Genomic DNA, 72,089 nt, shown 5'->3' with positions numbered 1-72,089 from the left:
AAAAATATCTCACTTTTTTATTAAATGGTCAATTTGTTAATAAGTGCTCAAGCCATCCATCTTTACACTTTTACTTATCATTATTACACCTTAAAATATATACTTGGCTATTTACCATTTTATCCCAACTAATCTTTTATAATTCCTAGGATGATTCATACTTTACTTTGGTTAAATTTCTTCTTAATCCTTCATTCCTTTCTACTACCACTATGTATCTTCTAACTTTCTAAATTCCTACTTCTATACTACCACTATGTATCTTCTAACTTTCTAAATTCCTACTTCTACCATAACAATTTTTATACTTTTTCAATTTAGTTAAAACTTCTTTTTAAATCTTTTCTATCTCAGAAATATTTTCTAATCTCCTATCAGGTCTAAATACTTCCTAATTTAATACTAAAAATCCTTATTCAGTCTGTTTAAAAAATTCTCCATTATTTTGACCCGATCCATCACTATACCTAACTCTAAGACAAAATGTGGTCATTACAATTCTCCTCCTCTTGATAAAAATTTTGTCCTTGAAATTTTACATGGTGTAAACAATTGTGGGTACTGCTGTCTCATTGTCTCTTCTGTTTCCCAAGTAGATTTTTATGTATTATGATGTCTCCATAAGAATTTTACCAATGAAACTATTTTATTTCTCAATTCTTTAACTTCTCGAGCAAGTATTTTTATCGAATCTTCTTCATAAGTCAAATCTAGTTGAATCCCTATCACTTCTGGTATAATCACGTGAGATGGATCAGACCGATATCAAATAAAGAGAATTTACCAGTGATCATATTTGGAGCATCTCATTCTTCTCGAGTCTGAATGGCATATGTTCGAGGCATCCGACTCTCAGATCTACCAACTGTCTCTCTTATTAACCTTTGCTCTTTACCAACACAACTAATCATTCTAGACCGTCTACTTCCTTATTGAGTTGGAATACTCTTTACTGATTTTTCTATAGTATTCTCAAACATCTTCGGACAATTTTTGATTAGATGATATTTTAATCCACATTTATAACAAGCTCTAGTAATCATTTGACATTCACCCTAATGGAATCTACTGCAGTGCTCCCACTGTGTCATTGATTTTCTTCCTGAGCCTCCTATACTAGCCACTGATGTGATTTGTTATGTTGGCCTAGTCTGACTTCTTATTTTTGGTCTTCCAACCGGTGCTAAGCATCTAGAACCTCTAAAATCTCTACTCTTTTTAAATGAAGACGGTGGCAAAGATCTCATTGTTGGTCTTTTTCCCATACTTTTCTCTTTTGAACGACTTAATCCTTCCTCAAGTCGTTGTACTCTATCAACCAAAATAGGAAATTCTTGTAGATGCAAGGGTAAAAGAGGAACATAAAATTCTTCATTCAATCCCCATTCAAATCTTGTGCACATATCTGCTCCATCTGTTATTAATTCTTTAGCATATTTACTCAGCCAGGTAAATTCACATTCATATTCAACAACAGACATGTTCGTTTGTTTCAGATCAAGGAATTCTATTTTCTTCTTTTTAAATTCTGACACAAAGAAATTCCAGTTAATTCTATTAATAGGATGAATATTTCTGATAGTAGTCCACCATTGATAAGCTTCACCCTTCAATAACGACACTGCACACTTTAACTTTTCATCCTCTGAACACTGTAACTCTTTAAATATTCACTGACTATTCTTTAGCCATTCCTCTGCATCAGCTGGGTCGTCTTCTTTCTTTCCCTTAAACTCTTTTACTCTATATTTACTAATATTCTCTAATGGATTTCGATGACTAGATATGGACGATTGTGGTTGTGGAGCAGAAGGAGGAGGAGGTGGAACCGAAGGAACATTAGTTGTTCTTACTAGTTGTAACAATTGGTTCATAGCTGCAAAAGAGCTGTTGTGACCTGAATTTCTTCTTCAGTGGTACTTGTTCAATTTCAGGTTGAGTTCTCTCTTCCAATTTAGGCTCCTTATCATCCCCTAAGTTTAGTGATTTACTTTGAGCTTGGGCTCTTCTTTGATTTCTTTCTCTATCAAGGCTTGGGGCCTCATTCTCTACTTCATCTTTCGACTCTTTACAAGGCCTGTTTGACATCTTTGAATTCTACAATATACATAAATTACACAATTGAATAACTAAATTTCATCTCATCACAATGATATATCCTATATGGCATGTACGTCTAAACTCGTTTCCAACTTAGATATCAGAAAACCTAAACTTTGATACCAATAAATGTAATACCCCTATACCTGATCCGACTGTATGGATCCAATATAAGACGATTACATTTGGTGCCAAAGCGGTTTTGGCTAGACCTTGCGTAATTCAATCATTCATACATAGTGTATTAACTTATTTAACCAAAAAATTATTAATATAAACATCCGGGGTTTTTAATAGATATTCGTTTGCGTTTGGAAATGATTTAAAAATTATTTTTATTCAAAACTAAGGGCAAAATAGCGATACTTAAACAAAGCTATCGATATTTTATAAAAGGTATCTATACCACTGCACAAAAACAATACCAAAATAGCATTCTAGAACTCCAAAAATTCAAGTTTTGATGAAGGTGTCGATACCCTAGCTTTAATATTAATACCCACCTCAAAAATGATACCAAAATTGCTCTTTGTTTCTCAAAATTTTGATTTTTGGGTCAATGTATAAATACCTTACCCTCAGGTATGGATACCTTAGGTTACGATAACATAAAAACAGTTGGAAAATTTGCTAAAAAGCCTTTTGCACTAATTCAAAGCATTCAAACACTTTTAAACCAATTCAATTACCATCAAACTCATTAAAATTCACCACATAATCCATATAACAACTTCATATATGCATGCATATGTTAAGCTATTATAAATTCCTTTCAAAATCTAACAAAATATGTCATTAGATCACCAAAATAACAAGGTTTCCAAAGTTTGCATTTTAGTCCATCTATCATTCACTTATATCGAGAACCTATTTACATGCCATACTAACCCCAAAATTCATACATACAACCTTGCCTCTTAGAATGGTGATGAGATGGGATGCACTCGACCTTGATATTAGCCTAATGGGATCTACTGCACCTACGCGTTAGAGAATTAACGCAGTAAGTTTGAGAAGACTTAGTAATTACTTCAAGATTTTTAAAATCTACTATTAATAATAATATAAAATAAAATTTTGTTCATTTTATAGACGTATAATTCTCATCGAATTAGTCCTTAAATTTTAAATTCATGAAAGCAGTTGGAGCATTGGTCAACCCAAATGGCATAACTAAAAACTTATAGCGACTATATCTTGTTCTAAAAGCAGTGTTTGGCACATTTATTTCTTTTACCTGTAATTGATGATAGCCCGATTTGAGGTCAATCTTTGAAAACACTCCAACACCCTTCAACTGATCAAAAAAATCGTCTATTCTCGATAACATATACTTTTTCTTCACTGTTACTAATCGTCTATTCTCAGTAATTGATCAAACAAATTGTCTATTGTTGGTAACAAATCATCTATTCACAGTCATAATCAATTACACAGTCTGAGTACACAGGCGTGTGGGGTAGCCACACGTTCGTGTGACCATTGTTTTCACTTTTTTCATATTTTTCTGTTTTATTCAGATTGGTCCCTATTTGTTTTTGAATTGTTTCTAAGGTCCCATAGACTCAATTTAAGGCTGTTTTCGTATGAATGTTATGATTATTAATTAGACATTGATTTATGATATTTAAATTGATATTTGAATTGTGTTTAAATATTATTGAATATGTTAATCGTCGTAATATCTCGTGACCTTATTCCGATGGTGGAGATAGGTTAGGGGTGTTATAATAGGGCTTCAATACCTTCGCTCCAAAACTTAGTTTTGAAACTTCTTGGACAACCTTCTTCATCATCTTGTTATAAGAGGAATTGAAGTACATATTTGTTTATCCATTACATGAGGGAAACAAGATTAATCCTCAACGTGCTGTAGATTTAGTATTTGTACATACTAATATTTGATTTCTTTCAAGAAATACTCTTTCATTATAAAGGAGAGAACATGATTCATTTGACTTATTTGAAGGAGTTGGAGTTCTTGAAGTTGCTAGCTTATCTCTTGATGAACCGAAGATGGAGATGGTAATTTTTGCCAATAAAGAAGAAGATATGGAAAATGCTAATGCTATGAACTGAACTAGAAAATTGCTCTCTTTTTACTTCTTTTTGTACAAGCCTTCTTAGGGATATAAGTTGAACTTCAAATTTAGATTTGATATGACATGTTTTGTATAATAAACTTGGAAATTGTATTACTATGTTTTGTGATAATACTCTAGAACGACATATTTTATGTGCTAATTGCATTATTATTTTGAGTATGATCCTACTAATTTGGATTATTTTGTGGTCTTTTATCTTTTAGGGACTAAATTGGAGGCAGAGGAAATTTAAGGGCAAAAAGTGCAAATTTGAAGATATAATAGGCCAACATGCAAAGAAAGAGAGAAGTGGTGCTGAAAATGCAAACATGGAAGACCCAAGGACTAAAATGAAAAAGAAGAGATTCTATAGTACAAGACTCTATTTTAATTTCAATTATATTAGGATAATTATTAAGGATTTTTATTTAGATTTAATTTTAGGATTTATTTTCATTTATCTCTATTTATCTTTAATTATCTTTATTTATTTGTATTTATCTTTTAGAATTTCATTAGGAATAGACTAGGTTTTCTAGTACTATAAATAGGGGATGGAGTGGCACATATTTGATATCTCTTTTTCCTGTAAACACCCCTCTCCCAAAAACTCTATCTTTTGGTTCTCTCCATATTTTCTTCAATAAAAATCTCATTTATATTTTATTTATTTCTTCCCCAAAAATCATGAGCCACTAAACCAATCTAGCCGAAGGTTGTCAAAATTCCCCCAAAAAGGTTCATGAGGCTTAGAATCCGCGCTTAGCCTTCTCAACAGGGTATTCATCGCTTCTCCGCATTACGGGACTGACGCTTCCGTCCATGTCCCTTAATAGATGATCTTTTCAACTTGTGCAAGGAACGACCGCTTTGTACGTTTTGGGAAGGTTACACAGTCGGTTCGTTGGCTTTCTGAGTCAGAGGTTGGTGAATCCAAGAGACAAACGACGTGGTATTCGCCGTTGGGAAGAGGTGATCTAGCAGAAGATAGTCCTACAAAAGTGATTATTGGCTAGAGTCAGGCTCCGCCAATTCTTAAGTCCAAATCCTTGGAGCTGGTGGTCGTAAGCATCCTCTTCCACTATAACTGGCTTATCCTACTCGAGAAGGGTTACTTAAAAGCCAAGGATTGAACCCAAGGCGGAATGAGACAATCGGAGGCTGGAATCTCGCTACATAAGATACTTTCTCTTTTCCCAAACTTTGTTTATTTTTATTCTTCATTTTAATTTTTGCAATTTATATAATTTCGTAATTTCGATTCACTTTAAATTCTGTTTTTATTTTTCCAAATTGGAATTTTTTGTAACACCCCCTACCAGTATTCATTGCCGGAATAGGGTACGAGGCATTACCGGAGTTTACTGAACATTTTCAGATGATTTTGAGTCATTTATTATTCATATTTTGAAATAATCATAACGTCTCTCTATTGGGCCCTCGAAGCCCAAAACATACATTAGAAACCAACTGGAATAAAATCGAGATCATAAAAAAAAATTCGCAAAATCTTAAATTATATTTTCATCTAAGTACTTACCATTTCAATGCTCCTTATAATTAAACATGTTACCATTCAATCAATAGCTTGGCACTTGTCTAAGCATCAAACAACAACATTGTTAGTATACTTGCACATATTTCATATAAATTCAACATTGATATACCTATTTTCTCAACATATCACACTTGAGTTTAATAATAGTCTCAACTTACATAATTTCCTTGTATCAACATATCAAAGATAATTATATATATATACATGTCACAAAATATATTATTCTCTTCTTGTTTCTTCATAAGCATATATCATTCATTTCGTTATATCAATATTTCATGCACCATCATTTCCTTATATCTTGTATATATTTATTTCGGTAATAGTTTGTATTAAACTTAACATAAATTAAATTCCATGTACCTATACTTATTTCATTTATCTATCTTCTTAATTATTTCATACAACTATTTTGTACATATATTTCCATATGACCAATTCCTATAAACATTTCACACAACCATTTCATATAACCATTCCATCTTACCTGAATATCGATTGTTCAATAGATATCTTGGCGTTTCTCTTCCTCGATCTTATTTATCTTCGACATGATGTCATAGTATCTTTCAACTATAGTTTTACTCGTTTTCTGTCATGTTGCCATGGTATCTTTCAACCATGGTCTTATTCATTTTCCCGTCATGTTGCCATGGTATCTTTCAACCATGGTCTTACTCATTTCATGTCAGGTTGCCATGGTATCTTTCAACCATGGTCTTACACATTTCATATCACGTTGCCATGGTATCTTTCAACCATGGTCTTACACATTTCATATCAGGTTGCCATGGTATCTTTCAACCATGGTCTTACACATTCCATATCAGAGAGCACACTCTCGCGAACCTCATCCTTACAGTGGGATTACCAGTCCTAGCTAAATCCCCTGTAATATAAACTCATAGAGTATTGTCGGGATTACCAGTCCAGACTAAATCCCCTGCAACGACAATTACTCTAATGAGCTTGGATCTGAATTACTAGTCCAGGCTAAATTCAGACCCTAATTTGGATTACCCGTCCGGGCTAAATCCATTTTCCAGATATTCTTCGGGAGGGCTACATCAGGATAGGATCACCCATCCAGGCTAGATCCTTTTTACCGTCAATTCCGTTTTAGAGATCCATCAAATTTTCCTTCCATTCAACCGGGATTTTTTTCCCCTTTTTTTTCAAATATATCAATGTTTCATAAATTTCCATATAATGAATATTCAAATAATATTCATATAAAAAAACATGCATTTCAAGCATTTAAGAATATAATTCAAGTTACACGAACTTGGCGAAATTACAGAAATATCAAGATTAAGGGGCATTTTGGTAATTTACCATTTTCCCAATTTTCACCCGATCTTAAATTGAAAATTTCATTCAATTTATTAATTTAGATAATAAAAAAATTCATTCCCTTCAATTTGGTCATTTTTGACATTTTTACAAAATTACCCTCTGAAGTTTTACTTTTATTCAATTTAGTCCTTAAACCTAAAACATGCAAATTAGCCATGCTAGCTGGATATTCATATATATTTTCCTCCTCCTCCTCTCCATTCCACATCCTTAATGTATATAACACACTTGTAAGTAACATTATCTATAATCTTTATTATTTACTTTTATGAATATTCAACCTGTCCATCTGTATTATAGTCACCAAATTATTTATATCTAGAGCTATATAACTCCAAATTAATATCCGCTATTTTTTCCTGAAACTAGACTCATATATATTCTTACCATAAAATTTTCAGAATTTTTGGTTTAGCCAATAAGTATAGTTTATTCTTTAAATTTACCCCTGTTCTGCTGTCTAACAGTTCCGACTCTTCTTCACTAAAAATTAATTATATCCTTATACAAGATTCAAATGATGTTTTCATTTGTTTATATGGAAAATAGGCTCATTAAGGATTCTAAACATATAAATTTAAGCCCCTAATTATTTTTCTCCAATTTTTTATGATTTTCCAAAGTCAAAATAGGGGAACCCGAAATCATTCTGAACTTGTCTCATAAAATTTATTATATCTCATGATTCACAATTCCATTGCTTACATCGTTTCTTTTATAAGAAACTAGACTCAATAAGCTTTAATTTCATATTTTATTAATCCTCTAATTCGATTTATACAATTTTTTGTGATTTTTCAAAGTTACACTACTGCTTCTGTCCAAAACAGTTTTAATGAAAAATGTTGATTTCCATTTTGCCCCAAATTTCACAGTTTATACAATTCAGTCCTTGCTCAATTAACCCCTCAATTGAGCTAATTATTCTCAATTAATACTTTAGTCTATCATTTTAAACTTCTTCATAACCCCTAAAAATCAGAACTTTAGCATTAGACATTAATTCCAAACTCTTTCTTAATTAGGTCCTAAAATGAATTTCCATCAATTTTACTTGATAAAATCATGATATACCAAAAGTAAAGCTTCAATTCCATGATTATTCATCATATTATTTCAGCACTCATCCATAAAAACTTTAAAAATTAGCCATGGAATCAAAAACTAATAAAATAGTAAGTTGGACCCAATTGTAAAATTTCAAAAACATAGAAATTTCAAGGAGAAAGCAAGAATTAAACTTACATGAAGCTAGAGCATGAAAACCAGCTTGAAGCCCCTTCTATGGCTGTTTTTCAGCTGATGAAAATGAACAGAAATAAAGAGAATTCTAGATATTCCAATTTAGTCCCATTTTTATTTAGCTAATTTTGGCAATTTTCCAATTTTGCCCTTATTTCTCCCATTTCCTGATTTTTCTCAGCTATTACCGCCCAAAATATCTCCTTTGGGCTTATTTTCACTTTAGGTCCTTCCTCATTTGACAATTGAGCTATTTAATCCTTTTAGCAACTTTTACACATTTTCCAATTTAATCCTTTTTATTTAATTGACCACCCAAACGTCAAAATTTTCTAACGAAATTTTAATACTACCTTATTGACATTCCGTAAATATTTATAAAAATATTTATGGCTCGGTTTATAACATGAGATCTCGATACCTCTTTTTCTCAATTTCTTGACCAAATAAATCTTTATAAAACACAATTTACTATTCCAAAAATCTTTTAAAAACTACATTTGGCTCGTAAATATTAAATAATATAATCTACGAGTTCATTTTTCAGATTTGATGGTCTCGAACCACTATTTTCGACATCGTTGAAATTCAGGCTATTACATTTTTAATTCTGTTTTTTTTTTCAGGAACGCAGATTTTCTTGGCCAAGAAATTGTCTAAGATTTCAAGAAACGAGTATTCGTACAATTCGGTCCCTGAGGATTCGACGCATCATTTTTGTCATATTTTATGTAATGACAAGTGAGCTTAATGGAAAAGAATTGATTATTTATTAATAAAAATATCAATATTTTCAATATTTTCATTTACATTAAGTATTTTAACATAAAAAATATATATAAAAATATTAAAAAAATTATTGTCGTATCCTGCCGTATCTGTGTCCTCATTTTTTAAAAATTATAGTGTCACCGTGACCGTATCGTGTCGTATCCATATTGTGTGTTTATGCCCATGTTTCATAGGTTGAAAGTGCCTGTAATACTATTTTTTAAAAAAAAAACCTCTTTCCCACCTTGTGATAACAGCCGAGCACCCCAACAATTAACTTTCACCCTCATCCGATCACAAATATGCTAAAAAACTTCTTTTTTCCTCCTTCCTACCATGGTTGGGAGACCTAATAATGTTACATAAAAAATGCTCTTTTGACACCCAACTAATTTGTAACCCGATTACAAGTGTCTTAAGAAACATTGGAACTGAAAAAAATGATTGACTTTTCGAAGTTATTCTATTAACTAGATGTGCTCTCATATCTCCTCAAAATGTCTTGAATAACCTGACGCATATCTTCAGTGGCTTCGCTAAAGACAATGTTATCATCTGCCAAAAAAAGTGTGCCATAGCAGGACTCACTCGATAGACCTTTGTGCCTTACAATTTGCCTTCGCTATTTGTTGAGTGTAATAATGTTGAAAACCCTTCTATGCATATTAAGAAAAGATAAGGGCTTAGAGGATCCCTTTGCCGAAGCCCTCTATGTGGATAAAAAAGAGAACTAGATTAGCCATTAAGAATAACAAAATAAGACATAGAAGAAATATAATGCATAATTAAAGTAATCCATCTATCATCAAATCCCATTCTCTTCATCATACCTTTAAGAAAACCCCATTCAACTTTATCATAGTCTTTGCTCATGTTAAGTTTAAGAGCAAAAGAGCCTTTTTTTCCTTTTTTGCCTTATCTTCAAAATGTGCAACACCTCATAAGCCACAAGAACATTGTTAAAGATAAGACACCCTAGCACAAAAGCTCCTTATGCTCATCAATACACTAATTAAGAATTATATTAAGTCTATTTGTTATAACTGTAGAAATAATCTTATATAAAACATAGTATAAACTAATAGGGCGAAATAAAGACATCATATCAGCTTTAGAAACTTTCAAAATAAGAGCAATTTTAGTAAAATTTACCACCCACATAGATGTTTCACAATTTAGGGTTTTAAGACAAAACTGAGTCACATCGGTTCTTTTGGTAAAATATTGCATGAAAACCATCATACCTAGGACCCTTTGTTGACCCCATTTATTTCACCCCAATCTTAATCTCTTCATCCTTAAAATCACCCAAAAGAAAACCATTCATAGACGACATTATACTCGTGGCCACTCTCTCATAGATACTGTTAGCATCCACACAACCTGAACTTGTAAAAAGATCCTCAAAGTAGCAAATTGTTATGCTCATCATTTCCGTTTCTTCTGTAACCAGTGTACCATTCTCATTTTTCAGCCCATTAATTTTGTTTGTCCGGCACCTATAGGAGGCCAAATTGTGAAAAATTGGTATTTTAATCGCCATATCTTAGTCAATCAGATCGGGCATGTTATTCCCAGTACATTTCCTCCTTGTCAATCTCCAAATTAAGATCCAATTTAGCTTTGATAATCTCCTCAAGGCTATCATCACTCGACATAGCATTATACCGTTTATTAAGGTGACGCTTCATCCCATTCATACGCCGTCCTTTCTCTTTACTATTTTTAGAGGCCCATGCATTTAAACTTGCCCCAACAGTTAGAAGCCGATTTGGGATTTGCAAATGTTTGTTAGAATTCCAAAGAGCTTTTATTTCATTTTCGCAAGAGTGATCTAACAACCAAGCCATCTCAAATTTAAAAGCAAAAATATTACCCAAATTCACCAGATCTTTAGTTTCAAGTAAAATAAGGCAACAATCCGAGCAAGAATGATCCAAGTGCGTTAATCTATAGCCTGAGAAAAGATTACACTAATTTGAATTTGCAACTCCTCTGTCCAGTCTCTCTCCAATATTATTGGAAACAAAATTCCTCATTTCCCTTGTATACCAACACCCTTGATAACCTAAATCAATCAAGTTACAACTGTCCAACGCAGCTCTGAATCCTCCATTTGTCTCTTGTCCCCAACTTGTCCCCCTTGTTTTTCTTGGATTGAAAGAATTTCGTTGAAATCTCCCATAACCACCCAAATATTGTTGTAATTTTAGCCGAGTTGTTTAAGCAAGGTCAAAAAACCCGCTCTTCTTGTAACACTCCTAACCCGTATCCGTCGTCGGAATAAGGTTTTGGAGCATTACTCGGATTTACATATCATTTAGCAAAAATTTCTGTTAAATACTTACCGATTCAATGCATCCTATAGATAAGTATATTATCATTCAATGAATATCTTGGCACTTGTTTTAGCATCAATCAACATTGTTAGTATACTTACGCATATTTTATATAAATTCAACATTGATATACTTATTTTCTCAACACGTCACACTTGAGTTTAATAATTGTCTCCACCTACATAATTTCCTTGTATCAATAAATTAAAGATAATCATATATGTGCATGTCATGAAATATATCATTCTCTTACCGTTTAAAATCATTTATTTCATTATATTAAAATTTCATGTACCATAATTTCCATATATTTCACGTAATTTATTCCGATAATGATTCATATCAAACTTAACATAAATCAAATTCTATATTCACATACTTTCCACACCATGTGTCTATATAACATGTACAAATCATTATATATATACTTCAAACATATATGGTAATAATTCATTTCAGATTCATATTGTTTCATATTATACGAATGTACTAATATTTCACATTCAATCCAATATAACATACAATTTAACATATTTTCACGCTCAATTATGATACACAAATTTACCTGACAAAATTGCAAAAATACCTAGATTTAGGGGCATTTTGGTAATTTTTCTTTTTCCCCGATTTTCATCCGATCTTGATCTAAATTGATAATTCCATTCAATTTATTAATTTAGACAATAAGTCAATTCATTTCCTTCAAATTGGTCATTTTTGATATCCTTACAAAATTGCCTCTAAAATTTTACTTTTATTCAATTTAGTCTGTGAGCCTAAAACATACAAATTAGCCATGCTAGCTGAATATTCATACATATTCTCCTCCTCCTCCTCTCCATTCCTCATCCTTAATTTATATAACATGTTACAAGTAACATTATCAATACTTTCACTATTCACTTATATGTATATTCAAAACTGTCCATTTGCGTTATAGTCACTAAATTATTTATATCTTGAGCTACAGACCTCAAAATTAAGATCAGATAATTTTCCCACTTACATATCTTCTTACCATAAATTTTTCAGAATTTTTGGTTTAGCCAATAAGTACAGTTTATTCTTTAAAGTCACTTCTATTCTGCTGTTTGATAGTTCTGACCCTTCTTTACTAAAAATTAATTATCTCCTCGTACAGGATTCAAATGATGTTCTAATTTGTTTCTATTGAAAATAGACTCATTTAGGATTCTAAACATATAAATTTAAGCCCATAATTATTTTTCTCCAATTTTTTATGATTTTCTAAAGTCAGAACAGGGGAACCCGAAATCATTCTGACATTGTCTCACAAAATTTATCATATTTCATGATTTACAATTCCATTGATTACACTGTTTATTCTATAAGAAATTAGACTCAATAATATTTAATTTAATGTTTTATTAAACCTCTAATTCAACTGCCACAATTTTTGTGATTTTTCAAATTTACCCTACTGCTGCTGTCCAAAACTATTTTAGTGCAATATATTATTTACCATGTTTATAACACCCTTATTCCCTTTCTCTACAATATTTCCCATCACTTTCTCCTATTTCCCTTCACTAACTCATCAAGATCATAGAACCTTATATAAGAAGACTCTACTATAACATTGTTTCCATGTTTTCTCAATAATAACAAACTTAAAAATATATTGAAATATTGATGTACTTACCTTGTTCTATTGATTCCAATCTTTAATTTGATTTTCTCTCTCCTCCAGCTTCTATTCCTTGAATCCAATTTGATATTCTAACTCCCATAGTCTCCTTAACATTTTTCTCCCTTGGTAGCTATGGAAATTCTTTTGATTTCTAAGTGAAAATGGTGAATTTTTGGTAGAATGACTAAATTATAAAGAATGAAAAGTTTCTTTCTTCTCTTCTCTTCTTCCTAACGTGAATGCATGGAAAATAGATGAGAATTTCCCCATCTTTCTTTCTTTATATATACTAATAAAATAATAATAATAAAATAATAAAATATCATATAAAAAATCAAATTAAAATATTAATAACTAATATTTAATTAATTAATTAATCTAAAATATATCCAACATCATCATTACTTTCTAGATTTCTCTCTCTTCCAATTGACCATTTTGCCCTTTGTGATCTTTTAAAATTCCATTATTGAGTCATCACTTAATTTTGGTAAAATTACAATTTAGTCCCTTATAATTCTTCACCTATTCAATTTGGTTCTAATTCATCAATTTTTCCTTGGTTTCTAGATCCTTCCACCCTTAAAATATTTGCACTATTAGCCCTTCAAAATTTTCGTATTTACACTTTAATCCCTCAAATTTTGAGTATTTACTCTTGGGGCACAAAACTTTTCTTACTTCTACAATTTAGTCTTTTCCTGAATCAATATGTCATAATATACTTCCTAGTGACATAACTCAATTTTCCTTTTCTTGTCACTTTATTTCCTTATTTTACTATATTAAGAGTAATATCTTACTGTATAAATTTTCGGGGTGTTACACTTCTACTACTATTTGGGGCTCCATAAAAGTAAGTTAACTGTTATTTAGTACTATTTTCATCACTAATAATTGAAACATCAATATAGCAATCATTAAAGCTACGAAGATTGATAGTATAGCCCGATTTCCATCCCAAAGAAAGGCCACCTCGATAACCGTTAGCTGAAACATTAATGCCATTATGAAAACCATAATTACATTTGACTTTTTCCATTCTACGAGCATCCAATTTAGATTCAATAAGGAAAATAATATAAGGATGATACTCTTTCAGTAAATGCTGAATTTTACGAAATGACCGTGGACTCCTTGGTCCATGGACGTTCCAACTCAAAATTTTCATAATGTTCGGCTGACTTGCTCAATAGGTTCAACCATTTGAACATTTTGTCAAGTGTCATTCCACTTCTCGTGAGTCTCATTCGAATTCGTGGCAAAAGAAACTGGCAAGACATTGTTCGATCTAGGCCTTTTTTTTTTCCAATCAGTAACCGACATGGACTTGTCTTCATTCAAACTTTCTTCATCCATTTTTCCAACCCATCACTCTTAACCGTATGAGGTAAGTTTACCTTACCAGCCAAATTGATTCCCAAATTTATGCTAGCATTGCACTTTAATTTAGGAAAAATTATATTCCTATTGATCATCCCCTTATCTCCTCCTGATTCTCCCACATTAACTCCTTAAATTGAGCCCAATTCCCTTAACCAAAATACTACCACCGACCACCGCCATCCATGGTGGTGCTTTTAGCGAAATATCCCATCTTTGAGGCAATTCCTTGCTCCCTTGCACCATTCGAATGGGGTAGAAACTTTCACCATGACCTAGCTTTCCACATAAGAAACAAAAATTCAACAATTTTTCATACTTGAAGACTGTATAAATTTCTTTTGTTTTAGGAATGATGAGTATTTTCTTCCTCTTCAAAGGTTGACGGATACTGGTTTTTACTTAGATTCTCATAAGATTCCTCAATCTTGCTGCTATGCCTTTCGCATCATAATTAAAAGAAAACTCCAATAAAATCTCCGAATTGTTTAGCCATTGCCTCTGAGTACATTCTTGACGGAAGACTATGGATTTGAACCCAAAAAACAATATATGATAGTGACACCTCTAATGGATCATCTCATTCCTTTAAAGTTTGAATAACTAAGAGTGATTATTAAACGTCCATGGCGACCCATTCACCACATTGTCCAGATCCACTTCATAATAAAAACGTAAAAGAAATCTTTTCTCCCCTATATCAATGATTGTAACCCCACCAAAGGGATGCAATAGATTTGCCATCACCGTTCGCATCGATTGGAAATTCACAGTAGCGGCCGTGAAAAAAATCCGTTTAAATACATATTAGAGATTTGATCCTCCTCTTGATTGACATCCCATGCCTTGACTTCACCACTTCCCTCTCCATCTTCTAGTCTTAACCCTGCCAAAGCATCTTCCATACTCCAAACAAACTTTCAAATCAACATAAACAAAAAATGAGAATACTTTTCTTAAATTAGTATAAGATTTTAAACAAATTTAAAAGAAGTTATTTAGCATATACTATTTTAAAATAATTTTTAAAAATAAATTACTTAATTAATGTTTTAATAAAATTCAATTTCCTCGGGGATTTTGAAATATTTGATCATTGCATTAAAAATTTCAGCTGCTGATAAATTCCTCTATCGTCGCTTTGACTTTAAGCTTTCTCTAAAGCTTAAGACGAAATGAGATATCTAAAAGAAAAGTAGTAATTAATTCTAATAAATGCTGGAGAAGAGTCATTAGGAGACGTATTTATGGACTTTAAAACGTCTTTTCAATATTCACTATTAAAGGAGTTATTTGTGATTTGGATGCCTGTGCTTTGTTCTCAACTTGGATATGACTTCGGCTTTGGCTACGCTGGACTTCTCTTTTACCCATTTACTCATTCTTTTGGGTGTAAAAAAAAAATGCTAATATGTTTTATTTTTTGAAACAAAACTTATAATAATTTATTATAGAAAATAAATTTGGTTTTATAATAATTTAAAAATATATAAATTTTATATGTATTAATAATAAATAAGTAGATATACAAATATAATTAATAAAATTATTATTTATTAATAAACTTATTATTTTAACATAAATAAAAATTTAATACATTTTATTATTTAATATGAAATATAATTATTTATTTTACATATATAATTTGATTTAATGTTCTTAATAGTCATTCTCTAACTTCACCTCCACACTACAATTATGTTCAAACCCAAACACGCATCTACTCGCTGATTTTAATCTCACCGTTACAATAATTAATATTACCACCACCGTTATTTTTAACTTCACCCGAAACAATCTTACCACCCATCCAAAAGAGGTCTAAAAACTACCCATGCAGAGCTCCATTTTCCTAATTCAAAAATGTATTTTTTCAATCCAATATTTATTAAAAATTATTATTTGAATAAAACCCAAAAATATAAAAACAACTGAAGTTACAAATTATATAAAATTTATGATTTTACTTGATAAAAGATGGAAGGTGCTGAGAAAGAAGAATTAAAATAGGAAATTGATGGGAAGGTGAAGGCTTGGTTAAGGCTCTAATCTTTCACATTAGAAATTATGTGGTATTTTTCTTATAAAAATTAAAAATGTAATTAATATCTTATATTTTTATAATTTTTTAAAAATAAATAAAATTGTTATTATTTTTAAAAGTTCAAATACAATTTTATCATATTTTAATTTAAAATTTTATAAATTTTAAAAAGTGAAAAGTTAAATTTTCAATTTTAAAGAGTTGAGAATCCTGGCAGCCCCACCTCGCTCCTAATGGCCATAATCTTCATTTCTTCTTGGTCCCTTAATAACTTTTAAAGTTTTCATTCATTTTTTTTTTTAAGTTCTTTTTGATTTAAGTACTTGATTTGAATTTAAAAAAGAATGAAAATTTTAACCAATAAATAAAAATTCAATTACAAATTTACTGGTATCTCAATTTTTATGTGTTTAACAGAAATATCTAAATATTTAAAAGAACCCAGCTTCTTAATCTTTGATTATAGGAAATTGAATTAGCTCACTCCAATTCTTTCTTCAATTTCTTGAAAAAAGCTGAGTTTAGAACATGAAAACTATTAGAGTTTGTGTAATCGAATCTCGTCATTTGTTAATGAAATAAATACAATGATAAAATAGGAGGATTTGTGCCCCCGCAGTACAGATCATACCGTATAAGTAAAATTCATATAGAACTACACTTCTTCTATTTGACATTAATTAGAATAGAGTTTTTTAACCTTTAAATAGATGCAGTCGAAACTCCTCTTGTATTATTCGTTTTTCAACATTAGTGAATTTCTTCTCTTCTGCTCGTGGTTTTTTCCTAAAAGGGTTTCCATATAAAATTTGCGTGTTCTTGTTTTCTTATTTTGTGATCATTCTATTGCTATTATCAACGTGTATTATAACAAAAATAATGGAAAAAATGTTACTAGTCCAAGTGATTTCTTTTAGATCTTAAACAACATTGAAACATATGTTTCTAGACCTTGATACTTGCAATAATGGAAAATTTGAATAATGAAAAAGAAAAAACGAAAACAAAATGAGTATTTGAATAATAGGTTATGTATTACATCACATTCTTTAATTATGTGGTCAGAATTTGATGTTCACTTCTAGAAATGAAATATATTTAATAACCAACTATTTACCTTTTTAAAAATATTTGGGTTAAAAAATTAGTCATTATTATTGGAGATGAATATCATAATTTATAAAAATATTTTTGAATTTAATAGGTTATGGGTTAAAACATAAACGAGTTATAGTGGGGATTTTTAATTAGGTGTGGAATTTAAATTACATGGAATAACATCAATTCCGTACCTAGATTTCTTATTGTTGATAGATTTATTTTTCCACAAAATATTAACACTATTATTAGTTATTTTAATTACTATTTTTACAGAAATTAAATAGAGAGTGATTGAAAAGATTTTTTTATCAATAATATGTTCATTAATGTGTATAAATTATAAAATAATAAATTGAATATAATTTTTTTTCTAAAATGTTGTACCAAATAATTGCATTTCAAGATTCCGTATCATATCAATTAATAGGTAGCCCACCTTGCAAATTGCAAGAGAAACAACAATTAGTTGAGTGTAAACTCTAGCGATAGCATATAACTATAACCATCTATTGTATGAACGGTAGTCAATAAATAACATCCCTTTCCTTCCTACATAAGACGTTGTTTACTTCTTCAACACAAAAAAATACTTTTTTCCTAAACAGAGAATTGGTCAAGCAACAAATGTAACTCTGATTCATTTCTTTTCATGTTCCCTTTTCATATTGTTGCCAAAGATGCCTCTTTTAGGGTCCTAAATTGGGCCACCACAACCTCGATTTTGTTAAGAGTAACAATTCACTAAAGCCAAGTTTCATGAATATACATATTCATGACATATGAAACTCCTTTGTCCTACCTTGCTATGAATAGATGTTGAATCCTTTTTGCATGACTCACACGTGGGACCTCACTTAGTTCATTTTTGTCCCATTATCACCCACCTAGAAGGCTATATGCCTCTTAAGTGGTCGATTATGATGAGGCATGCGCCATACACGTGTCGAGATCCTTGATTAAGAAAAAGCCACCCTCATCTATAAACACATATGTCAAGGTTCTTCTTCTTCTACCTCTCCAGTTTCACTAGAAACATCTTTGACCTCCTCCTTATGGCTCTTCGTAAGTCATTATCTAAATCGTCGCCCAACCTCTCTCCTTCTTTTTTTCTCTCAACATGTGTAGATCATAAATGTGTAGACAATATACTAAAATTATGTGGAAAAAACTTATAGTTATCTTAAAAAGTTGCATTTGAATATTGATTGAAAACTTTAAATTTTGTTTAAAAGGGTTTTCATGAAATCTACATGATTTTCATTTCAAACACTTAGGATAAGCTTCTTTGAATTGATAAGTGATGATGGTGACTGCAATAATTAAATAAATAACTATATAATTCTAAGACATGTTAAAATTAGAATGAAATTGCATACAATTAATTTACATTGATTTCAATATTTACGAAGATATTCAAATTTTTTACTAAGCCCCTTTAAGCTTTCGTCCATAAGCACCCACCAATGTTTTACCACTTGAAAGAAAATTGTGTATATTATATATAAACTTTGGTTAAATTTTGCTATTAGTTCTTATATTATATCTAAATTATGAATTTAGTTTTATTGCTTTTGCTCTATTTTAGTTCTTATACTTTTCAAAATTTAAAATTTCAGGTCATAACGTAAATGATAGCAGTTAAATTCATTGGGTTAAGTTATGCTATTAGCCTTGTACTATGCGTAAAGTTGTAAATTTAATTTATATTCTCTAATTTGATTATTCTTAATTTTTATACTTTTTCAAATTTGAAATTCCAGTCTTGATGTAAACAATAGCGATTAAACTCTTTAATTAGCTTTTTCGTGAGTAATAAGTGGAAATAATAAGTTAATATAAAATTATATTACACATTTTATGATGTTTGCTCCTTAAGATTTTGAAAATAACAAAATTTAATGAATTTAATAGCTATTGATTAAAATCTCGAATTCAAAAATATAAAAATTAAAAATTACTAAATTAAAATATAAATACTAACAGCCTGTTTGGTTGAATGGAATGAGTCATTCATTCAAGCCCGATTCAATGGGCCTACTACAATACAATGTTTGGTTCATTGTAACTCTTATTACAGCTGGGCCTGTTTAGCTTTCTATTCCTCAAAAATATCGAATGTCATTCCTTGCTCCCACCATTGAATTGCAATTACATGTACGGAGGAATAAAGAAAAAAACCATAACCTGCCATTACTGCCCTTTACCATTCTCCCTCACCAAGCACCTTAAGCCACCACTCCCCAAATCTTGTTTCCTCATTCTCATTCAATTTCAGGTATTTTATTTTCTTTTTTTTCTCCCTTTTTATATCTTCCATTTTTTTATTTACTTTTTCCTATTAGATCTTTGATCTTTGCCATTTTCTTTCAAAATGAAAATTTGGGTATCTTTCATTTTTTGATTTAGCGTTTGATTTTTACTTTCTTTTACTTCTGGGTATTGTATCTTGCAATAATGACTCGTCTGTCTTTAATAGTACAAAGTGAGAAGTGTAAAAGAATTGGTTTTGCATTGACAGTATGGTTGCACATGTGTACAATTGCGAGTTGGTTCCTAGTTACATTAGGTGTTGTCCATAGCCTACATACTTATAGACCAAGGATTAGATCATATATTTTAGATTTTTATGCAAAACAAGATTATGTGAAAAGACTTGTATATGCTAGTGATGAGACTTGTATTGAAAAAGTTAGGATGAATAGAATTACTTTTCTTAAACTATGTGAGATGTTACAAACTTTAGGAGGACTGAAGTTGTCAAGGAACATGCTTGTTGATGAGCAAGTGACAATATTTTTACATATCATTTCTTATCACCTTAAAAATCGAGTTATCGTCACTTTAAAAGGTTAGGGGAAACCGTTAGTAGATCATTTCACAATGTTTTAAATGTTGTCGTACTCTTACAATATGTGTTATTTAAAAAGGCAGGGCCAATTACAACTAATTCTACAGACCCAAGGTGGAAATGGTTCAAGGTATTAGAGTGAGTTCCATATAAATATCATACATAATTTAGTTGATTTAGATTTAAATATAGTAACCTAACCCATACATGTGATGTAGAATTGCTTAGGTGCTTTAGATAGAACCCACATCAAGATTAGGGCTCCAATAATTGATGAACCTAGATATCGAACGCGAAAAGGTGATATAGCAACAAATATGTTAGGTGTTTGTACACTTGATATACATTTTGTTTATGTTCTTCTTGGTTGGGAAGGTTCTATTGCTAATGAACAGGTTCTTCGAGATGCCATTTGTAGGAAACATGGATTAAAAGTTCCTCATGATAAGGTGCAGAATTGAAGGAATTTAAATTAATTTTTAAAATCAAACTTTTTTGGAAAAGTTAACCATAATAAATAGTTTTTTTCTTTTTTATAGGTTGCTATTATCTAGTTGATGCTGGTTACACAAATTGTGAGGGATTTCTCACGCCTTTTAGAGGACAAAGATATCATTTGAGTGAGTGGTGTCAAGGTTCCCAACAAAGTACTCCACAAGAATTTTTCAATATGAAGCATGCTTCAGAGCACAATGTTATTGAAAGATGCTTTGGGTTATAAAAACTTAAATGAGGAATATTTAGGAATCTATCATTCTATCCTGTAAGGCTGCATAATAGAATCATTATTGCATGTTGTTTGATCCATAATTTTATTTAAACCTATATGAATCTTAATCCTATTGAAGCAGAGTTGGGAAAAGGATTACATGGTAATGTCATAAATGACGATGAACCAAATATCATAAATATTCATCCATTGGATACATGAGCTACTTGGAGAATGAAACTAGCCAATCAAATGTTTTATGAATGGCAAGCATCTAGCAATTAGTTAGGTTTATTAAAACATAGTATAATGTTAATTTGTTTATGTTATTTCATATATCTAGTTTGAATTGTCTTTATGTATTGTGCTAAATTTGTTGAATTACAACTTTAATTTATTTTCTTTTGATTCATTATGTATTATAACTCTATAAAGTGTCAACCTTATGATTCATAATATCGAACCTAATTTTAATTTGCGTTTTTTCTTAAGATATTTATGTCATCATTTCCACAATCAAGTGTTTCTTCCTAAAATTCTCGAGGAACAAAAAAGAAATGGGTTTTAGAAGAAGATGTTATGTTGGTTGCTTGTATGGTTGACTTGTACAATGTTGGAACCTATAACGCAGATACAGGATTCAAGGCCGATTATTTAAATGAACTGGAAAGAATGTTAGAAAAACTTTTACCTCATGCTATGTTGAAGGGTAAACCTAATCTTGAATCGAGGATTAGGACATTGAAAAGGGATTGGGCAATTGTTTACGACATGCTCAATAGAAAAGGCAATAGCGACTTTAGTTGGGATGAACATAGGCATATGGTTGTTGCTGAAGATGTTGTGTGGAACTCGCATATAAGTGTAAGAATTATTTCCTGTCTTTATTATCTTATTTTGACCAAACTTATATCTAATGTTGATTCCTTCTTCTTTTTTTATAGAGTCATAAAGCAGCCGGTCAATTTAGACATCATAATTTCCTTTATTATGATCAACTTACTTTCGTATATACAAAAGATTGAGCCACTAGGAAAGATGCTCAAACAACTGCAGATATTGTTGAAGAAATAGATATTGTTGAAGAAGGAAATAATTATCGTGGATGCGAAGATAATGTCTCCTTAGATGAGATGGATATCTTGGCTATACAACCACAACTGTCGAAGCCAAGCCAAGGCGATTCCATATCTTCAAAGAAGAAAAAAAAGATTTCTAATGGAAGTGAACAAATTTCTACTTCAGTTACTGATGTTGTCATGTTATTGGGGGAAAACATATGAACAATTGGCCTTGAATTAAATAGGAGCATTGCCTCTGAGAAAGTGATTCAAGAAAGTGCTAAAAAATTATATCCGATCTTATGTGAAGTAGAATGATTAATTGAGGATAAGTGTTATTGTGTGTTGAGCAAAATTCCTAATCATCCAACGCAAATGATCATTTTCTTTAGTCTACCTTCTTCAGTGTGATTGGAATGGGTGAGAAGATTTCTTTTTGACCATTAAAAATCATGGTTATGTTGGTAATATTTTGGTAACTTTTTGTATATGTAATATTTGAATGGTAAGATGTCATTAGTAGAATGCCATAGATAGGGGTGAGCAAAATTCGATTCGACTCGAAAAAATCGAAAAAAACCTCAAATTTCGAGTTAAACGAATTGAGTTATTCAAGTTAACTTGAATTTTTTTTTTCAAATTTCGAGTTCGAATTGAGTTGAGTTTTTGAATTCGAATAACTCGAATAATTCGAATAATTCGAATATCAAACTATAATATTTTATATTTTTACCCCAAACTCTCAAACCTTTTGACTTTTCTCTCAAAACTTATACTCTTTCCCACTTTCCCCCCAAAACTTTTACTCCCCTCCCATCCTAATCCCCCAATCTACCCAAAATCTATTTCTCACCAAAATTTTACTCTCCTATTTACTTTTTCTCAAAATTTTACTCCCAAAAACCCTCAAAACTTTTTATTTTCCCCCAAAATTTTTACTCCCTCCCACTTTCCCCCTAAAACTTTTACTCCCTTCCCATCCCACCTCCCATCTACCCCAAACCCATCCCCTCGCCCTAATTTTTTTTTAATATTTTCCCTTTAAAATTTTACCCTCCATTTACTTTCCCTCAAACTTTTATTCCCCAAAACTTTTTATTTTCCTCCTAAACTTTTATTTCTCACCCTTTACTCTCAAATAAAAATCAAAATTATCCAAAAATATCACTAAACATAAATAGTAATAATTTTATTTATATATACTATTTATATTATTAAATTAAATTAAATTTTACATTTTATATTTTTTATATTATTGAATTGTTTAGTCATATTGAATATTTATATTAAAATCAGATTATTAATTATGCCATAAAATATTCGTGCTAAAATTTCATATTGGTATCAATTTCACATTTTATATTTAAAATAACTTCTATTAAAAAATTACATTTTTATATTTAATATATTTTTAATTCTAAGATACATAGTGACAAGAATCTAAAGATAATTGAAACAGCTAAGTAAGCAAATAAGCTAACCTGTATATAAAATATTAATAAATAAATTGTGAGGTGATGAAAGTTAATAAAAAATTTGATTAAGGTGGACAAATTTTATTATGATAGGTGACAGTGGTTATAAGGACCCAAAATTATTTTTTAAAATTTAACTCGAACAAATATATTCGATTCGATTCAATTCGAATTCCATTTCACTCGCCTAGATTCGAGAAAATTTCAAATCAAATTAGGATGATAAAATATGATTCACCAACTTGATTAACTCGAAATTTTTTCATTCGATTCGATTCGATTGAACGCTCACCCCTAGCCACAGATGGTTGTAACTTTTTGGTGTTTTAAAATTTAACATATAGATTATGGCATATAAGCTAATGACATCTTGTAACTTTTTGTTAATGTGTAAACATTATGTTTGGATGTAAAATATAATTATCAAGCTATTTATTAGTTATAATATTTTACTTTTTAGTTTAGAAGATAATTAAATTATTTGTTTCGCTAATGATATTTTAGTACATTAAATATGCATTACAGTTTAAAAATAAAAAGTAGGTTATATATTATTTTATAATATTATATATTTTTATTTTTATTAATTCATATTTTAATAATATTTCTATTAAGAATGTTATTAAATAATATATTATTTTATTAAATTATATTTAATACAAATTATGTTAAAATATGATTAAATTATTTATTTTAAATTATATTTAATAATAATCTTATTAAAATTTAATAACAATAACAATAATCATTTACCTAAAAAATTCTATTAAGGGTAATTTGGTCATTTAAACATTTTTCCTTATGCTATTATAACACCTATTTCATTCAACCAAACACAAGAATACTATTATTACTGTATTCCATTCCATTCAACCAAATAATCAAATTACTGATAACAGTTCTATTCTATTACAGTTCTATTCCATTACAACCCTATCCTATTCCTCCAACCAAATTGTTGTAAATCTATAACTTATATAGAGACTGATAATAATTTTTTTTTTTGAAAGTAAAATTTGCAATTTTATTAGCTTATATAGTAGGCAAATATCAATACACTATCATCAAGTTGTCCCAAAATAACCGACTTTTTCAAAAAAAAAAATACAAAAGCATAATTATTTATTTAGCCCTTTAATTTTATAAAAATTATTTTAATCCTCCATTTAATTTATTTTACCTCTTTTAGCTTTTAAGTTTTCACTGTTTGTCAAATTACCACAAAATAGATAAAAAAAATTAAGTCCGTTAGCTTTGTTGACGTGGCGTGCATGTGGATTGCCATGTGGATACCACAAAAGCATTACGTAAATTTTGATAATTAAAAAAATCATTTCTAAAATTTAAATTTATTAAAAATGTTTTTTAAATTTTTAAAATTAATTAATTACTAACACTATCTATTTTAAAGATGATTTGACAAATAATATAAATTAAATAATTAAAAAATAAAAATAAACTTTTACAAAATTAAAAACCATATAAATCATTTAACAACCACAAGCAAAATTAAATCGTAAACATTTTGTTGGTGGTCAATTTTATACAGGAAAAGGTGGTTTTCATCAAAATCCGTATACTGTAAACATTGGTGGCCATCAGCTTCTAAGATAAGAATTAAGAATTGATTTAATTGTATATATAAAATTTTCGTTTTCAATTTGATAGGATTTGTTTGGAAAGATGTTTAATAATTAGAATTAAGTGTAATTACAAAAAGTATACATATGTAGAATGTTTAGATAATCACTATAATTAATAGATATTATTGAATATTTAAGCGTAATTATAACTTTATATTCTTCCATTTTAGGAAAAGGTAAAATTTTAAGTAATTACATTGCTAATTACGCTTAAATCTAATTACCTATGATTTTCTAAACATACTTATACATTATTTAAGTTTAAAGCGTTACTTTTATACAACAATAATAAAAGAATTTTAAGTTTAGGATATGTATATTATTTTTAAAGATTATGTTAATTTTAATGTTCGAGAGAGAATAATCACTCAACAAATATGAAATACTTGAGTGATTAGATAAAATTATATGAGATGTTTGTTTTCTTGTTAATATACTAATCGAATTGTTGCATATTTTCTTGGACAAGTGATATATCATTATTTGGTTTATAGTTTTTCTTTACTTGTTTAAATATATTTTTCAAATAATTTTTATAATTTTTATAATAATTGGTCTTTTAGAATTTGAAATTATATAATTATAATTTATACTTTCAAGCACAAAATATAAAATTATGATATAATTATATTCTATTAATCAAATATATTTAAATTTTTTTATCATTATAAGATATTATTACCTATTAATTATACTTTCATCTAGTTACTTAACCACAAACTATTCATAATAAAAAATAAAATTTTCTTTTATCAATTGGATTTATTATTTTCTAAAAAAATTTCAAAGATGAAACCAAAATTAAAATTTATATATAAATTTGAAAGAAATTACACTACCTCAATCTCATCATATTAATTGATTAAAATATGAAAGGAAGAAGTCAAATATGTGTGACTCCATCTTGCCATTGTTGACTAGTCCACTCCTCTCTTGATTTCGTTAAATGATCAACTTACTATTATGTTATCGCTATTGATACATTCTTATCCAACATCACTTTACTCCTTACTATAATTTAATTATCTCATTTACGATTTTAAAAATGAATTTATATTTAATTCAAACTCGTTTCATATTAATTTTTATTTAACCTTTATTAATATTTGCTTACTTGACATCGATGCTTTTACTTTTTTATTCAACATTTGCAACTTGGACTTTCTCTATAGTCACCGTGTTTTATTTCTGCATGTCACTGAGGGCAAAATGCTAAAATCGTGTTCAACTCTTTCTCTCTCTCTCCCTCTCTATATATAAAGTATCTCCCTATGCCTTAATTTCATTCAACCAAAAACACTATGGCTAAGTTTTTCATGAACTATTTTTCCTTCTTCTTCTTCCTCTATAGACTTGTCTTTAAACCATCCAAAAACCCCAAAACTTTCCATAGAACTGCGAGCAACATTCATGCAAACGAAGGCAAATTATACCACAAGTACCCATCTTTTGCTCACAAAGCAAACCTGTCAAAGGACCAAACCCTGCTAATCTTCAACGTAGAAGATGCATTGTTGAAGTCGCCATCTTTGTTCCCTTACTTCATGCTGGTGGCCTTTGAAGCCGGAGGGTTGTTGAGGGCTTTTATCCTCATTCTTTCATACCCATTACTATGCCTTGTTGGCGAAGACATGAGGTTGAAGATAATGGTGTTCGTTTGCTTCTTTGGGGTAAAGACGAAGAGTTTCAGGGTTGGGAGTGTTGTTTTGCCCAAGTTTTTTTTAGAGGATGTGGCGGTGGAAACGCTTGAGGTGTTGAAGAAAGGTGGTAAAAAAGTGGGGTTCAGCAATGTCCCTCGAGTGATGATCGAGAGTTTCTTGAGAGATTATTTGGACATTGATTTTGTTGTTGGTAGGGAGGTGAAGGTGTTTCGTGGGTACTTTTTGGGTGTCATGGAAGACAAGAAACAGAGCAATGCTGCTTTGGAGACAATAATTGGGAGCCAAGGGTTGGGAAATTGTGATGTTATTGGCATAAGTGGCTTCAAGGGATCACTTCAATATCAGTTGTCTTCTCATTGCAAGGTATGTTTTGAGGTTCTTCTACATATTCCCTTTCTTTCAAAATTGCTTTGGGCCGCTTTTAAAATTATATATAATATAGGGTTAATCACATCAAACCATGTTTAATCTATGGTATAAATTTTTCATTGAATTTAAACTTGTGATTCCTTAAAATATTTTCTATTAACATAATTATCAATTTAAATATCGAAACACTTGAAGAATTTAATGTGTTTTTAATTTGATTCATGTATTTGAGCTATAATTTAGTGTCCAAAGCAACGATTAAGCTGGTGATAAAGAGATACTTTGAGGAATCAATTACAATGGTTTGAAGATTAGGGGTTAATTTAGTATTTGACCATAGTTTGAGGACTTATGCATGCAATTATCCCTGTACCTATCGCTCCATTTATAACGATTACCTGTTAGCTAATTTATTGCATCTGTGGTGCAACAGGAAATTTACCTTGTGAGAAATGCCGACAAAAGAAGCTGGCAACGCATAAGGAGAGATGAATACCTAAAACCACTAATTTTCCACGATGGGAGACTGGCTTTCATGCCGACCCCATTAGCCACCCTAGCCATGTTCATGTGGCTCCCCTTCGGTATCACCCTTTCCATGATCCGAGCCATTTCCGGCATATTGCTTCCCTACAGGCTTTCAATCCCCATATTAGCCTACTCAGGGTTCCAACTCTCCCTCTCTCCCAACCCATCGCTCCGAAGCTCAAACACACGTAAAACCAGAGGCCGCCTCTACGTTTGCAACCATAAAACCCTGCTGGACCCACTCTACCTGTCTTTTTCATTACAAAAGGAACTCACCGCCGTCACTTACAGCTTGAGCAGGGTGTCGGAGCTGTTAGCACCGATCAAGACCGTGAGGTTAGCTAGGGACCGCGATCAAGACAGCAAAATGATGGAAAAGATGTTGAATGAAGGGGACCTAGTTGTTTGCCCAGAAGGAACCACGTGTAGGGAGCCTTATCTGTTGAGGTTCAGCCCTTTGTTCACTGAGATGAGCGATGATATAGTTCCCGTTGCAATGGACAGCCATGTTAGCATGTTCTACGGTACCACAGCGGGTGGGCTGAAATGCTTGGACCCACTTTTCTTCATCATGAACCCACGTCCAAGCTACAACGTACGAGTCCTTGATGGTGTATATGGGTTGAGCTCTTTTCTTGGTGGTGGTGAGAGATCAAGGTTCGATGTAGCTAACCATGTGCAGAGTGAGATTGGGAAAGCACTGGGTTTTGGTTGCACCAGGCTTACCAGAAGAGACAAGTACTTGATCTTGGCAGGGAACGAAGGAATAGTTAATAAATCCTAACCAAATTAATTTGCTCCAATCCGGATAACATAGTTTTAACCTTTATTATTTGCTTTGGATTTCAACTATAGATTAATTACTTCCAAATCCTTAAATAACTTTAACGAATAAGTTGATTAAGATTTAATTTTCTTTTAATGAAATATAGGATTGAAAGTTTTCTTATAAGACAAGAAAAAGAAAAAAGGGTTGTAAGTTGCAGCATAAACATAGTTTTTTGGTTGTATAAGGTTGTATATTTAACTTAATTAATAGTAGAAATATTTTGCACCCTAGATAGTGCTGTATTATTTATTTGCTGCTGTTTTTTTTTTTATTTTAAATTGTATGCATCTGCTTTATTTTAGATTTTTGTTAAGGGATGTTTGAGCGTGTTGTTTTAGCTTTAAATTTATGAGAGAGAAAATGAAAAAAAAAATTCTAAAATCGTAAAGTAGGGTGGTAATTATCAAGTAGGAGTTATCAGTGGAGATGAATTCGATTATGTAATACATGATTTAGTTCGCCTAATTACATACTAACGTAAAGGAAACGGTACATTAAATTAACTTCTTAGTCATGATTAATATATATTCGGAATAAGTTAAGATATCACAATAACATATAATTTTAAAATATATTATATTTAATATATTGTTACAGAATTTTAAATTTTATTAAGAATTTTTAAAATTAAAATTTTAACAATACATTCATATATTATATATAATCTCATTTCATTTGCATATTATATTTGCCTCTTTGGAACACATTGCAAAAGATTACATTATCTTTTGTATCGTGGTTTGCTATTTAATTAGATATCTTCCAACTAGAGTAGTTCATAACCATGGACCGGATTTTGAATAAAAATTTCTAGGTTTAGGGTTGCTGTGATTTAACTAATAAAAAATATTTTAAATTTAAATTTAATATAAAACTATAAAATATTTTTAAACGAAGAAACCAATTTTTTTAGTCGAATTAGACCTACCAAAAAATTGGGTTTAAGAATGAAACTTGGTTTTGGAAGAGGAGCGCTGCCTGACCCACGCACAGCTCAACTTCCAACCACCCATTGGCCAAAGTTGAGAACGTTACAGATCAGACGTTGACATTAACAAAACACAGATTTTATAAGATATGTGTGGCCTTATGACATTGTTTTGTCGGGACCTCGACATCAAAATACTTGCTGCTGCTATAAAGTTATAGTTCGCATATTTATATCAATTTATATATATATATATGGTACGACAATTTTATATATTTTGATGTTATATTTAAATGAAAATATATATTCATAAAATTTAATATGATACAAATTATATTACATAAGTTTTGATGTATATTCATTTCATATACTTATTATTATTTTTGTATACTTTTTGCTGAGCTATTTTTCTCTCTTATCTTCTCAAAGGATGGTGCCGACCTACTTATATGACACGGATACTGTTCACTGGCATGACATATTGGATAGGCTCCATGCATGTGGACACGTACCTTATCTTAGACTTAACACGTGTTTACGTGGCCCCATGTGTGATTCCACGTGCGTGACCTCGCAGGGGATTATTGTTCACACCCTGCGATCACACCTCGCCACGTGAACCCAACCTACGAACACATCATGCAAACTCAATGGAATCAGACCCGAATCCATTCGGATTCGAACCATTTAGACCCAAGATAATGGACATTGTAACAATTTGTCTCCCTTCTGGTTCTAAGAAAGAGTTATATAGTGACTCTTTTTAAAACCTAATTAGAAGTGGACTAAAATTGGAATGATAATCTTTCTGAGTACACCTTATTCTTTACTGTACAACATTCATTAAACCACGTGTATAGAAAAAATATTGCTATCCACATGTGATTGGTTTTTCACCATTGGGCATTCGAATCATCTGAAGTGAAGGAAACCCTCTTTAAAAAGGGGGTAACAATGCCCTAGCAATCACATTGCTTGAATTTAAAATTTTGAAAGAAGAATTTCAAATGATAATCAAAGGTAATCTTTTTGAGAATCTCAATTTTCTTTTTATTTTCTTCGGTAGAGTATGACTAGAACTAAGGGTAGCGGTCATGTTAATTTGGATAACTACTCGTGACAACAGGAGCTATAGAATGCGGTGGAGGGCAACAGCTATGTCTGTACCACAAAATAGGAATAAATGTATCATGCCCTCACCGTTCATGGAATTAGAATTCTGAATTTTTTGTATAATTTCTCCATTGGAATTAGAATTCTGAATTTTGCGTATGATTTCTCCATTCCCGATGGTTAACATTGCCTGAACGACATCGATGATGACAATTTTTTACTCTTCCTGTACGTTTTAGAAGCATGCTTTCATTTGCCCCTTCATTATTTCTTCCGCAACCTTCTCGGTGAGTGCCAACTAGCTCCTGACCAACTATCTAGTTTCTCTTAGTGGTTGGTCGTAGCATATTTCATAGAATGTTTTTGGCGCAAAGAGTTTTCATTTATCACCGTATTTCAAAATTCATACCAACTGAAGCCCTATAATCGAAGGGTTCGCATGGGTTTTTTTTATTTTTCTCATCGTAAGGATGCAAAAACCATCATTCCTAATAGATGTAGCAACCTTCGTCTTAATTGTGACAAATACATTCGAGTTCAGTATAATTTGAGAAATGGATTCGGTTTTCCTATAAGATGGTCTTTTCCTAATAAAAATATATGCTCTAGAAGGCGAGATATTATAATCGAGATGGGCTGGGCACAGTACTACAGACTTCACCAAAGTTACGTTCTGGATTTAGAAGAAATATTAATCGTAAGGAATGTCTTTAAGCATTGTCTTTTGGATTTGAGCCTTAATAGATGGAGGCAAATCGATGCAGATGATGGAGCTGACACCAACACAGTTGGACTTGTTCTTGCACAGTTTGCGTGGCCCCACGAGGCAGACGATGAGTTAACTCTTATACTTTTGGGGATAAAGGTTGAACCAAAGAATTATTTTTATAACTTTTGTAAATTAAAGCCCTGCCTTTGGTCTTTACAGCCTCCAACGCACGAATAGACTGGTGCGAACACACTTATGTTAACTGCTAATGCTAATGTTAGAATTGTTGGTAGTATAGGAACAACTTAAGGCACTGAAGACAATACAAGGCGGACGATGAGTTAGCTTTTATACTTTTGGAGCTAAGGGTCGAGCCTATGAACTACTTTTATAGCTTTTGTAAACTAAAGCCCCGCCTTTGGCCTTCACAGCCTCCAATGTACGAACAGGCTGGTGCGAACACACTTATGTTAATTGTTGGTGGTGTAGGAATAGCTCAAGGCACTGAAGATAGTTCCGAGGAGTCTATAAGCTTATCAAGAGAGATTGATGAGTACATAGACCTTCATTCGTATATGTAGAGTATTCGTGGTGGTCTTTCTAGAACGACTGCTGATGAAGGTAATGCGAACACTAGAAAAAGGCAGAGAATTGTTGTGGGGACTGGGAACAATGTTTTAAGTAGTGAGGTTGAGGGTAGTTCAGGGGGAGATTTGTCAAAAAAAAAAGAGGTGATCGGCCTGGGAATTCTAATATTGTTGTTCTCATTACAACGGAGCCCATTGTAAACTCACCTCCAACAGTTTCTCCTATTCACTTTTCACAAATGTTGATGCCAACAAACACTAACACCTTTGGGGTCATAGTTAATCATGGTCCTCTTAGGGGTTCTAAGAAATATAACACCATTGGCAGTAAAATAGGGACTCTATTTCCATGGCATGATCACTTTAATGTGAATAAATTTCTATTCAAACATAATGAAGTGAGAAAATAATAGGATAATCATGCCTTGGAGGAAACAAAAATATTATTTTGCCCTGATGTATCGTCTAGTGACGCTAGAAGGCCTTTGTTCCGAGAGCTAGCAGTTTCTCTACAAGTATTGTTAAATGGGGCCTGTATGGCTAGCATGTGGTTGGTTGAAGGTGTTCATAAAGGTGATACCCAAAGGATGGAAACTGAAAATGACTATCATTCTACAAATGTGGCACTAGCATAGGCATGTGAGCTCTATGCGAAACTGGATGAAGAAAACAAGATATTACGATGGCACAATGATATACTACAAAAGCATCTTACTTCTACTGAAAAGGATGTTGAGAAACTTCACGGTGTGTTTGCAAGTGAACGAGCAAATAAACTGGTTCTCAAAGCTAGCTTAAAGAAAATAGATGAAGATCACAAGTCTGTGGTTGCTAACTTAACAAAGATCCATGAAGAGCTATGGAGCAGTATAAGAAAGGGCCGATGGAAAACTTAGATGCTTATCTACCTGATTTGAAGGCTAATTTTTTACTTCATGCTCAAGTTTCTATGGGACCTTTTGAGGAACAAAAAGTACACTTTGATACCCTTACCGAGCTAACAAGTACTTAACTAGATTTTGATGTCTATTTTCATTCTGGGATAGTTTAGGAGGAGTTCGCAGCAAAGTGAAAAAATTCGTCAAATTTTTTTATTGTTGATGTTGTTGAAACAAGCTCTGCTCTTGAGAAGCCTATTGATACTAGTGCTATTCCTATAGATGGAAATGAGGACATTGAACGCGAAGAGATGATGAAGGAGGAGATGATGGACCAGCTAACTCTTTAGGCGCAGATAATAACTGACTATTTCATTGCTTGTAATGTATTCAGTATGCTGGCTTTGAAGATTTATGTAACACCCCTTACCCGTGTCCTATGCTGGGACGAAGTACGAGGCATTACTGGTCTTTAACATATACTTTAAAGTAAACCGGGCCTTATAAATTTCATCCGATCTTAAAAACGTTCAAACATAAACACAATGTTCCCTCTACGACCCACGTGGCCTTTAACATGCTTCAAGGGTGGTTTGGGACTAAACTGAAAGCTTCTAAAAATTTTAGGACACTTGGAAAAAATTTTCCAAGTTGGGAGAGTCACACGCTCGTGTGGGTAGGTGGCGTGGATTTCACACGTCCGTGTCCTCAACCCGTGTAACTCTCTGTTTATAATGTCAGCATTAATTAAAGGTTACACGGCCAAGTCTGTGTGCTAGGCCATGTAGCAAATTAAAATTTCACATTTAAGGTGCAGACTTCACACGGCTTGGGCACACGCTCGTGTCCTGAGGTTGTGTCTTCCACACGGTTGAAACACACGACTGTGTCTCTGCCCGTGTGTTTACTACCATGCATACTGACTTGCAAAATTAGGGTACAGGGGACACACGACCGGACAACACGCCCATGGGGCTAACCGTGTGTCACACACGGCCTAGACACATGCCCCTGTGTCTACCCTTGTGAACAACTTTGAGGCTATTTTCCAAGCCCTTTTGCCACCATCACTAACACATGCACACTCACATATGTCAATGGAAATTATCATGGCATAAATGGGTTACTTAAACATCCATAGCTTTAACTCATGCATGACAATTACATGCCAAAGTATACATATTTGGGACTTCATAACTTATTAGGTTCATTTAAAACATTACCTCACTTTAAACCATGCTATAACTCAACCGAGTGGCATCAATCATCCATCAAGTATAGATTCCATATTTTATCATTTGGTGTCAACAACTAACTCATCACACACCTTTAGGGTAATAACACATCTTATGCATGCATCAATATTTAGGGTTACAACCCAATAATCAATATGAGCCATACTTCATGTGAAACACCCTTTACCCGTGTTCGACGTCAGAACAGGGTACGAGGTATTACCGGACTTAATCGTTCACAAGCATGCAAAAACTAGGTTACAAAATTTTGTTCAAATCAAAACTTTTCATACACATGCATAATGTCCCATACACAGGCCTACAAAGCCTTAAACATGCATTGAAAGTAGTTAGGGACTAAACCGAGAACCTTTGAAAGTTTTGGGAAAACTTAAAAAATTTTCCCATGATACAGAGTCACACGCCCGTGTGGACATAGGGACACGCCCATGTCCTCAGGCCATGTCCTCAGGCCATGTAACTCTCTATTTATGACGTCAACATGCAAATCGAACCACACGGACAGGCTACATACCCGTGTCTCCAGGACATGTCATTCACACGGTTGAGACACATGACCGTGCCTTAACCCGAGTGGCCAACATTTAGGCTATTTTCCAAGCCTTCATGTTACCCATAATCCCTTACAGCCTTATGCACATCAAAATCACAAATCATGGCATCATTTTAATGATTAAACACCCTTTATTAATACACATTCATAACACTGATATGTCCTCTTACATGTAGTGCACCTACTCATAAAATACCAAGTCTAGATTCATTAATTCATGTTCATAAGACCCGTCATTTTGATGACCACTTTTACCATTATGCTAAGTTACCAACTTATCCCTCGAGTACTAATATTCAACCATTGTCATATTGTTCTTGTAACATACAATTACTATATGGCTATGATCACCTTAAATGGTCATAGAGCATATATCCAACACGCATTTCATATTACCAACCATGCATGGAAAACAAGCATAATCACATCATAAACATTAGACATGACATGAATAGCTAGGTTTACAAGCCATAATCAATATGAGCCACATCTCATGGCCATATACATATAACTTAATATAAACCAATGCATTTGTCCAAAGCATCATAACACATGTCATAAAACTAGATCCCTATACATGACACTCACTTGTAATTTCTAATATATGCCTCATTATTCCAAAGGTAGTGACTTGATAGTGTGATGCTGCCTCCGACGAACTCCAACCCTGAGCTAACCTAACAAGCTAAAAGAAATGGAAAGGAGGGAGTAAGCTTTACGCTTAATAAGTCCATATGAAAATAATAAGCAATTTATCAATATGCTTTTTACAACATGATCTCAAGGTAATACTATCATAATTACCTTTTTACCTATGTTCAGGTCAAGTTTTTTTCTCGAGTTATAGTTACTAAATTATTTATATCTGGAGTTACGGAACTCCAAATTAAGATATGCTAATTTTACCAGAAACTAGACACATATATTCTTACCATAAAATTTTCAGAATTTCTGGTATAACCAATTAGTACAGTTTATTCTTCAAATTCTCCCATATCCTGCTGTTTGACAGCTTCAACCTTTCTTTACTAAAAATTAATTATCTCCTCACCTGGGATTCGAATGATGTTCTTTTTTTTTTTTGAAAATATACTCATTAAGGATTATAATCATATAAATTTTAACCCATAATTATTTTTGTACAATTTTTAATGATTTTCCAAAATCAGGACAAGGGATTTCGAAATCATTCTGGCTCTATCTCGTAACAATTTAAATATCTCATAATATGAACTTCTTTTGCTTACACCGTTTCTTCTATATGAAACTAGACTAAATAAGCTTTAATTTCATATTTTATTCAATCTCTAATTCGATTTCCAATTTTTTTATGGATTTTAAAATTCGGACTACTGCTGCTGCCTAAAATTGTTTTAGTGTAAATTAATGATACTAAGTTTATCACACCTTATTAATTCATTTTCACTACATTGGTAAATATACATATTTATACATCATAAGTATAGACCTATAATCACAAGGTCATCACAAAATCATTCTCACAGGCATGAATTACCTATTTACATCTCCACCAAATGTGCATCATAAACCGAAATCATTTCTCATGAGCTTGGCATACATACCTGTGTTACTCAACATGCTCATATTCATTCCTTACTGATCATACAACATGAATTGAGTTCACATCTCATCAATTTCATGTAAGTACCTATACCACTCACAACATAGCCATAAGCTCTATCATTGCGGCTTAAACCTTAAATTTCCCATTGAACCATTTGGAATACTATAGGATAATCACTAAGCCTCAAACATAGGGTACGATGCCGATGCCATGTTCCAAACATGGTCTTACACTGGCTCACACATCTAAGTCGATGCCATGTCCCAGGCAGGTCTTACACTAACTTTCGTATATCGAGGCCGATGCCATGTCCCAGATAGGTCTTACACTGGCTCTCATCTATCTGTGTCGATGCCATGTCCCAGACAGGTCTTACACTGGCTCTCATCTATCTGTGTCGATGCCATGTCCCAAACAGGTCTTACACTGACTTTCATATATCGAGGTTGATGCCATGTCTTATACTAGCTCTCATCTATCGGGGTCGATGCCATGTCCTAGATAGGTCTTACACTGACACATGTCAAGCCGATGCCATGTCCCAGACAGGTTTTATACTAGCTTGCATATCTCGAGGCCGATGCATGTCCTAGACATGTCTTATACTGGCTCTTGTCTCAATGCCGATGCATGTCCCAGACATGTCTTACACTGGCTCTCATAATGCGGCCGATGCATGTCACAGACATGTCTTACACTAGCGCACATATCACCCAAATGTTATGGCATGATTATCCAATCTATTCCTAAGGTTCAACCGGGAGTTTATCATGATAAGTCTCATCATATCATTACTCATAGATGCATTCAAGCCTTATATGCGAAATCAAACATTCAATGCATCGATACGACTAAGTTGCATTATTTACGTACAACTTACTCGTTTCTATGGGATATCATATTCCATCAAATTTCTAATGTATTTTACCATCACATGAATGTTTTTAATTTTTGGCATCACTTTCATCATACTCAATATCATCAACATATAATTCAATATAACCAAAGCAAGATAGATTTCAAGTATATTAACAACAACATGGATAACATGCTTATTTAGTCACATGGACTTACCGCGAATGCAAATTCAGCTAATTACGCCATTTTAGTCCATAACCTTGTACTTACCGATTTAAGCCCAAATCTCGATTTTCTTGATCTAACATGAGGAAATTTATTTATTTAATCATTACATTAATTAAAAGATTCTATAATTCACAATTTGGCAAAATGACCTCTTTTCCCTTAGACTTTACAAAAATTATGATTTTGCTCTTAGGCTCGTAAATTGATTTTTATCAAATTTCCTCCTTTACCAAGCCCAGCCGAATTCTTTTTATAACTATGGAAACTCAAAATTTCAATTATTTCACACATTTACAACTTATTTTACAACTTTACAAAATAGCCATTTTTAAGTGTTTTCATGCAAACTTCTCTCACAAAAGTTGTTTATTACACACCCATAACTCATTTTCTTTCATAAAAATTCATCAAACAACATAAATATTCAAATGGAAAAACCCTAGACATTCAACCATTTTGCAGAATAGTCCCCTCATTAGTTAGCTCATGCTACAAGGGTCCTAAAAATGCAAAAATCATCAAGAAACGCTATCTAAATCATTTACTTGCAAGGAATATAAGTGGCTGATATTTTTGAGCTTTCAAAGCCCCCTCTTTGCTGCCATTTTCGGTGGATGAAGAATAAAGATGAAAAGATTGACAACTTTTTTTTTTTTGTTTTATTTTAATACCAAATAAGTCACCTAATACCCACCAATTTTGACTTTTCAATATCTTTGTCCCCTATAGCCAACCATCCCATTTTTAAGGGTCTAGTTGCTCTTTAAAGACCCCTAGTTATGGTTCTCTAGCTATTTAACATATTTGGGTAATAAAATAAAACTTTTTCCCTTTATGCGATTTAGTCTTTTTTCGTAATTAAGCTCACAATAGCTAAAATTAATTCACCAAAATTTTCATGCACTCATATAATCATGCTATACCCAAAATAGTATCAAAATAATTTCTCGACCTCAGATTAGTGGTTCTGAAACCACTGTTCTGACTAAGCCCTATTTCGGGATTTTACATCATGGCCATATACAAAATGAATTAGTATACCAATATGAGCCATCACTTTGGCTAACCAATATGACACATATAACAAAATACTAAGTCCCCTATACATGCCGTACTTAAATGTATTAAACCAAATATACCCCAAAAGATTTGTTGATAGTGTGACTTGAGCTCCGACGTCCACGATCCCCGAACTAGCTTGGCGATGCGAAGAAAAAGGGAAAAGAGAGAGGGGGTAAGCATAAAGCTTAGTAAGTTGTATGTAACTAATAAACAACATAGATCATAAAATTTCATGAATTAAACATACTACTAATTACCACAACATTAGCAATTTACACACAATGGACATAGTGAGCATTTATTGTCATTAAACTTCATAACTTATCTTACTTTTTCTTACTCATGCTAATTTTTTCCATCATGAATCGAATTTCATACTCATGAGGTTTACGTACATACCTGTACTACTCATAGCTTATTCATATTTCTCTATCTCTTAACCTTGATCTTGAATGGCCTGTTGAACCACTTGAATACGGAAGGACATTTGGGATTATCATACACCAAATAGGGTGCCAAAGCCATGTCCTAGACATGGTGTCACACGGAACTACACATTGATGCCATATCCCAGATATGGTCTTATACAAAGTCTCGATTTAGTGTCGATGCCATGTCCTAGACATGGTCTTATACGGGACCTCATATCGATGCCATGTCCCAAACATGGTCTTATACGAAATCACTACGGAAGGACATTTGGGATTATCATACACCAAATAGGGTGCCAAAGCCATGTCCTAGACATGGTGTCACATGGAACTACACATTGATGCCATATCCCAGATATGGTCTTATACAAAGTCTCGATTCAGTGTCGACGCTATGTCCCAGACATGGTCTTATACGGGACCTCATATCGATGCCATGTCCCAAACATGGTCTTATACGAAATCACTTAACGACACCGAAGCCATATCCCTGATATGGTCTTACATGGGATCTCGTATCGATGCTGATGCCATATCCCAGACATAGTCTTACATGGGATCTCATAAAACATGGTGTCATGATATCCAAATCCTAAGTATTCCTTAGGGTCACCTGGGATTTCCGAGATACAAAGCTATCATCAAATTGTTGTTGAATCATCTCAAGTCAAATTCCATAAAGCCATATACACACATTTGATACAACACCAAGCATTAAATACGTGATAATGAAATTGTTGAATTACTTACACACAACTTACCTCGGTCCCAAAATATTGCTAACTTTACATTTTAGTCTAAAACTTTGCTTTTCTCTCGATTTAGGTCTGGACTCCGTTTTTCTTAATCTATAACACCAAATTTAACTTGTTTAATAATCACATTGTTCAAATCGACCCCTAATTTACACTTTAGTAAAATTACCTTTTTATCCCTAACTTTTCACTTATTTATAATTTAGTCCCTAGGCTCTTAAAATGAAATGCATGTATTTTATTTGTTACTCAAGCCTAGCCGAATTTTCCTTGTACTCATAATAGCCCACATTACTCATTAAAAATAGATTTTTATCACTCAATTTACACCTTTTTCAATTTAGTCCTTTTTAGGTGTTTTCATGCAAAATTACTTAGTAAAAGATGTTAAACACATATCAAGCTCACATATTCCTTCATTAAACATCAAAAAACATGCATGTCACACATGAGTAAAATTTTTAAACATAAACCCTACTTCAAAATAAGGGTGGAAATAGGTAAATCAAGCTACGAGATCTTCAAAAATGTAAAGAACATTAAAATGGGCTAGGGAACACTTATATTGAGCTTGAAAATGTCAAAAACCCTAGCTATGGAGACCTTAGAAATTTCGGCAGTCACATGAAGAAGATGAGCTTTAATTTTCCCTTTTTACTATTTTATTACTAATTGACCAAAATGCCCTAAAGGCATTTCTTTCAAATTTTTTTATGCAAGTTCATTTTTGTCCAAAATTTTAAAAATTGGTAAAATTGCTAATTAGGACCTTCTAATTTATAATCTAAAGCAATTTCATGCTTGAAGCTTCTAGAACACAAGTTTTGCATCTTATTCAATTTGGTCCTTAAGGTTCAATTGGACATTTTATGCATAGAATTTCTCCATGAAATTTTTACACAAGCATGCATACCTATCATGGACCTCATAAAAATCATAAAATAATTATTTCTATCTCAGATTTGTGGTCTCGAAACCACTGTTCCGACTAGGCCTTAATTTAAGATGTTATAATTTAAGAGATAAAAATCTTTGTTTTTTGTTTATATGATAATGTATTTGATTGTTAGTTACTTGAACTTATTACCTAACCACACAATAATCATAAGCATACTAAGTAATGAAAACAATTAAGATAACTCACTTAGAGTAATTATTCGTAGCTTTGAAATTATCGCAATTAGGTCATAAATTGGAGTCATTGTATGTTAGCAGTGCGAATGTATATTGGCACACAAGTAAACAATCACAAGTTATGGCATTAAGCCTATACATTCGAAAAAAACCTAAGTTTTAACTTTGGATTTAACTAGATTTTTATAATATTAGCTGCAAATGCAAATTGTCAAGTTGTTTAAAAGTTGCGATATTAAATCAACTAACTCATAAATGGATAGGTTGCAATCTTAAATCAGCTAACCTTTGTAAAATCAACTGTGAATGTAGGTCATTGAATTGTTTAGGAGTTATGATCTTAAATCAGCTAACTTAAAGATGAATAGGTTGCAATCTTAAATCGGCTAACTCAAAGATGAATAGGTTGTGATCTTAAATCAGCTAACCTTTGTAAAATCAGTATCTATAAACAATACTTATTTATTAAAGTAAAACTTTGCTTATACATAGTATTTCTTCAAATGGCAGGCATTCCATGTTCACGGAAGAATAGGGTCGTCCATTTTAGCTAACTTATATGCTCTATAGCCTACCTTCTATATCATTTTGTAAGGCCTCTCCCGATTTGGAGCCATCTTTCCCTGTTGTACTGCTGGAAGGCTAGCCTCAATATTTATGAGAATAAGGTCACCCACCTGAAACTATTTATTCCTCACCATGGAATTGTAATAGCAAGCCACCTGTTGAGCTCGCACAACAAACCTGACTTTTTTCGTTTCTTTAATTTTATTAAGAAGATCAAGGTAAAGTCTTAAGGCTTCTTAGTTAGCAGTTTCATCAAAACATAGCATTCTATATGAGCGTATACCTATTTCAACAGGGATTACTGCCTCTGCTCTATGAACAAGCAAGAATGTGGTTTCTCTAGTAGCTGTATGAGGTAAGGTTTGTAAGGCCCAGAGAATTGATGATAGTTCCTTCAACCAAGCTCTTTTGGCGTTATCTACTTTCTTTTTCAAAGCTGTCAGTATTTTTTTATTTGTGGCCTCCACTTGACCATTTGTCTGGGGAGTCTTGACGGAGCTTTGAGGTAAAGCAATATGTAAATCCTTGTAAAAAATTTTAAATTTTCCTTGGAACTACGTCCCATTATTTGTTATTATTAAGTAGGAAACCAAATCTACAAATAATAGACTTCCACAGGAAAGATTCTATCTGTTTTTCAGTAATTGTAGCTAAGGCTTCAACTTCTATCCATTTGCTGAAGTAATCCATAACTACCACTATGAATTTTTTCTGAGCTGTAACTACAAGGAATGGGCCTAGAATGTTAACTCTCCAAGTTACAAATGGCTAGGGGTTCGACATGACTTGCAATAACACCATTGGTGATCTTTGGACCTGAGCATATTTTTTACAAGAATTGTAGGTGCGAACCATATGATGCGCATCCATCTACATAGTTGGCCAGTAGTACCCTTGTCTAAAAAAATTTTGTGCAAGTAACCTAGCACCCAAATAATCTCCACAGATTTCTTCATGTATCTCTCTCAATACACAATTAGTTTCTAAATGCATCAAACATCACAAAAACGGCTGAGGATACCCCTTTCTATAGAGTATACCCTCTAAAAGGGTATACCTAACAATTATACAATAAAATAAATTATTTTAATCAACTAAAAATGGCACAATTCATTCATTAATTAGATGGTAATTAATTTAACATCTTTATCAGTTGTTAATTCATATATATTTAGTTAGAAACAATAATATCATACCTCGCAACTTTGCGCTGTAATTTAATGAGCTCCCTTTTATCAATATAAGTTTCTTCCCTTCGCAATATTCAGATGACAGGAGTCATCCACGTGTCCTTCTGATCCAGAGTACAGACCTGCTGCATGTCATAGCTTGGAACGTCATTGTACTCAAGCAAAATTTTCCCTCTTTTCTCAATATAACAGACGACGCCGACTTGGAGAGTACGTCTATTCGAGTATTATCTTTCTTTGACAACTGTTTCACTTTCACTTTTTCAAATCTGGTATATAGTTGTGCTTTTATAGAATGATATTTTCTCAAAATCAATTCATTTACTTCGTACTCTCCACTTATCTTTTTAGCAACCAATTGGGAATTTGTATGCAACACTAATTCCTTAGCCCCTAACTAGTGAGCTAATTGCAATCCCGATATCAAGGCTTTATATTTTTCTATGCTATTGGATGCCTGAAAGCCAAAAGAAAGACCATATTGCCATTAATTGTTATCGTGATCAATTAAAAGCACGCCCACTCCTGATCCTAACTTTTTCGTAGAGCCATCAACATAAACCTTTCAAGTTTTTAAGCTATCAGGCATACTCACACCCTTCTGTGGTGAATTAACTACTATATCATGCATAATCAATGGAAAAGAAATTTGTCCTTGTTCTATGCCATCATAAGAGGTAATAAATTGGTTGTATAATTTTCATTAGTTAGTTCTCACAGAGGATAAAAAATATTAATGAGTATAATTCTATTAATATTTTGCAAACCAGCATTTCATATTATAAATCATGTTACCTGCAAGATTAGTAGATTTCTGAAAAGAGCATTGACCATAAAATCATCCAAAATCTGCACTTTTACCGCAGTTCTTGAAGCATAGTCCACACCAAACTCTGCTAACTCAATCCCCCATTTGGCATTCTCCCTGAGGTATCAGCTCTGAACAGTATGTCTTTAATGGGTTGATTCGTCATAACGACAACAGGATGAGCCCGGAAGTATGAACGTATCTTACGGATGCCTTAATTTGTTATTCTGTAATACTACTAATGTAATACATCGAGAATTGGCAAATAATTTCTGCTCTAACTAAAATAGCTACAATTGTCTCTTCTGAGGTCGTCAAATAAACATAGAGGGTTTCTCCCACGCATGGCGACATCAACAGTGGTGGGGATGTAAGATACATTTTGAGCTTTTCAATGGCTGTCTAACACTTTTCGATCCATGAGAATATAGTTCGCAGGGCTTCAAAGAAAGGCAAACATTTATCAACCATCCGTGAAACAAATTTATTAAGCGCAATCGTTAAACGTTGTATATCTTTTATTGTCTTTAGAGAAGGTATATCCAAGATGCCATGAATCTCTTCTGTGTTAACCTCAATTCTTCTTTCCGAGACCATGAAGCTCAAAAATTTACCAGTTTTTACACCGAAGGCACATTTACCAGGATTCAACCTCATGTTGTGAGTTCGCAACACAACGAACGTCTCTAGTAGGTTTTGCATGTACTCATTGATCGGTTGCATAAGTGCGCATTAAAACAACTAATTTATGAAACAATTTTTAAGGTTCGATTTTACTACAAGTGTACAGGTCAGTTGTAATATTTATAGTGTTATAATGAAACACCAAAGTATTCCAAGGATCAAACCCAAAGGAAGATGCGATTGAGAAATAACTATCATACACAATAGAGGCTAAGTGGCTACTAATATGATTTCATATTATGGTGATTCATAAAATAAGTTTTCTAGAAAATTAAATATTTTACTCTAGGCAATAAATTGCAATAAATGTAAACTAAGGGGACTATCTAGCAAATGACTAATGGGGTTTGGCTGACTTCGATGTGGTTCGCCAAATCTCGGACTAGGGACATAAATCACGTAAATAACCAAGTGGCTACATTTTATCTTCCGATCTCAATTTTATTCACTTAGACGAATTAGGTTTGATTTATCTTCTAATCTCTTCGATTAATCCGGGACTAACGAATAGGTACGTGACAAGATACCTTCCGGTCTCACTTTATCTTAATATTCCCTTAGAGGCATTACTACCTAAGTTCTTAATTCTATTCAAATTAGTCATATTTGTTACGACTTAGCCTTTTGTCCAAAAGATTTTAGTTTATCCACATCTCCATCAACTAACCTTCTTAAGGATTTAGCTACACATGGTTAAAGTTAAAAAAAAAAAAAACATAATAATGGAAAACAAAGTAGCCATAAGAGTAAAACTTGAGAAAAATATGATAGTTGAGATTTTTATGTAAGAAAACTTAAATAGTATGAAACCAAAAGCATTTAACAAAGAAATCTAAAGCAAGAAACACAAAAGAAACAAGCTTTAACATATTTGAAATGAAATAAACTGAAATGCATTAAACTAAAACTTAAAGAGTCTTGGAAGCAAGGTACAGGGACTGTAAATGTAAATAAATCTTAGCTACAATGTTAACTAACATAAAAAACATCAAGCACAATAAGTAAATTCAAAAAAAAAATTATAATCTAAGGTAGAAGAAGAGAAAAATAAAACCCTAGAAAAGTGTAGAGAAAAACTAAAGAAAACTAAACCTAAAACTAAGCTAAAAATGTGTCTCTCTCCTTTTCAGCATTTTTTAGCTTTTTTGAAGGATGTTCTAATGACTTTTCAATGCCAAAATTGCCTCTACACAGGCCTTGTGTGATTGGTGGGTTGAGTAGACAAAGGTTGCCCTTTTTGTCTAAATTTGTTTCTCTGATGAAGGTGATATCGCAATACCCAAAAAAGGATATCACAATATCACGGGCAGTGTTGAACTTGAGGGTCTTCCTTAAGAGGTGGATATCGTGATACCCAAAAAAGAGGTAGCAATACCATTGAATGGCCTCATTAATCTTCTATACTGCTGGAGGTATCACGATTCACTACAGCAAAATAGGTTTTTAGCGGCGTTTTTTTGGGCCTATTAAAACAATTGGTTGCATTTTGATAAGCGCCATAAAAAACGCCACTATAGATAACGCCGGTAAATTTTGCCAGCGTTTATGTGAAAAATGTCGTTATAGAACATAATTTTTAGAGGCGCTTTTCCCACAAATACCGCTAAAAAACATGACCTTTAGCGACGCTTTCTCTACAAATGCCGCTAAAAAACCTGACCTTTAGCGATGCTCTCCCCACAAACGCCGCTAAAAAACCTGACTTTTAGCGGCACTTTTCCAAAAACACCACTAAAAGTCGTGTTCTTTAGTGGCGCTTTTCCCAAAAATGTCACTAAAAGTCATAAAATAAAAAAAAATTAAAATATTATAAAAATGCCACAAATCCATTCCCATCCCTTTGCCTGCTTAAGAAAATACTTTAGAAATGTTGTTATCAGTACATACATCACACTATTCTTTGGTTAAAGAATGTAGCAAAAGTGGGATTCGACCGGTTTAGAAATGTATAATTTAATTTGAGGACGTATTGAAATGGAAATTCATGAATAAGGAGATCAATGTTTTTCACTATATCTCATGGATCAAGTCAAATTGCCTTTGATTACATAAGATTCCTTTGAAATTTAAAAAAAAAAATTCAAACTAGTTTATATCAACTTGCTGAAGTTGTATGTATGAATTACAAGACCAACACCTTATTTGAACTTACAATTCTAGGAAAGCATAAAATGCAGTTCCATGAGCATGCATTTAAAGTGGCAAAAAAAATTTACTGATTACAGTGACAGTCTAAGCTCCAAATATAGCTCTTGTGTGTCGCTTGATTCTGAATTCTGACTACTCGATCCCAATGAGTTGCTGTGATGTTTCTTGTTCTTTGAATGTGAATCCTGTGAGAATGTAAGGAACTAAAACAAGTAAAATTTTAAAACACAATCATCACATGGCAGATAAACTAAATTTCAGCAACTAAACAATTCAATTTGCAGTACTTGAAAACTTCAATTTACAACATTTAAACACTTCAATTTGCAGCACTTCAACACTTCAATTTGCAGCACTTTAACATCTCAATTAACAACATTTATACTCCTCAATTACAGTGATAAAACATCTCAATTTCCAGCAACTAAACACTTCAATTTGCAGTACTTAAACACTTCAATTTACAACATTTAAACACTTCAATTTACAACATTCAAACACTCCAATTTGCAGCACTTTAACACTTCAATTTATAGCATTTAAACACTTCAATTTGCTGCACTTTAACATCTCAATTAACAACATTTATACACCTCAATTACAGCGATAAAACATCTCAAATTCCAGCAACTAACCACTTCAATTTGCAATACTTAAAACACTTCAAGTTACAACATTTAAACAGTTCAATTTACAGCATTTAAACAGCAGCAACCATCAATTAAATAAGAGGAATTTTAAACATTTTATAGTCATTTCCATCATAATCGACAGCAAATTATCCACCATTTAATTAGCTTAGTTTCAGCATTAATTCGGTAATGAGAAACAATATATAGTAGCATTCAATCCACCATACAAAGATATTTCAAACATCAATTTACTCACTTCCAGACATCATTAACAGCAGCAATTTAACTGATTTCTTTCATACAGTTCTTCCAACCTAAAACAGCAAGATTAAACCACCAAGGATTGAGCATTTTATATGACAAAGACCAAGAAAAGCTCACCAAAGATCTGTTCAAAATGCCGAGATCCTCACACTAGCATTTTATGTGACAAAGACCAAGAAACGTTTGAAACACTAGTACCGGATTACTAACAAAAAAGTACTTTGTAGTGCAAATAATAGCAAACAATTGTGTAACCATGATAGATTTGCATTCACCAATATAAAGTTGGTAAAATTTCATCAGTTCAAAACCATGGTCATTGGGAGAAAAATGCGAATCTACTTGGACGTGTTAGTTGGGGCCATAACAATTGCAATTGCTTTCGATATCATAATCTTAACTCTAAATTAAAGAATGTATTAAAAGAGGGTACTGTTTTTCAAAATTACCTGAATTTGCTCAAAGTTATAAGCTTTCGAGCTTTTGCTATCACAACTGGAAGTTCTCGCTGAATAGCTGAATGTACCTGTTTAAGAAACGTAAACAGTCAATCCCGTGAATCTAAACATTGAAATTATTAACAAATTTGTTGCTGAATACTGCAATTTTAATTCAGACAATTATACATCTTGATGCATACTCTAAACATATATATTGATGAATGAAAATTGTCTATGACAATATCAGCCTTGCAAGTCAACAAGAAAGGTAACAAATAAGTAGTTCCTAAGAAAAAAAAAAGGATTATCGTAGAAAACTTCATGAATGTAAAACTCATCCATGCTACATATCAAATGAAAGGGGCCGAGACAATGGTATTTTTAAGGATAAATAGGCATTAATGCTATTTTAGGGAAGATATATACTTAATGCCGGTTTATACTTAAAATGTTAATCATGCTCTCATTTTGTCTTGAAGCTGTCCACAATAGGAGTTGGTTTCATGCTTATTATAATCAGTATTTCATTCAATTGGGAGTTAAATCTATCATGGATTTATTTTTTTATATGCATAGATATTTGTATACATATGTCTAGATACAGACAAGCACTACATGCATAAATAAAGTTTGAATGTATCCATACATGTATGCTCCAATGGCATACTGTAATGACCAAGTACACTGGCAAAACATGAATTAAAAATGTATCCCAATAGCCTACTGCAGCACCCAAACGTGTAGAAAAACTACTCAAGTCAATTACAGCACCCAAATGTTCTAGGAAACTAAAATTAACTATTATTAGGACAAGTATCTAGTGAGTGAATAGGGAAAACGAGAGATCTTGCAGGTGAGTACAATAGAGTCTCTGTTTTGATCTTACCTAAACCTGATAAACTAGAAAAAATTTGGGTAAAACCATGTTATTAGGATGTTGAAATTTGAAAACCAATATCATTTCATCAGTATCTTGATAACATATAAAACAAGTAATTAATCAAAGTTGAGATACCTTCATTAGTGATGCACTAGCAGGTTAATTAGAGCCTAAAATTGCTTCATTAAAAATTATAAAATATACTTCAAACATTTTACTTTAGAAATTGAAGGTAGTAAGCAGTTTATTAAAAAATTTTAAAAAGTTATATAAGATTTTTATTATAAAATATTTAATAAAAAGGTAAAATTACAAAAATTATAATTAAAATCAAATGAATATAATGAAAACTTAACCAAACCAAGAGATATTGATTCATTGAAGTTATCAAAACCTAAATAGTTTTTGTTTTTAATTTGCGACAACATTAAACTAATTATTTTACAACAAGTAAGATACTGGTAATTGATTATGTTGACTAAATGCCATTTGAAACATGAGTATGATGACATAGTAGCAAAGATATGAATATAAACATGCAAACAGATGCATGTAAGCCTGCAAACAAACACATCACGAACATGCACATGTCCATTAAAAGGTCATATTTCTTTTTCTTTCTTATAACAAGGAAAAATGTCAAATTTAAAAGGAACAAAATTAACAAGACTACAGTCAGAGATAAAGAAAACAAACAATTTAAACAAGAGCAAACTCAATTATCAATCTAAATACAAAAGTAGAAGTTATCAGTGCTTGCTTGGATCAAAGTCATCTGTGAACTATGATTACCATTTATCCTACAGCTACACAGACAACACACACCAAAAAAGACAAACAACAATATATTTAAAAAACAAAGTTAAGAATAGATGTTGTAGATCCATGGGTGACACCATATTCATTTGCAGAATATGGAATAGCTTTGTTCTTTTTCCCTTTTTTTTTATTACTATTAGTATCTACTAGAGGACCAGTGATAGCACAACAATTTCCCATGAATCAAAACACAATGTTCAACAGCCAACAACTTGCTCTGGTCCAAGTTTCCTGGAACTTCATCCCCATAAGCAAAACATATAAATATATAAAACTGATGAGGTAACCATACATCAATAAGCCAAAATTAAACTCGCAAATCCATAACATTAAACAACTTTAAATATTTGTCTCTGTTTTGGGCAAAAATACAAATTAAAGACACCAAAAATAGAAAGAAAAGAAAAAGGAGAGGCACTTCCAAGAAAGTTGGAAGATTTGAAGTTGAAAGTATTTCACAAAGAGAACCAAAAAGAAAATCTCTACAAACAACCCTCTCAACAAGAGAGGCGGAGAAAAAGATAATCTGCCTAAAAAATGAACCATATTAAACAAAGAGAAGAAATTTGTTTTAAAATAAAAAGAGGAAATTTAACTAATTCACCTTCAAAAAAAAAAAACCAGAATCTCGTGGTAATGAAAAATGTTAAAGAATGTTGAGACAAATGAAAAGGGTTTTGTAAGTTTTCAGCTGAAATGTGATTCAATGTGTAAGAAATGAAATGATATAAAAAGAAACAATGAGAAAGAGGGAGAGAGAAGAAGGAGAGTCAAAGCTCTCTCCTTGCGAAGACTTCCTCTCTATCTCTCTACAACCTCTCTCCTTACAAACTCACAAGCACGTACAATCTGCAAAGAGATGTTGTAAATAATATCAACCGCCGAGGGCTTGCGACAAATCCCTTCCGTCGGGTCAAGCAACTCTACCGATTGGCTGCGACAGTTGGGTTGCGATTTTGATTTGGAAAAAAAATTAGCGATTTGGGGAAATTTTAGGTTTTTGGGGAAATTTTTTAGGGGAAAAAAATGAGCTATTTCGGGTATATGGCTGGGATAAAATTGAGTAGAGCAAAACGACATAGTTTTGCTTAAAACAAAATGACCGTTTGCGGCGTTTTCTTCCTAGCACCACTAAAACTAGATCTTTTGCGGCGTTATTAACAAAAAGTCGCTAATGCCCCTAAAAACCCACTTAAAACATCTTTAGCGGCGTTTTTCTTATAAACGCCGTTAATGCTTAACTTTTTTACAATTTTTATATTAAATTTTTATATCTTACATATCAATTTTAAATAAATAATTTTTAAAATTTAAGTAATATTTAAAAGAATTAGATAAAATTTGTAATTTTATATAATATTTTTATGTAAGAAAACAAAAATTTCAAAATATGAAAAAATAACAAAAACAAAAATGAAAAAAATTGTTATAATTTGGTTCTATCCAAAATAGATAGGTACCTATCCATAACAATCATTTTTTTTTATTTATTTTCAATATTTTTTAAATCTAATATTTTAATATATCAAATAGTTTAGATTAAATATTTTAAATATAAAAGTATTAATTGATTGTATAAAATTTCATCATTTAACAAATCTCAAGTAAACCTTAAATCCTAAACCATTTAATACATATAAAGTTTATCTATTATCTCTTAAATAATTTAAACTATAATCATAATTTTAATATAGTAAAATTAATATTATCTTTTTACAATTATATAAAAATTATTTAATATATAAACTAAAAACACTAAATAATCTAAACCCTTAACCCTTATCCCTAAATCCTAAATCATAAAACATAACCCATAAACCCTAAACCACTAACCTTTAACCCTTAACACCTAAACCTCAAACACCAACCATTAAACCATAAACCATAAACCATAATCCCTAAACCTATAATCCATAAACCTTAAAATAGTAACTTTTAAATCTTAAACCTTAAACCATAAACCCTAAACTATAATGATAATTAATTCAATATTTTAAAATTAGTACTATCTCTTTTACGATTATATAAGAAATGATTTAATATATAAATTAAAAAATCAGTCATATACCCAAAAAACTTTAAAATTATTTTAAATTATAGTATTTTAATTTTTTTCATTTTTAACAAATATTTTTCTATGTTTTTACTTTCAAATTTTTTCTACATGTCATTATTTTTTCTCAAGAATTTAAATATTCAATTAAAAATAAATTGTATTTTAATTAATATAAATAAACTAGTTAAATAATAAAATGACAGATAAAATGTTTTTTGCGACACTTTTCAAAAAGAGTCGCTAATGCCACTAAGGCTCAACATGAAGATGTCTTATTGAATTTTTTGCGTTTTTAAAAAGCGTCGCTAATACTCGATCTATAGTGGCGTTTTCAACGGTATTTTTCAAAAAGCGCCGCTAATGGTCGACTAGAGGTGATCATGAGTAAGGCGGCCGGGCCCATACAAATTTTAGGTCGTCTACTAGGCGGACGGCCTACCAAATATGGGCCTAAAATTTTGCCCAAGCCCTACTAAATAAAATTACTGAAGCTTGAGCTCGGCGGCTACAGCCCATATTAATTTTTTTATTTCATTAAATAAAAAATTTAAAAATATAATAAATCAAATATATTTAAAACATAAAACAAATATTAAAACAAATAAAAATAATACTAAAACAATTCTTAAAACAATACACAAATTAATAATATAATAAAAATAGTTATATTAAAATTTTAAAATAATTAAAAATAAAATAAAAATATATATTAATATATAATTCGGGCGGTAAAATGCTCTAGCCAAAAACTCTTACTGAGGCTGCCCGTTTTCTAAACAGCCTCGTTTTTTCCCAAGCCCATTTTTGGGCCTATATTTTTACCCAAACCCTCCCATTTGGCACTTGACCCATGATCAGCTCTATGGTCGACCTATAGTGGTGTTTTTTAAAAAGTGCCGCTAATCTCGATCTATAGCGGCGTTTTCAAAAAGCGTTGCTAATGCTCTATCTATAGCATCATTTTTCAAAAAGCACCGCTAATGCTCAATTTATAGCGGCGTTTTTTATCCAAACGCCGCTAAAAACCTGTTTTGCTGTAGTGATTCTAGGGGTTGGATATTGCGATACCCTTGCCCTAGATGTCATTCTCACTCGTTTTCAACCTACAACACATCCCTACATCACTCAAACACACGTTAGACCTCCCAATGGTATTATCGGCCAATTTGGGTAAAAAAAAAAACAAAAATGAGAGATTTTCACTTATTACCCAAAAAATATAAAAATACGAAAATAGTGAAAAACTAAGCTAAAAACTTTATTTTGCTCGAGAAAAAGCTCATTAAGTGTGTTGAAAAAGCCTAATTTGTCACATTGATTAGTGGCAGATCACTTATCAAGAGTAGAACCCTTTACAAACATGTCGTCAACATAAACCTCATTGTTATGTGCAATTTGATCTCTAAAAATTTTGGTCACAGCTTTTGATAAGTTGCACTGGTATTCTTCAAACCAAAAGGTATGGCACAGTAACAAAATAACATTTCTTTTGTAACAAAAGCCATCTTATCTTGATCCCCAGGGCCATAGATATCTGATTATACCTAGAGAAAGCATCCATAAAACTCATGAAGCTATGCCAAGAGGATGCATCAACCAACCTATCAATTGAAGACAAGGGAAAATTGTCCTTTGGGCAAGCTTTATTAAGGTTGGTGAAGTCGATACACATTCTTCACTTACCATTAGCCTTCTTCACCATCACCACATTTGAAACCCAGCCAGGGTATGCAACCTCTCTAATAAATCCAACTGACAACAATTTTCCCACTTCCTACCTTACGACCTCTACAACTTGCGATGCAAACTTTCTTTCCTTAAGTTTCATTGGCTTAGCCTTGGGAAGAACATTCAATCTATGAACAATTATTCGAGGATCCACCCCTGGCATATCTGTAACCGACGAGGAAAAAGTATTAGCATTTTCCCTTAAGCATTTTACCAAGCTTTCCCTTTCCTCTACTGCTAATGTTAATGAAATCTTAACCACCTTGTCTGCATCATCATAAAATAATTGCAAAGTTTCCAAAACTTCTGCAGCTTCTAGTTTCTTCACTCTCTCCTCATTAATCCCCTATGAGGTCAAGTGCGTGAAATTGCACAAACGGCCACATAAACACGTGTTAAGTCTAAGATAAGGTACATGTCCATGTGCATAGAGTCTACCCAATATGCCATATCAGTGAATAATATCCGTATCATATATATCTTTCATAATTAATGAAATTATAGACAAGTGAAAAATAATAAAGGTTAATTCCATGTCCTTAAATTATCATTTAAATTCTCTAAATTTTAAATTGTCATCTTGATTTTAAATTATTCATAAAATATCAAGTTTTTCATCAAACTAATTATCACATCAAGAATCGAATGTAAATTTAAATTTTACTTTTAGCGCATATGTAAAATCCACCATACATTTAAATATGGTTTTTAAGGAGTTTTTACAATTTCAGAAACAAGAAAAATAATGTGGAAAAAAGGCATTAATTTGAACAATTGAGCTTACTATTTCAAGTTATAATATATATATATATAATTAAAAGTGTAAAGCAAACTGTGCATGGTGTGAGCTTCCTGGTCATGATTTTTCCAAATGGGGCACCACAAAGAGTTATGGCATCGGAGATATATATAACAATTTCATTTGCATGTTATAGGTGTCTCAATGGTACACATCACTAAAGTTTATATGATGTTTTGGACTGTAGTTTGTTATTCAATTTTGGCCCTTTCCAACTACCCCCCATTGGCAACGGGTTTTTCTATTATATTTGTGTGGCCTTAATATGATAAGACATAGCTTACTGTTGCTTTGGACCATAACTCTAAAATAATTGCTGTTACTATTTTTTCGGGTAAATATATATTTTGATACTTAAATCTGGTTTTAAAGTTTAAATTGGTACTTGAGGAGTTTTTTAATTAGTTATTTGAATTTGGCTTTAATGTTAAATTTGATATCTAAAGTTTATTTTGGTACAATTAAGTACTTAAACTTGGCTTCTTAGTTCAAATTGGTACTTGAATTTCACTTTTTGGTCCAAAATAGTTCTTAGTTATTTGAACCAATTTGAATAATGAAGTCAAGTTCAAATACCAATTTCAACCCAAAAGCCAAGTTCAAGTACTTAATCGGACCCAAAAAAGTTTAGGTATCAAATTGAACCTTAAGGCCAAGTTTAGGTGCCTAATTGGACAAAAAAAAAGGCCTTTAAGGACCAAATTGAACCTTGATGCCAAGTTCAAGTACCAAAATATATATTTACCTTGATGATCACGAAACTAACTAAACACCTATGTCAAGTTCATAGGCATTAAACAAAAATTTACCTTATCTTTCAATTAAACACAATAAGTTATTAAGCTTGGTATAGTTGACTAGACATGGTAAACCACACATCAATAATGTGAGTTTTAACTTATAAATAATACATATAATACCACAATTCACATCTCATGCCAATTCGTGTCATTTTGATTAACTAGCTCGAACTTATTCAATCATGGAATGAAATTATTGCATACATGCTCATAACATTTCTTCAATACCTTATTCAATTTCAAAGTCAATATTTCACAAGTGAATATCAAGATCATTATGTCTTATTTCAGTTTCTCAATTCATGTAATATGTTTCACCAGATGAACCTTAGTAAACAAGCTCGGATACACAAGTATCTCCGTTACACCAGTTGCTCGTCCAAGCTAAGTATATTCGTGCCAAGTTACCAGTCTAGGCTAAAGCTTCATAACAACACATTTGATTGCTTTCCCAAGCTGAATATATATATATATATATATATATATATATGTCAGTTTACCCGTCCGAGCTAAACCTTTAAAACGCTATCAGGTTACCAGTCCAAGCTAAACTTGTGTCACATGTATCTTTGAGTCCGCAACAAATGCAGGACCTCAGTAACATCTGTAACTAATCCCGTACAAGCGTGCACAAAACCCTATTGGCATGTCAAGCGTATCCTAATATTTATCTTATTTTTAACTTATATAGTTAGATTGAAATTTAATTAACTAAGTTTAATTAATTGAATCATACTTAATTAACCTAATCCTTCATTAATTAACATATAAGTGGATTCTTCCATCATTTCCCACTAACATATATTATAATTTGGTTTAATTGTCGTTTGGGACCTTTGGCTATTTGCAATTTAAATCCCTAAATCTTTGGCCAATTAGAAACCTATAGTGATAAAACTTTTACAATTTAATCCTTGTACCCTAATTAAGCAATTAATTGAAAAAATTGAAGGACCAAACTTTAATATACTTTTATACCAACTCTATAAATATTTATATTTAATATTTACGGAACCCAATTCATGAAAATAGAGTTCCAAAATCATCTTTTTTAACACCACTAAAAATCAAACAGTTACAATCATAAGGTGAAAGACATCACTCTTCTTCCGTAGTTTCCCTAGCTTTACGTCAAGAATTTGTCCAAAAGCGTTAAAATGATAGTCTTAACCTGGGTTGTTTTTGCTGTATCTGCATGCATGAAGTTCCCTCCATTTGCTTTCCAACGTTATCTTCCCTCCAAATTACAATTAATAGGTTTCCCTCCCAAACATGTTATTAACAGTCGACTAACCCAATCCAAATGCTGGCAATTGTCATTTATTTCTTTTTATACTTTCAAAGTTGAACTATTACCAATGCAAAAAAAAGGTGGCTGGAATGAAGTGTTTCCCAAGAAATGATTCTTACTTGTTATTTTTTTATCAACTTGAAATCTTCATTTTTGATACTCAAAGTCTTTGTTATTTAGTTTTAAGGAAAAACTGTTCAAAAAAAAAATGGAAAATCAAAATGATACTATATATCGGCGAAGAAGGATCGCAGAGCGGAAGTTCAAACGATGCCACGCAGACCTTGAACGATTTGTTTGGAATATCTAATAATGATAGTTTGTTTGAAGGAGGAGGAAGTGACCATTCATCTATTGGTGCTAACAACGATTCAAACGCGAAAGGTGAAGGGATCGGGGATGACGTTGATGATCAGTTTGTAAATGAAGAAGTCCATCGTGAAGATCCTGGTATGGCCTTAGAATCAGGGTAGGTGTCAGGGATGTGATTCAATAGCATTAAAGCATTTTTTGAGTTTTATCAAGAGCACGCGAAGCTGAAGGATTTTAGTGTGGTGAGGCGATCAGTGTGCAGAAACAAGTATGCTTTATTGACATGTGATAAAGGTGGAAAAGTGGGTTGTAGTAGTAGCAGCAACAAGAGAAGTGGATGTACTGCTAGGGTAATGAGTATTAGATAATGATGGAATATGGCATGTAACTAAACTGGATACAAAACATACACATGAATTGCTTTCAAACCTGTCTAGGCTTATGGTTGCATGTATAGTTTAGAGCGCAATAAGAAAAAAAAAATTACAATATGTAGTCATATATAACGAAATTCTAAACATGAATTTAAATAAAGAAGGAAGATCTAATACATGAGAGGTAGTAATGTAATTGTACATTTATACTATTATATGTAATTTCCTAGGAAAAATATAATTAGTACTGGATCAACCTTCAATATAATCATTCATAATTATGATTATTAGAATAAGAAAGATGATAGGTCATTAGAAAAATATCAATAACTAGTATTACCATCCCTTAGCATTCAAACAACTTTGAAATTAAGGCATTACATAATAAAACTAAAAGGAACTTGAGAAATTTAGGTTTGCTATCATGGAAAAAAAAAAAAAAAAAACTCAACGATCTAACATCTATAGAAACATCAGTATAGTCTGAGAGAGATGCGTCACTATCCAATCCGCGACACGGTTGTTGAGATATGAGAAGCTGAAGCCAAGGCAAACCTTCTTTAAGAGTTTGCCTGAAAGGGTTATGCATGAGTCTCCTAAGGCGTCTTTCACACTCAAGTTGATTCCTTTCTTCGCAAGCTTTAAAGGTTGTTGGTTTCCTTATGTAAAGAAAGTGCTCCATCAACCTTGTTTTTCCTCCATCTCTTCAGTTATATTTGTTCTTATACAGTGCGTTGATCGTAACCGCATTCTCTTCAATCATAAACACCTGCATTTCTCTAACTTATTTTGCCAATCTAATTTAAAAATTCGCTAAAATCCATGGACACTTTAGCTCGATTATTTCATTTGATTTAGCTATTTCTTTAAAAATTCTAAAAGTTTTGTATATGTAAAAAACGAAATAAATTGTTTTTTAAAAAAATCCGAGAATTGTTGGCTTCAAAAAATGTAAAGATTTTAATTTCAAGAGATATAAAAATTATTAAATTTCAAAATTAAATCATAAAAGAAAGTATATGAATTTTAGTTTCGCGGTGGCAACCTAGCTCGAATGGATGAACTATGTATTTGTTGAGGAAAAACATAAAAATGTTTAATAGAATTTCCTAAATTAAATGTTGTATAAAATGTATACTTTTGGCTTTCCTATATTAGCATCAATACTAATGTATCTCCCTTTCCTTTTTAAACATTAGGAAAATTAATTTAAAGAAAGAAAGAAATAAATGCTAATAAATGTTAAATTCAGACGTAATAAGATAAAATGGTGCAATCAACTATCATTAAACAAATATGACTTCTTTATGTTTTGTTTTTTAATTAATTTCTGTCTTTTTCTTTAGCTTAAATAATAATTACTCAAAAACATCCAAATCAGTAATCTGTAAGTGCAATATGCCAAAATTTAAATATAACAATTAAAAGGGCATCGATGATGAGGGACCTAAAAAAGTTAGTATTGCACATTTTCACAAAGTTCTAGTCTAGGCTAGAGCAGCAGGTTCATGTTTTTGACTCCAAAAACAAAAATAGACATAACATACAAGACACTGAAGAACAGAAAGGTGCATGAAACAGCATATCTATAAATCAAAAAGGACCCTCTACTGATTCACCCTAACCACTACAATTGCTCCTAAAAACCAACCCTACTACAATCGAATCCACATATCTAACAACAATAATTAGCAATTCCAACATGAAACCAATGAGTGATCATGGCAACTTCCACGACGCAGTAGCTATTTTCTTAAATTCATGAGGGGCATTCTGAATAAGCTTATTTAGAACATCAGCATGCAACTTCAAACTACCAACCTTAAGACTCTTGGTCTCCTTCTCCGACTTTATGGAAGAATGTTGTTCTTGTAATTGAGCAATCTTCTTTTCAATCTCTTCCATCTCTTCATCGAATTTAGTTATGCCCTTTGTATTTTCCATTATCTCCCTTTCTGCATTTTCTTTCTCCCCTAGATGCTGACTATGCCCTTCTTTGATTGAAAGTAGTTTATTCACACGGCGCCTAAGCAGACTAACATCAAATCCGTGCTTTTCCAAGTCATCAAGACCTTCTGAAATGCTGTCAAATGTGTTTCGAGGGTCATCAAAATGCAACATGGATATCTTATCGAACAAACTGGCAAAGGTCACCATGATCCCAATTGCCGATCCCTCACGAAACTCCTCTCTGCTTTCAGCCAAAGGTTGAAAATGTGGTTTTTGGGGCACAATTTGGAAGACATCCAAAGATTCAATTGTTCGCCATATAGGTGATTTCTTCACAAAAGGCAAACTCTGATCACTATCCAATGGGCTTCTACCAGTAGCATCAATTGCATGAGATTCAATAGGAACATCAACCAATCCTTTTTCCTCATTCCATCCATTGACGAGCCTACCAGAGGAGAGCCCTAGAAGGAAAAAGATCCCCAAAATGTTGTAAATATAAAAGCCGAGTGATGATCTACATTTATGTACCCAGACAGAGAGAGATTAACAACAAACGAAACAAGTTTTATAAATCTAATGAAGCTGCTTACTTGATTCTTCGTCACCTGAGGAGTGGATTCCCCCTATCCAAGTTGATAGAGGTTGATCGTCCTCATTCATGTCAGAAATCCCAGCAGTCGCCAAGTGAACCTCTTTTGTTTTTTGGTCGTCATTTATCCTTCCTGTAAAATCTTCAGAGGTTATACACTTAACAAATAGGATGGTTAATTCACAAACTATAAGGCGAGTAAAACAACAAAAAATTAACAGATAGTCAACTTAATTACATCTACATCAGGTAAAAGACAGCATAAGAAACGAGAGGAAAAAGCTGTTGGTACATGCATGACCTTTCTTCTCAACATCACCCTCCCCTCCCCAGCACACGTAGAACAAAAATATCACCTTCTTTCATATGCACCCGTACCCAAATCAATTTTCCTGGAAACTGCTCCCATTACACCTACTATTCTACTATCAATTAGCATACCACTTGGAAAATTCATTTAAGAAAATGATAACTGCTAAACTTGGGTAAAGACATTGGAAGTGCCTAACTCAATGCTTCCAAGAGAGCCTCGTATAGCAGTTTTATACTGTCCTTGAGGCATATTACTAACAATGACAAACCAAGAACTGAGACCCCCCATGTACCTGACAGTTCCACACCTTTATGTTTTGACAAACCAGCTTCATCACTCGTACAATCTTTTAAAACTTTTTCATCAGTAATACCTCCAGCCCCATTTTGCTCCTTACCTACCAATCGTAATATTAAGTTTGCATTGACACAGATTTGCCTATATACATCAAAAAGCTGAAGCTTAAGTTTTATATACCAGCATGAAAGGCCTTCGGACTTGTAACTACGGCTTTACGTGGTCTTCCCCTCTTTTTTTTCGGATCGCTTTCTCCAACATTATTTTCCATAATTTCCTATATCAGTTAGAGAAACAGTTAATATTACTACCAGAGGAATATATATATGCAGGAAATCAAATTAATAAAGCGGAGGCAGATTCCATGTTTGATAACATATTAAGATAAAAACAGGCCAGGGAGCAGGCTCAAGAAAATTTTCTATTTTAATAAAATGAGCAGACAACACCCAAAAAGTTAACCACTTAATTAGACTTTATATACTGGCCAAAAAGAAAAGGCATTATATGTAAAACAACAACATTAGATATACTCTTTTACCTATGATCATGACAAGGAAATATAGATCAGTTATCAAGTACTTCCAACAGTTTAATAACAAACTTGTTCCCATTTAAGAATTTGAGCCATTTTGAATTTAAAAGTTTATATTAGTAGTTTTCCATGAGCCAAAGACTAAAATGAATTTTTTGCTTACCATATTTTCATTTCTGACTGAATCATTTAAATTGTTCTTTTGATCCCCCATTAGCTTCCCAGGTTCCTCACTAGGGATCTGACAGGAATTTTCCGCCTGTAAAGTCTTTGAGAACTTTGCTGCTAATCCTAAGATGATGGGCATTTCAACTTCTTTTGTTTTAATATCCCCTTCATTAATTTCTCCAGCAACCCTTGTAGTTCCTTCCTTGCCTGAAAATATATAATACATACACATTATCTTTAAACAATTTATCAAACTGGCAAACATGTATTGAACACTAAATTTACCTGCTGTCAAAACCTGTGGGCCATTACTTGGTGACTTTCTAGCTTTTACATTCCTCTTCGCAAGGTTGTCTACTTTACCATCAGCTGAACCAACTTTCTGCCTCTTAGTCGTCTGCATTAGTAAGGGGAAATGTAGATCAAATGAAGGTAGTAGCGACAGTGCTGATCAGGAATATTGGCTGATGGAGCCAACAAATCCAAAGTGACAATAATCAATGATCATTACCCAGTTAGAACGGTGATGTTGACAGAAAAGGCGGTCATTTGAAGCAGTTTGCTGCAAAGCAAGTGGGCACATTGAATATCCCGGTTGGAAAACAAGGTTGCTCAACCCTTGAAACAACCCATTGAGCAGTGACAACTATGTCAAGCAGGCCAATTTTTTTATGATACTCACGTAGACAAGACATGTTTGTAGTTATTATGATTCTAAAGCAGCAAGCTAGTTTTCACTTCTTTGTGCCAAGGTTATGCTTGAAGGCACACATGACTTTCTAGCATATTTTAGACCAAGACATACTCTTAACATGGTGAAGTTTTAGAAGCTGAGTGCTTCAAGGAAAGGCAACTCAGGCATGCAATGCAGGCACCAAAGAGTGGTAAAGTACACAGTATTTTAAAGTGATATTTATACATTTCTCGTCATCAAATAGGAATGTATTAACATGTGAAAAAGAAAACAAAGAACGAAATGAAAATGATCTGATGTTGCTAGTATGAACAATGGAACTCTAAAACAATAAATCTAACTCACAGTTGCTGCTTCTGTTAATGGGCTCTCACTCTTAGCACAAGGCTGATCAGCAATCACAGTTTTCTTTGGGAATTTAATAGCTTTACCACCAGTCCTCGGATTCCCTTCTTTACACAATGTTTCACTAGGCATATCTTTTAACTGATCGCCAGTGACTGATATCGGTGTTACCACTGCATTTCCTTCAGTTAGCTTTTTTGAAGACCGTGAATTAGAAGTGTTGCCATTTGATGTTTCCAGTTTGACCTTCTTCTTGCCTGAGTGCAAAGTACTGTTTTCATCAGTGGGAGTTGGCTGCTCTGTAGCATTCCTTTTCATCTTTTTCAAAGGAATCTTATCTTCAGTGTTTTCTTTTGTGGACAAGGAACTTTCAAGTTCTCCAGCCACCTTGGTGTTCCGGGTACCACAGAGAGCATCCCCTATCAGCTCTTGGTCATCAGAAGCAATTATGACTTCCTGAAACAAAAGCTCAATGCTTAAGTACTCTTTTACCTAAAAACAAATGATATTTACACTTGCATGCGACTAAATTTCTGAAATAATCACAAAAAAAAAAATGCAAACCACTAAAGGAATTGTAGGCAATGCCAGAAGTAGTACAAACATTTAAGGCATTCAACACACAAACTAGTTACATGTAGAATCTGACCAGATTCTAAAAAACAGTGAAACTTATACAAAAACTAGTTCAACATTTGTCTAGAAAAAGTTGAAATATGTGTAGACGGGAAAATAAGATATAAAAAAAAAAGCATTTTTAAAACTGGAATACAGAAGGCCATCACTGTTATGTACAGAAATCAACTTAGATAAAGCCAAAAATCATTATTTCAGATGTTTATTTCCTTCTCCTTTTAAGATAATTAAAAGGTATGCACTAGACCCATGTTCAGTACCACAAACACAACATTAACAGCTCATTAAATTTTAAAGTGGGAAAATAATGGGGTAACAAAAGAAATTTATATCCCAAAAAGAAAAAATAGGAGAGATACCTTGGATTTACTAATCCATTTTCCATCTGTCCATTCAACATTAGGCCTTATATCAGAGTGAGAGAGTTCCTTGTCCTCATTTCCATGCTTAAAGAAGACATTGTACCTTCTTCCAGTAAGAACTTTGGTAATTACTCCAGTGCGCCAACCAAAATTATATGTTGTATCCACTCTTTCCAGCAATTCATAATTCCTATCTGCATATCGAGGAGGAGTGGGTCTGATATGGAGGGAATCTACAACAACTTTTGCAGTCCCAGACTCATCATCATTCTTAGAGTTCTGATACTTCACCAGGAAAGTCTTATCCTCATTTTCTTTTACGACTATTGCAGGGAACCAAACATCACGTAGGTTTTCATCATCAACATTTACCTCCACTGCTGTCCCAGAGCTAAAAACGGAGCCTGTTGATTGCTTTAAAACACATAAAATAAAATCACTCACACGATACCATAACAAAAGTCAATCAGGTTTCCACAGATGAAAGTTTCGAACATATAAAACTAAATTTACATGACTCCCAGGCCAAAATGCAATGAAAATTAGCAGAACTTAAACAAAGAAAGCACTAAAGGTAAAACATATCGATCGAGATCATTATTTACACCAATTAATTGAGCACTAGAAAGGCCCTAATTTTAGAAGCAATCATGAAAGCATGACTTAAATAGCAAATTTTCAGTGTAAAAAGCTACATGCAGCGAGATTCGCAAGTTCAATACCGGGAAAAAAATTTATTCCTAAAAAAGTTAGGCTCTCAACTCCAAAATAAACCCCCCCCCCCCAAATTTCCAGATAAAAAAAAACTGAAAAATTAAAAAGAATGAACACTTCACCCCATACCTGCTTTTCAGGACGAACCCAGTTGCCATCGATCCAATCCCAATGAACCCTTAAATCTTTCCTATCAAACTCAATGACATCAGGAGGATTATCAAAGTAAACCCTATATTTCGACTTCGACAAAACCTTCCTCACAACGCCAGTCCACCAACCATCTCTGTACCTCGCATCAACGACGTCGTTCACTTCGAACCCGGACTGAGCATTCCCCTTCTCGTTGGGCGGCAAAGGGCGAATATAACCGGGGTCAACATGCTCAGTCAAAGGGGACTTACCATCGTCAGCGAGTAAAGCCTTGTAGCGAACAAATGCCTTCTTTCGTTTCTTGGAAGTGGATTTGGGAGGCATTTCGAGGATAGTGGCCAAGTACCAAGCCCCTCGAAAGCCTTCCTCGTCACTGCTGACCTCGACTTGGGCTCCCTTGCTTAAAGGCTGTTGTTGTTGAAGTGGGTCATTTTCAGCAGGAGAATTCACCATGCTTGGTGAAACTGAGAGAGTTAGGGTATGTGGTGTGGAATCTTTCTAGCAGAAAATTCTAAGGGTTTTTCATTTTTTCTTTTTTTATCTATTTTTATTTGGACACTGCACTTCGCATTTCAGTCAATCGGCTAAAGCTAAATGCTATTGGCCGCTTTTTCTTTTTCTTTTTCTTATTTTTTTTCTTGAAGTTCTCTATCAGTATAAAATTTATTAAAGAATTGAATTTTACAATTATATGCTATAACTCCAACCAAGACAAATGCCTTGTTGCCAAATATTCCTTGTTCATTTATAGATAGTAATGTTTATTATTTATATGATAATGTATTTATTCACAAAACATAGTAAATAATTTGTTTTCTTTTGTTTTGCTCATGACGATTATGTCACAACTGGACTAACACATTAACACTTCTATATTTCAATTACCACATGTTCGGTTGAAAAAACACATGAATCATAAAAATAAATAAATAAACACTTAAAAGGACTTGTTTTAATTGCATGTAATTTGTTTAAAAATAAATTAAAAATTAATTACCACGACAGAATAACTAGGTTGCTCCTGGATAGAAATATGAACATTTACAAAATAAAATACCCAACTCTCTCAGCTAAGCAAAATGGGTGAAAAATACGTGTTGGTTTTTTTGGATCCTGATGCTTTATGCATATTCATTCAAAAAGATGTCTTTTTCCTACTTGACTACACAAACTTACAAAGCCTGGTTAAAGGGTTAAAAAAGAAAAGAGAAAGAGAGAGAGAGAACTTGGTAGTCAAAAACTATGGAACTTGTTCATCTGCTTCCAATGACCAATGGTAGAGTAACAATGGGGTTGGCAATGACCCTGAAATCTTGCAATGAATCAAAAACTGGCTGATGAGAATTTGGGCAAATAAGAAGAAAGCAATATCATCATTTTGTTTATACGGGGTGATGTCAATTTGCTAGCTCACCCTGTTTTATAGATCAGAAGCTTTCATCTTTCTTGGTCTTTTATGAGCTCCCGCTGGTGAAGATGGAGTCTCAGATGTTCTCCCAGGTCCCTACAATACATATACACATCATAAGACCTGATAAGTTCCAAAACTTAAGAGACAAAAGGAAAAATTAAGGCAAGAAAATAATATATATATACCTTTCGTTTTTGCTCCCTCTTGACAACCCTATCACCTGGAATTACTATCAGATATGAAAATGATCAAAACCATTAAACTCGTCCGTCTCAGATAAAAATATTAAAGGAAAATGAGATTTACCTCCAAAACTAATGGTGTCGGGGACAAATGTACGGTCCTGATCAGCAGCACGTTGCGGTCGCTGCTCAATTGACAGAACCCCACAAAGTTTCAATGATTTGAACCATTGACATAATCACACATCTGTAAAACTATGAAATTAAAATGATTCAGAGACTTAGACTTTTCAACCTTTGCAGTGCCTGGCATATCACCATAGGAACCATCACGGAAAGATGAACCTTCTGCCTCCTTGTATTGCAACTGTTAAAAAGACACAAAACTTCTTTTAATGCCTTGGCTAAACTTCTGAACACAATTAATCAAGCATAATTCATAATTTAGATCTAACTCTAAAGATGTGCTTGGTTAGGTGGAAAAGACGAGGGACTAGAAAAATGGAAAGAATAAATTTTAAGTGTGCTTGGTAGGGAAGAAAAGTGAGAAAAAAAATAGAAAAGATGACCATTTTTCATCCTAATGCATAAAAATCAATACTTCCAAATTGGAAAGATGAGAGGAGAGAAAATGAGATAGATGTGTATTTTAGTTCAAAACTATGCATTTTTTCCTTTCATTTTTCAACTTTACCAAGCAATGAATAGAAAGAAATTTCATATTTTCCATCTTTCTATTTTTCTACCACTTCAGTTTTCCATCTTTTTCATTTTCTTTCCACTCTACCAAGCAAAGTCTAAATCCGGAACCCCACAGTTTCAACACCTCGGCCTAATTGGTACAAGCACAATAAATGATATAATTTTTCAGATGCCTATCAGAAAAGAAAATATAATATCTTGGACTCAACGAAAATGAGAAATAACATGACTAAGTTCATTCTCTCTTTTTTTTTCATAAATAATAATTCAGTAAAAGGAATTGGAGATGAGAACTATTTTAACGAAGTTGTACAATAATTTTGCAGGAATTGTTTAACTACAGATCTTAACATGAATGGTAGGCTTGATATAGAAGAGGAGTGTTAACTAACACTCAAGTTTCGAAATGATGAATAAAAGATAGATGTTACAACATCAAGGTGTTTGGTTGTTGAAAATTGTGATACATATTATTCTAATCATGTATTTGCTGAGTTAAAACATAAGTATTCTTTGTTAATGTACCATCTTACCCTTAACATCTTTATTTTTATATAATTTAAAATAAAATATAATAAAATTATTCAAAAATATTTATATTAAAATATAATAAAATACTAAAATAAAAAATATTATAATATTTAATTTTATATTAATATTAAGATAATAAAATAAAAGTATTGTTGTTTGAAAACAATATACTAATATTATTACTTTTTTAAAATAATAAAATATACAATTTTATTAAAATAATAAAATATACATTTAAATATATATAAATATATAAATAACAATATATTAAATTATATAATATTATATTAATATTAATATATTATTAAAATGTATACTTTTAATATTAATATAATAAAATAAAATATCTATATAATTGTATAATTTTATATTAAATATATAAAATAATAAAATATTACTGTTTGAAGTTGATAAAATAATAAAATATATTTTTTATTAATATTTATATATTTTATATTAAATTTAAATAAAAACATTATCAAAAATCATTTAATTTAAATTCAGGCTGAGTCGGGTCAGCCCAAGGACAAGAAATGACGAGCTGGGCTGACCAAGTCAGGTGGGTCACTGGACTCATGAACTGCTGTACTTGAGGGTGAGAATAAAATTGGAACAAAAATAATTGAAATTGAGTAAAAGATGAGTGATATTTAAAATATTCATTCACATAGGTGAAGGTTATCACCCATCTAAGTAAAAAGTCATGTGACCTTGTTATTTATCAAGACTACCAAATGCCATGTTATTTGAAACTCATGTGATAGTTCCGTAATAAATGAGCTATCAAACCAGTTTCAAGCAACCCAAACGGGCCCTAAAGGATTACGTTATTATTAAAAAAAGGGCCCAAAGAAGACGATCATACTACAGATAATTTTGAGACATGAATGTAAAATACCTGTTTCTGGAGATTTAGCAACGTTAGAATTTCTTTTCTTAATTCAAGATGCTCAGCACAAACGGCCTTTGTTGGAACCTTTGGCTTTAAATTAACCTGTAAAGATTAATATAAAACTTATATACCCAGTTTCAGGAAGATAAAAAACTAGAATAATGAAGAATGCTTAAAAGATTAAGAATAGAGTTACAAGCAAATGACAACAAATACAGAGCAAAGGATTTACTTTGGCACAAACCGGCAATAATTATTAAAAGTAATAAAACAGGTTATCTAACAATGACAAAAAATCTATTTTACTGAACCTCTACATCATCTCCAATAAGACCAATTTCATCTAGAAACATAAAAGACCTTATAATTGAGAAATCATATAGATTGAATATGCTCACAAAATGAAATCCAGTGAGAAACCCTCAGAGAGAGGAATCTTCATGTGTAGAAATTGCAACCAAAAAAACTGAATTAGAATAAGTTTAAGAAATGAAGTAACCATTAGAAAGAGTTTTCCGGTCTGGTCATCATGCATATAATTCAACATCATCCACCAACAAGTGATATAAGAATCTATCTGCGCATAATTAAAATTTCAGGGAGCATAGACAAACCCCAAGATCTTGTAAGGTTTGCTCAACCCGCTTGATGGTCCGAAGTCCAGCAGAGGAGCTTGCAGCTTGGACCATTTGCTCAAGTGCATAAGTTCTCAAATATACCCGAAGCTGAAAATTATATTAAAACAGTCAAAGAACTTTTTTACCAGAGCAAAAATATCAAGTAACAAACTTTAGAAAACATAGACACACACAAATTTTCTTCCATCAAACTTCCAAGAAGTAACTCGCCTTAGGTACTAATTCGACCATAAAAATATTATAAGGGTGCACATTTAGTAAGTCGAATTAAACACATTTTACTGATGACAGAAGCAATCATTTCCAATTATGTTTTATTCATTGATGGAAAGAGAATGAGAGAAGAGAAAACTTAAGAACAGATGCTGCACATACCATACGCAAGGAAGCAAGAGTTGAGGCATTATCAGCTATTACTGAGGTAGAAGGTGCAATGGCTGCAGCAGGAGCTTGGACATTGGCCGGAGATATAGTATCTCCAGGACCAACAGCCCCCTCAGCACTTTCAGGACCAACATCTGAGGGGACAGGCAAATCAGGTTCTTCGGCAGCCTGGACAGTATATACATAGCTATATTATTCTAGATTGTAGAAAATCCAGTGGCAATCAGATAAGCAAATACATGAAAACACACACACCCCTATGATTTTTAACTGAATTCCAACTCAAGCATACAATATCATGTGACTATCAAATCAAGTTGAAAATCTTTTTGCCTTTAGACTTTAATTGAAAATTCAAGTGGCATTAACAGACATCATATTTAAAGTCCAGAAAGAGAAATTGCAACTGCCACAATAGCAGCTTGTCCAGCTGATACATACCCGTGCCGCCATACGTGACTCGGCTATTCTTTTTGCTTCAGCAAGAACCTGGAGACAAAAAAACCATAGACCAGTGAAGAATTCTACATATTCAACCAACAAGCCTACATGCAAATAAATGATGTTGAAGATCACATAATAAATGGCAGTAATATAAGGGCCAAAGGAAAAAAATATGCACCTCGGCATCTTTCCGCTCTTGGTGCTTTGTTTGAGAAAGGACCATTGATAAAGCGCGCTTGCGTTCAGTCTCTTGAGTAACATTGTAGGGTTCCTATACCCAGAACAATATATATTAAATAATTTTCTAGAGTGATATTATAGACATCATAACAGCTTACTATTGTTCCTACTTCCTAGAAACTGCAACAAAAAGGTAAATCATTTATATGGTGCTGCCGCTGAATTGATACCAGACCTTAACAAGAGGATGCCCTGCAACTTCTCCAGGAGATGGAGCCCTAGCAACCAGAATGGCTCGAGACACTACATAAAGATAGTGCTATAATTACCATGAGAACCATATATCAAAGCTCAAATGAAAAAGGTTATATGCAATTCTGAACTGTAAACAGAACAGCAAGAAAGTGATTTGAATGATTGCAATAGATAGTCTAGAAATTTGTCACAGTACCACTATAATATCGATCCTTCAGTTCCTCCACAGTCCGGTGTGTTGGGAACCTGTCAGCTATAATGATGAAGCGGAGATCAAACCGTTCGCACAAGTCAAACAATTGATCTGTCTCTTCCTTGGTCCATTTCTAATTATCAAGGTAAAACAAAAGAGAATCAACCAGGTAAATTGAATCAATGGAAGCACAAATACATGCCTTAATCCTACTATCTACTTTCACTATTTCAAATTTTCAATCAGACAAAAAATAAAAAAGCATTAGCAGAGAAATCAAAACCAGAGCTGCAACCTCAAGTTGATACATACAGGATCAGTTAAATACTTCTCATACTCCTCATCTGTGTATCTGATAACATCAACAGACTGCACCACACCAGACAAATGAACAGACACATTCAATTGCATGAACAAACAAATGCATAGAAACTGAAGGATAAAGAAAAATAGATACAGCATGAACTATTTTGACAGTAAATACGAACAGAGCAGAAAAATGAAAACAAAATGTGTGCTTACCTTGTTGTACTTAGCAAAGGAATAATCACCGGTTGGTGGAACACCATTTACGACCCTCACCTGAATCATATAAGAAAGACTAAGAGTTTAAACGAAATAAACCACAATGTTAAGGGGGAGTTTTATGATATTTACCCAGTGGTAAAGTTGCAAATCATCCTTTCGGGCAGAGCTTGTGAAAGGAAGCCACTGCCATGTGATCTGAAGAAAATTTCAAAATCATTAAGAAACTCACCTTAAAGTATAGCATCTACCACCCAGAAATATCAATGTAAATCATTTAACGTGAAAATTGTTTAGTACTTTTTTTTTTTATGCTCCATTTGACAGTTGCTTACACTACTCTTTCTTGTTTGTTGACACTTCCCAAGGGTTTCAATACATGCAAAATTACTTCTATGAAACTCAATACTTTAATCCTTGATTCATCAAAGATACATGTAAATACATATAGAATTTGCATCCAAATCTACAATTTTTCTTCGAAAGCAAAACGCAACCAAAAATTGCACTCTAACAAACAAAAGAAGTCTTGGCAAAACCTTCTCGTCGGATGGTGGGCGTCGTTTCAATTGAGAGACATCAATGGAAGGCATAAGCGGAGCCACCCCACCTGTAAGGGCATAAACCTACAAATTCCACCCAAAAAAAAAAGCAAGGAAGAAGTCCTCTTTCACTCAGTTCAAGCTTTTTATTTTTTGAAAAACAAGAAATTCAATTTTCCATTTTTTTACCTCGCGAGAAATGCCATCGGGCTTTCTCTGGGAATCTTTCTGGGGACGTGATTTCTTCTCCTGGGGTATTGGCAACGGAGTTTTGGGCAGCCCAAGGATGTCCTTCGCGTCCATTGTAATTTCACTGCCACTCTCCGATAAAATTTAATTAGGGCTTTTGCAATTCATCCAAAACTCCACTGCTTCTGGAGAAGTTTGATTTTTATCGGGAAATTAGAGCTGCAATGGATAAAAGGGAAAAATTCTAGGGTTTTCCCTCAAAGCGCGAAGGATGGTTTTGAGCATAATAAAAATTAACTGTAGGAATTGGAAATGATCACTTCCGGGTTACTGATGGGCTTCTATGGACTATTTCTCATCACGTGCTTTGGAAGGGATTTTTTTTTTTTTCGGGGAATTACTAAATTATGTGTAAGTTTTAGTTATTTAATTAAAAAATATTATAATGAAGTAATTAAATTATTCGAAAGTTTTTATTTAACTCATTTTATTATTTAAAAGTTTTTATTTAATTTATCGGACTGTTATTTTTTTTAAATGTTCAGCTATTGAGTTTCAAGTGATGATTCGATGAAAAGTACGGTGAATCAATACTCATCAACGAATAAAAAAACATATCTTACATCCAAGTTGATCTGATGGCCAGTGTCGAATATCAGAGAAAAAAGCTGATAGAATTTTAGTTCGTAAATTCCTGACGTCTAAAGTTGTTTAATAAAAAAAACTGAACAGAGAAAGAGAGAAAGAGATAAAGAGAAAGATAGCTTTCGATTAGTGCAGGCAGTACGAACAGAGAAAGTTATATAGTATTAATTTTAACAACTCGATGATTTAAATGAAAACAAACAGTTCAGTGACTAAATTGAAATCTTTTTTTAATTAAGTGATTAAAACGAAAATTTATCCATAATTTAGTAGTTAATAATATAGTTTACTCTTTTTCATAATATCTAAAGCTATCTATAGACTATGACTGTTTTTTAACATTTAAATGGAATGAAAAATGTGTAGAGATTCACGTCATTTTGTACTAATAAAAATACCAATTCTAACCGAGGTAAGACTAAGCTGTTTTGCACTTGATTTTACATTTTTATTTTTTAAATTTGTTAAATAATATATTTTTATAGTTTTTAAACACTACAACAGAACTTACTTCTAGCGACGTTTTGTTATACATTTAACAAAGTTTAAAAATGCCGCAAGAAATGCTGTTAAAAATAGCATCGGCAAAGATGGCGCCGTTTTGTAAATAAACAGCAGTAATATATGTAAACTTTTACTGGCATTTTCGCTTATTCATTTTTTATTATTAAAATAAGACTTCTTAGATTTAGCGTTATTAATAATTCAAAAAAACAATAAACTTAAATTTTTATTTAAATTTTATTTATACAACAAAGTTTGTTAACACTTAAACCGTTAAACATAAAGTCTAATACAAGTAAACAATATTTAAATCTCATTTAAGTTAATGCATACATAAATTAATTTTCTATTGAAACCCTAAGAAGTTGAGATTGAACAACGGAAGTAATGTGCAATATATACATTTATAAAGTTAATGATGTTATCCTAGGCAATTACAAGAAATGCTCTCTGCTTAGATGTTAAAAATATTTTATTTATTAACTTAGAAAT

At 32.3% G+C, this 72,089-nt stretch overlaps 4 protein-coding genes across 15 annotated transcripts; 1 reads left to right on the top strand and 3 right to left on the bottom strand.

The window, feature by feature from the left end:
* The first annotated feature begins 26,575 nt into the window (after positions 1-26,575).
* Positions 26,576-28,982, top strand: LOC108459589 (probable glycerol-3-phosphate acyltransferase 3). Its single transcript, XM_017758992.2, has 2 exons — positions 26,576-27,389; positions 27,829-28,982. Exons 1-2 carry the CDS (start codon positions 26,667-26,669, stop codon positions 28,705-28,707), a joined length of 1,602 nt encoding a protein of 533 aa, XP_017614481.1. The 5' UTR covers positions 26,576-26,666; the 3' UTR covers positions 28,708-28,982.
* A 17,161-nt stretch (positions 28,983-46,143) lies between these two features.
* On the bottom strand, positions 46,144-50,368 carry LOC108458093 (uncharacterized). Of its 4 annotated transcripts, none has more exons than XM_053031607.1 (3): positions 50,098-50,368; positions 47,572-47,648; positions 46,144-46,429 (listed from the first exon to the last, which is right to left on the bottom strand). In XM_053031607.1, exons 1-3 carry the CDS (start codon positions 50,339-50,341, stop codon positions 46,298-46,300), a joined length of 453 nt encoding a protein of 150 aa, XP_052887567.1. In that variant the 5' UTR covers positions 50,342-50,368; the 3' UTR covers positions 46,144-46,297. The 4 variants fall into 4 exon arrangements, with proteins under 4 accessions (XP_052887567.1, XP_052887569.1, XP_052887568.1 ...); XM_053031609.1 differs by having other exon boundaries at positions 46,144-46,411; XM_053031608.1 differs by having other exon boundaries at positions 50,108-50,368.
* A 7,689-nt stretch (positions 50,369-58,057) lies between these two features.
* Positions 58,058-64,207, bottom strand: LOC108460203 (DUF724 domain-containing protein 2-like). Of its 6 annotated transcripts, none has more exons than XM_017759608.2 (10): positions 63,357-64,207; positions 62,511-62,927; positions 61,516-61,971; positions 60,988-61,038; positions 60,762-60,873; positions 60,472-60,683; positions 59,954-60,050; positions 59,769-59,873; positions 59,165-59,296; positions 58,058-59,035 (listed from the first exon to the last, which is right to left on the bottom strand). In XM_017759608.2, exons 1-10 carry the CDS (start codon positions 63,831-63,833, stop codon positions 58,341-58,343), a joined length of 2,754 nt encoding a protein of 917 aa, XP_017615097.1. In that variant the 5' UTR covers positions 63,834-64,207; the 3' UTR covers positions 58,058-58,340. The 6 variants fall into 6 exon arrangements, with proteins under 6 accessions (XP_017615097.1, XP_017615098.1, XP_017615100.1 ...); XM_017759609.2 differs by having other exon boundaries at positions 59,784-59,873; XM_017759611.2 differs by lacking the exon at positions 59,769-59,873.
* A 139-nt stretch (positions 64,208-64,346) lies between these two features.
* Positions 64,347-70,808, bottom strand: LOC108460204 (SWR1-complex protein 4). Of its 4 annotated transcripts, none has more exons than XM_053018259.1 (17): positions 70,449-70,808; positions 70,257-70,343; positions 69,850-69,915; positions 69,715-69,774; positions 69,505-69,561; positions 69,196-69,325; positions 68,980-69,047; positions 68,743-68,835; positions 68,562-68,609; positions 68,112-68,288; positions 67,713-67,823; positions 67,105-67,200; positions 65,269-65,340; positions 65,098-65,158; positions 64,977-65,011; positions 64,795-64,884; positions 64,347-64,692 (listed from the first exon to the last, which is right to left on the bottom strand). In XM_053018259.1, exons 1-16 carry the CDS (start codon positions 70,560-70,562, stop codon positions 64,801-64,803), a joined length of 1,359 nt encoding a protein of 452 aa, XP_052874219.1. In that variant the 5' UTR covers positions 70,563-70,808; the 3' UTR covers positions 64,347-64,692; positions 64,795-64,800. The 4 variants fall into 4 exon arrangements, with proteins under 4 accessions (XP_052874219.1, XP_017615102.1, XP_017615101.1 ...); XM_017759613.2 differs by having other exon boundaries at positions 64,977-65,020; positions 70,449-70,807; XM_017759612.2 differs by having other exon boundaries at positions 64,347-64,685; positions 64,977-65,020; positions 70,449-70,807.
* Positions 70,809-72,089: the final 1,281 nt, after the last annotated feature.

The sequence above is a fragment of the Gossypium arboreum genome, chromosome 8 (assembly GCF_025698485.1).
Source record: "Gossypium arboreum isolate Shixiya-1 chromosome 8, ASM2569848v2, whole genome shotgun sequence".
NCBI lineage: Eukaryota > Viridiplantae > Streptophyta > Magnoliopsida > Malvales > Malvaceae > Gossypium > Gossypium arboreum.
This window is presented reverse-complemented; position numbering and strand designations above follow the sequence as displayed.

Excerpts from the sequence above, each read along its gene's own strand:
- LOC108459589 (XM_017758992.2), top strand. The coding sequence starts at position 26,667 with ATGGCTAAGTTTTTCATGAACTATTTTTCCTTCTTCTTCTTCCTCTAT. Across the intron at positions 27,390-27,828 it reads AGTTGTCTTCTCATTGCAAG|GAAATTTACCTTGTGAGAAA; the intron begins GTATGTTTTGAG and ends GTGGTGCAACAG.
- LOC108458093 (XM_053031607.1), bottom strand. The coding sequence starts at position 50,341 with ATGTCGTTTTGCTCTACTCAATTTTATCCCAGCCATATACCCGAAATA. Across the intron at positions 47,649-50,097 it reads TTTGCAGATTGTACGTGCTT|GTACATTCAGCTATTCAGCG; the intron begins GTGAGTTTGTAA and ends TTTCTTAAACAG. Across the intron at positions 46,430-47,571 it reads ATAACTTTGAGCAAATTCAG|TTCCTTACATTCTCACAGGA; the intron begins GTAATTTTGAAA and ends TACTTGTTTTAG.
- LOC108460203 (XM_017759608.2), bottom strand. The coding sequence starts at position 63,833 with ATGGTGAATTCTCCTGCTGAAAATGACCCACTTCAACAACAACAGCCT. Across the intron at positions 60,874-60,987 it reads AACATCACCGTTCTAACTGG|ACGACTAAGAGGCAGAAAGT; the intron begins GTAATGATCATT and ends TTACTAATGCAG. Across the intron at positions 60,051-60,471 it reads CAGTCAGAAATGAAAATATG|GAAATTATGGAAAATAATGT; the intron begins GTAAGCAAAAAA and ends TAACTGATATAG.
- LOC108460204 (XM_017759613.2), bottom strand. The coding sequence starts at position 70,562 with ATGGACGCGAAGGACATCCTTGGGCTGCCCAAAACTCCGTTGCCAATA. Across the intron at positions 68,610-68,742 it reads AAGAGCGGAAAGATGCCGAG|GTTCTTGCTGAAGCAAAAAG; the intron begins GTGCATATTTTT and ends TTTTGTCTCCAG. Across the intron at positions 65,021-65,097 it reads CGACACCATTAGTTTTGGAG|TAATTCCAGGTGATAGGGTT; the intron begins GTAAATCTCATT and ends CATATCTGATAG.